General features: G+C 46.8%; 2 protein-coding genes across 3 annotated transcripts in view; one reads left to right on the forward strand and one right to left on the reverse strand.

The window, feature by feature from the left end:
• The window catches only part of Slc25a28 (solute carrier family 25 member 28), an 11,177-nt gene extending 9,071 nt beyond the window's left edge, over positions 1-2,106 (reverse strand). For both annotated transcript variants that reach the window (XM_032892017.1, XM_032892016.1), the window contains exon 1: positions 1,689-2,106. In XM_032892017.1, coding sequence (XP_032747908.1) covers positions 1,689-1,979 — 291 coding nt within the window. In that variant the 5' untranslated portion in view covers positions 1,980-2,106. The remainder of the gene's footprint in view (positions 1-1,688) is intronic.
• Positions 2,107-18,138: 16,032 nt separating this feature from the next.
• Entpd7 (ectonucleoside triphosphate diphosphohydrolase 7) lies at positions 18,139-58,660 on the forward strand. Its single transcript, XM_032892020.1, has 13 exons — positions 18,139-18,281; positions 18,571-18,673; positions 19,410-19,592; positions 32,699-32,904; positions 33,668-33,818; positions 40,220-40,323; positions 43,825-43,881; positions 44,637-44,770; positions 48,144-48,310; positions 50,871-51,195; positions 54,125-54,210; positions 55,699-55,860; positions 57,080-58,660. The coding sequence occupies exons 2-13, from the start codon at positions 18,666-18,668 to the stop codon at positions 57,309-57,311; spliced, it is 1,815 nt and encodes a 604-aa protein (XP_032747911.1). The 5' UTR covers positions 18,139-18,281; positions 18,571-18,665; the 3' UTR covers positions 57,312-58,660.
• The last annotated feature ends 2,288 nt before the right edge of the window (positions 58,661-60,948 follow it).

The raw sequence follows: 60,948 nt of genomic DNA on the forward strand, positions 1-60,948 counted from the left end.
TAAATAGTTCTATTGCTTTCTCTGATCTGTCTTCCATGATACTTATCCTGAACACAGCACTCCAGACCCTCGGCTGTATTTGGAGCTGAGAGGCATTACTCTGAAGCTCAACTGTCTAAACTTTTGGATATGTAGCATTTATTAACTCAAGACATCCAACCTACAGTCTATCGAATTCATGTCTGAATCACTATTCTATGTGTCCATTTCACAGTTCATCAGTGATTTCTCTCCTAAGGGGAGACACAGCAAGTTACCTGGGAAAAGCTGCTACCCAGGAACACCTCCAGCCTTAGCTCCAGTTCACGGTCTAAATTCTCTCCATTGCCAAGGACATTAAAATGCTCATGCTCACCTCAGTCGGGTGTACTGGGAGTTCGCCTGTAATGTGCTGGAAACATTGGCCAACTCAGTGTCATTCACAAAGTTCAGGGGCACTTTCTCCATTTCCTCTCCACAACCCAAACTCATTCACAAAGTTCAGGGGCACTTTCTCCACTTATTTCCTTATCCACTTTACTAACAGAGATGCAAAACAGTACGGAAACCAGGGGCCAGCAGAAGAGACGGATGTTGGCATCGCTGAAGCTGATGCTCTCCTAATCTCAGAAAACATCCATCAAAGAGCTGACAGGACAGAGCCCACCTAACTGGTGTAAAGAAAGCAACCGTTCTCATCAGCTGTTCAAGAAGCCCCTCGAAGTCACCTCCCCTGCAGTTTAGACTGCACCTTCAGTAGCTGGCACCTCTACTAAAGCACCCACCCCCCCACCCCTCCATCCATCCACCCCCAGGCTTCTTCCCAAGGACCTGACCTATATGTCTATTAACGGTCCTGCTTGGTTGTGGATGCAACTGGCTTTACATCCAACCCCGAGCACACCCTGATAATCTCATTCTATTTCTTCCACATCTGCTTTTTAGTATCACCACACTTCCCTCCAGCGGTTTCCCTTTTTGTCAAATTCAGGGGCCCAAAGAAAAAGACTATCAGTTTCACCTCTGTTGTGTAAGGGCTGATGCGCTCCCTGGGCACAGAATCTTAAGCCCAGCTCAAGTTTTACGTTCAGGAAATAGATGGGCCATCAATCTTGCCTCACAGAGAAACCGAAACTGTTTTTCTTAACATGCCTTTTCCCATATCCATTCCAGTCTGGCACTCTCACTTTTGACTGCACGATGATTTTTCAACCACTCACGGGTTAAGATTTAATACGTACTTTTATCTAGCTGAGAGATCCCAGATTCCGGTTCCTGCCCCGACACTTTTAAGGGAAGACGCAGCACGGAGCTCGTAAAAGCACCGACCCGAAGCAACATCTCAAGCCAAGCTATCAAGAGTTCACCGTCTGATTTCATGCTGGTTTGTTGTAGACTTACCTGTGCTTCGGGATCCCCCCCACCCCATCTCATCCCTATTTAGTCCCAGTCGGGATCAAGTCATTGGCTGACAAGATTTTGCTTCGTCTCGACTCAGATCTCACTGACCGTTAGAAATAAGTCCTGGTTCCTGACTGAGCTCATCTCCCAGCCAGGACTTTGCACGGAGTATTGGCTCGAACCATGCGTAGAGGTAGGAGCCAGGAAGGAACCCATCAGCTCTGGGTCTCAGTCGGGATTCTGGCTCTAAACAAGGCTCAGGGTCCGGTCAGTCCCAAGTCGGGATCGCAGTCTGGTCCAGGTCTCACCTTGACGCAGTCGATCGGGTACATCACGCAATGCTCCAGGATCCCTGCCACGGCGCCCGCCACCATGTGCGTGGTGACAGTGGCTCCAGCCGGCAGCGCTTCGTATTCCGGACCGGACTCCGGATCCAGCCGTACAGGGGTCTGATAGGCCCCCGCCTCCCCGCCGCCGGCCCCCCGGCCCACGCCCCGCTGCAGCCACCCGTCCAGCAGCGCCGACTCCCCGGGGCTCCGCCCGGGCCCAGCAGCTGGTCCTCCCGCCACGCCGCCTGCACTCCGCCCCTCCAACTCCATCCACTTCGGCCAGCCGCGGCGCTCACTCGCGCCGCCGCTGCCGCCACTACTGCCGCCGCCCCCCGGCCCCGTTGCGTCCGCCTCAGGCGCGGCCCAGAGAGCCCGGGGCCTCCGGCTCCCGCTTGGCCCCGCGGACACGCCCCCCAGACAGCCATTGGTGCAGACCCCAGCGTGTCCCCGCCCCCCTTTTACGGAGCAAAATTGTATATGTGCTACTCGCCAGATAGCTTGTCATTACTCCCGTAGGTCCCACCCCTTCCCCTTTGATCTTGGAAGCGTCTTGTTTATTGGCCCTTGATTGGTGGACTTGGCCGATCGGCCCGCCCCTGGCGTTTCGGGGGCGGGAGAAACGTAAGGCTGAACTTTGATAGGCTCAACCGCTCTGGCTACTTTGACGGTGGCCATTGGCCCTGACCACTTCGTTCTTCCATTGGATGTGGAGAGAAGCGCCGGGAAAACAGGGACCGGCTCGGGCTGCAGCCGGGCGCCGCGGGGCGGCGTGCGTGGCGGCCTGGATTGCCCGGGTGAGGGGGCGGTGCCAGGCCTTCAAGGTCAAACCGCTGTCGGTTGCCGTTAAGACTCGTGCTCTGGCGTGCACCGAGTGTCGAGTAGCACGGTCGGACTGTTCCCGCGGGATCTCAGGCGGGGGCGGAGTCGGCCTGGATCCTGCGTCCCCTGGCACAGTTCACCCGGCCGCTAGGGGAGATCGGCGGCGAACCTCGGGTGGTTCTGGAGTGGTGTGCCCTTAGGGCAGCATCGCTCGCCTTGGGCCTTCCACCCAAAGCCGCCCCGTGAACCCTCCAGTGGGTGGACGGATGATCTCTCATTGGGTGGGCACTGCGTTGAGAAAGGAGAAGGCGAAATGGGATGATTCAGAGGCGACGACAGGTGTCAGGGTCTTGGACCATCATCCCAATCGCAGCGGAGCAACTGCTGATGCCTCGAAGTGGAGCTTGTCCGGACTCAGAAATTGAGCATCTTATCCAGAGCTCGCTCGCTGATAAGCTCCACAGCCTTCGATGATTGTCCGCTCTTCTCTCCGGGACCGCTGATTTGCGGCTTGAGAACCGCTCCCCGGTTCTAAAATGATGCCTCTGACCACCACCTTGACCAGAAGCAGGCACTGAAACGACGCTAAGAGCCTCAACCTCTACTGAGGAGTGAGGGCCCCTTCCCGCTCGTTCTGTAGGCTTCCTCAGGCTCCCTTCTGAGCGGCGTGTTTGCACACGCTTCCCTAGTTTCTAGCTCTGCCTTCACAACCTATTTTAATGAGATGATGACGCAATTGCAAACTTTTCCATCTTTTCATAGCATTTCCTTAGAAGGGTAGGAGGCTTTTCCATTTTCTCTCTAAAGTGAGTCTCAACTACTCTTTGGCTGTGGTTACTAACGTTTATGTCGTGATCTCTTGGAAAATAAAGCTCTTAAGTTCCCAACCTCATCCCCAGTCACACATAAAATTGCATTTCACTTCAGGTTTCAGCGTGGAGGAGATTCCATTAACTCAAGTTAAGAACTCATACCCTACATCATATAGTCTTCCTATTACCCTGCACTTTTCTTTTGAGAGATGAATAGATTTCACAAAAAGGACCCCCTCGGTCCTGTTAAAATACCAGTTTTCTTTCCTGTCAAATTGTTTCAATAATGATTAGTGCCTACTATGTCCCGTCTCTTTATCTTATTTACTTATTTTATGGTCATAAAATGATCCAAATTCAATGACTTCTCCTGGTGAGAGATAGCACTCGTCCTACATTGACCCACACCTTTCTCTCCCAGGGAAGACTCCGGATACCAGCTTTTAGATTTCTAAGTTTCTTTTCTCTAGCCACTGATGTGGAGCATTCTTGGAGATTGTTTCTTCCCAGTCTTTAATACATTGCAGAATTTTGCCATTCCAAACCCATTTTCCTCCCAGAGGCCTTCTTTCTGTTTTTACTGTTACCTACTTGCTTGCTTTTGTGGCATTGGAGAACTAGGGAATGTCCAGCCACTAACTGCTGTGTGGCAGGGTGGTTCTGTCTACTTAGAAACCACCAAGAAAGGCCTTTCTGAGGAGATGGCACAGAGAGTGGCAAGCGAGGGTCAGTGAGGAAAGATCGAGAGAAGAGCATTCTATTTTTTTTTCTGGAGCTGAGGACCGAACCCAGTGCCTTGCGCTTGCTAGGCAAGCACTCTACCACTGAGCTAAATCCCCAACCCCGAGAAGAGCATTCTAGAGGGAGAAACAGGTACATCCACCCAAACCACCCTCAGGCGAGAACAAATTTCAGAAAAGTGAGGCTTCCCAGTTAGGGCTAATGTATTTGTCACAACAGCTGACTTTTATGTGGACACATGCACTTTCCCAGAATGCATTTCTTCTCTCCCCTTTTAAAAAATCAAAAGGTTCCTTCTTGAGGGTCCAAAACTTAACATTATCCTCCCGCGTCCCCAAGCGTGAAATATGGATGTAGGATAACACGAGGCTGAGCTGATTTCTGAAGCCAACCATGACAACAAGTTTGGTTTCTTTACTGTCACAGAGATGACGGTGAGAACTTGTGAGCTCCTAGAGTAATCAACAAAAGAAGGGACTTAAGTCTGGAAACTATAGAGGAAGACTTCTGAAGGACACGTGGAGAAGAGTTTCAAGAGAATCTGTCTCCTGTTCTCTGCGCAGAATCTTTCTTAAAACACTTCGTGGAGTTGCTGGAGAGGTGGCTCAGTGGTTAAGAACACTTTGTTGCCCCTGAGTGATGGTGGCACATGCTTTTAGTCACCACACTCAAGAGGCAGGCGGATCTCGGAGTTCAAGACTAGCCTCGTCTACAGAGTGAGTTCCACCACGATAGCCAGGGCTACCTCAGAAATCCTGTCTCAAACACACACACGCACGCACGCTCACGCACGCACGCACAAGCACTTGTCACTGCAGGGTTTGATGACTAGCACCCACATGGCAGCTCTCATTTTCCATAACCCCAGTTCCAGGGGACCCACCATCTTGTTCTGACCCCTGAACCACAAGTGGTACACATACATACACTTAAAATGAGTAAGGCTAAAGAGAAGCAAAAACCTTTGTCCCGGAAAAGCTGTCAAAGCAAGGCAGTTCTTTCCTTTTCTTGTATCTCAGTCCTACCTTTACAAGAGAAAGGGTGACCTCACCTCTTCACCTTGCTGATTCACTCCTAAGGGACAAAAAACCCTCCTGAGTTGTCGAGGGATTCCAATATTGATTGGCCAGTTTTCCCTCCTTTATGCACAACTGTAGACTTCATGTCTTTCCTGATTTAAATATATTTTTTTTTTTTTTTTTTGGTTCTTTTTTTCGGAGCTGGGGACCGAACCCAGGGCCTTGCGCTTCCCAGGTAAGTGCTCTACCACTGAGCTAAATCCCCAGCCCCTTAAATATATTCTTAAGAGCAAAATTTGTATTTTGACCCTATTAGATATTTCTTTCACCTAGTCTAACCCCTGCCTACTTTCAAAGGATATGTTACTCCATTCCCTGAGATCAAAAAGTACGCTATAAAACACAGTGGTGATGTCTAATCTCATTCAGGTAGGAGCTGTGTCTTATTCTGGGATTAGGATGTTCCTGATTTATACTTTTTAGTGATGAAAGTTAAGAATGTACTGCAGAAGCAGTGCCCTGCTGCTTTAAATAAATATCTTTTTTTTTCTTTTTCGTTTTTTTTTTTCGGAGCTGGGGACCGAACCCATTAAATAAATATCTTAAAAGTAGAATGGTTCTTTGGGCGAATGGTCCTCTTGGGTCTTAGTTTTATGTTTTGTGTTATTTCTGTGACAAGTCACAACCATTAGTGAGGGCGTGGAGGAGTTGGAACTCTCGCCCGTGGATGATGAGAATGTGCAAGCCACTGTTTCCCAGTTCAGTGAGTCATCAAGAGTTTCAAGTGGGCTGATGAGGGGGCTCAGAGAGTGAAGGCGCTCGCCGCTCAGGCTCTCACTCTGAATCTAACCCTGGAACCCATGCTGATGGAAAGAGAACTAATCCTCAAGCTGTCCCCTGATCTCCACACACAGCTAAACTGAACTGCTGTGTGACTTAGCAATTCCACGCCGAGATCTAGATCCAGAAGCAGGAGGTAAGTGCACACAGGTTAATAGTGGCCACTCCCACAGCCGGCAAAGGTAGACACATCGAAGACATCCATCGGCGGAAGAACAGATCAATTCTGTGTCTATACAATATATAAACACAGTGACCACAGTTTAACTAGGCAAGGAGAACATGCTGGTACCTGCTGTCTTATGAGCAAGCCTTGAAAACCTGTCTAATGAAGGAAGGCAGAAGCAAAAGCACATGGAATTCCACTTATGTGAGATATTCAGAGTAGGCAGCTGTATCGCAGACTCAAATGGAGGAAAACTCCTCGTTGCGTGGTTGTGTTTGGTAGGGAGCTCTATTTCATAACTGTTCAAACTAAGCTGGGACAGACACAGGAAATGGCATGGAAGATGCGTGCTCAGTTTTGTTCAGCACAAAGCTCCTCATCTCCCTTTTTGCTCACTTAGTTTTAATATCCATATTGTGTTGACGAACAAGTTACAAATCTTGTCAACAAGTCCCCCACCACCACCACCAAAACAACTGCAGGTTTTTGTAAGTTCTGTTAGTCATACAAGACCTTCTTTTTGGTGTTTATTTCTACAAAGAGGAGAGAGTGTCTGCTTTTGCTTTTGTGGTAGTAGAGATTTAACCTGGAGTGTATGCATTTAGACAAATGTTCTCCCACGGAGCTCCAGCATGAGTTCTTCCTCTCCTTAACTTTTCAGTTTGGGACAAGATCTCTCTAAGTTTCCCAGGCTGGCCCCAAACCCATTCTGTATTCATGGCAGGCTTTGAATTTGCCATCCTCCTGCTGCTGTCCCCTGGGGAAGCTGTGGTTACAGGGCTCTGAGACCAGGCCTGGCTATTCGTTTATTCCGCAGTATGAACACAGCCTACTTCCTCTCTCGACCAAGTTTGTAACAAACTGACAAAACCGAGCTAGTCAGAATGAGGAAGGAAGGAAGGAAGGGAATGGAGGAGGAACCTTAACTCACTCCATCTTAGTTTTGTCTTGACTCCCTATCAGGAAACAAGAGCAGGGAAGACAGCACAGGGTGACAAACTTCCCTTACTAGATCTCAGTTTCAATTTCTTCTCCTGCAACATGGTAATGATTATAGTGATAGCAGGAACTTGCCGTGTGTCTAAACTTTTCCTGGGAAGATGAGACATATGTACTCATCCTAGATACGGAGCCCGAGACAGACCAAAGTACAGACACCACCAAAGTCCAACTGGATGAACCAAGTTTTACTGGGGTTACTTACAGGAATATGGATGAGAGGTTATCTACAGCAGCAGAAGTGACTCAAAGACAGTTGCATCATCAAGGCCCATCCCAGTGGATGACAGCTCACAAGAACTGGGAACCTGGAACACTGCACAGCCTGCAGGCAGCTCAACTGATTGGAGGGGGTCCCTTCCAGATGCCTCATTTGGTCTAAACCTCTTCTAGGTAGTTCAGCTAGTTTCTGTGTCTTCCAGGCAGCTGTTGGTCTGAGTCCTCTGCAGCTTTTCTCCTTTGAGAGACTTCTTTGCAGCCCAGCTTCGCTTAGTCTGAGAGGGACTCTCTCAGCTTTTCTTGTTTACTCTGGCAGGGAGGGGCCTAATGAATCCGGTCAGTTTCAGGGACTTCCCGAAGCTATTTTGAGTTGTTTTACTTTCCTTCAGGATAGAATGTTTCAATCTTCAGAGGAAACTGTTATACGATTGTTACGGATTGAGAGTTAAATTAGGAAAAAAAAAGTTACGTGTTTAGTACACGAAGGCAGAACTCAACAAATGTCGGCTCCCATTAATAATTGACTAGCCGGGTGTGGTAGGCTCAAATCTTTAATCCCAGCACTCAGGAGGTAGAGGCACAGGGATCTCTGAGTTTGAGACTGGTCTACAGAGCAAGTTCCAGGACAGCCAAGGCAACACAGAGAAAGTGTCTTGAAAATACAAAAATGGGGGTTGGAGAGACGGCTCAGTGGTAAAGAGCACTGATTGCTCTTCCAGAGGTCCTGAGTTCAAATCCCAGCAACCACATGGTGACTCACAACTACCTGTAATAAGATCTGTTGCCCTCTTCTGGTGTGTCTGAAGATAGCTACAGTGTACTTACATAGAATACATAAATAAATCTTAGAAAAAAATTAAGAAAAATACAATATGAAAATACTATCACTAATATTATTACTTATGTTTCCTTTATACATGTTTGTCATCCATTGCAGGACTCCATGACATCATACTACCCACTCCCAAGCAACAACCAAAACGACGAGCTGACACTTCCTTTGCTTGTTGTCCTGTTTTGTTTTGTTTTAAATGTCAATTTGACACAGCCAAGAGTCACTTGGGAAGAAGGTATCTCAATTGAGGAATCACCCAGATGAGATTGGCCTACTGGGAATTGCTCTGATTTTTTGATTGACGTGGGAAGGTCCTGGGCAGCCTCATCCCTAGACTTAGACAGCCTCAAACCCATAGACCCTGAGCCATTTGCATGTGGTTTTCCTGCCTGTTTTCCAGGTTATATTTTCGTATATTCTCACATTCATTCATTCATTCATATTCTCTCTTTCTCTCTCCTTCCATCCTTCTTCCTCTCTCCCAAAGCTGATTACCAAACCCAGTGCCATACATATGTTAGGCAAGTCTTATTCTACTGAGCCCCAGCCTATGAGACTGGATGGATGGAAATAAGTGTGTGTGCTAGTAGTGGGGAGGGGAAATATAAGCTTCTACATCATCAGCTACAGCTACACGAGATTGGTTGGCTCAACTCAAGAGTTATTCGTTAGATTTCAGTTATACAGATGCTCAGGCCTGTTCCAGGGAGCTGAGAACGATGAAGAGAGAGGCAGAGGTGTCAGGCAGCAGGTCTGAAGAGCAATCTGGTGAAAGCAGATATTTATACATTACACCACACTGGTAACACCTATCATGAAGGGCTTACAATGTATACCCAATGTATACACTTATTTTAAGCCCATGTGGCTGGATATTAGTTATCTGCTGTTTAGTGACAAATTACCAGCTAGCTTAGAGGCTTAAAATAATAAACATTTATTATCTCTGTGGGTGAGGGATCTGATGCCGTTGGCTGGCACTACAAATACTGAAGACTTGCCGGGACAGAGAATATAATTCTCCAATTGTTGACTCTGTTGACTGGCAAGCCGATGTTGTTTATGTGTAGGTGGCCTCAGCTCCTTTCCACGTCAGTCTCTCCAGAGAGCTTTTCAAGTATCTCTCTAACATAGTAGGGCACGGTACCATGTTCTTGGTCAATTCATCCATCATCCTCAACTACATAGTAAGTTTCAGGCCAACCTGGACTATGACTAAACCCTTCTGCATCACCATAGAGTGTCATTGTGATGGCTACTCCCAGTTGTCAACGAGACACTATCTGGAATGAACTACAATCCAGAAATGAAGGACACACCTCTGCTCTATATCTCGAGGCTACATGACACAGGCTTTTCATCTGGATCTCGAGGCACAGTGGCCATGAAAAGCTTAGGTGCAGCCTTTAATCCCAGGAGACTGAGGCAAGCAGATCTCTTGCCTGGGACAGAGCAAGTTCTAAGTAAAGAGCAGCTTAGGTCCAGATGTGGTGTGCACAGCTTTAATCTGGGCCACACCTTCTGCGGGAGGCCCACATAAGGACAGTGGGAGGAAGGAAGGATTTGTTCTTTGCCTGCTTGCACTTACTTGCCAGCACTTGGAGCCTACTTCTTCAGGATTCCAGCTTATCCAAAAGGCCAGCTGCAACACCCAGCCTCGAGGCACTGAGCAACTGCTAGATTTTTGGATTTCCTGTTGTTGGGCTAGTTGGACCTCAGACTGTCATGCCAATAATTTCCCTTAATATATAGGGGCATTCCAGAAGATCTGTAACTAGAGACTCCTGACTAACACAGTCATCAAACACTTTAGTCTCTGTCAGTGTTGGTTGAGGATGTTATCAAGGATATGAGTGTAGACGGTGGTTCTGATGATTTGATCGAGAATCTGTGTTTACTGATTCTGGAAGTCCTTGCCCTCAGTTGGATTTTGATCTATCAATAAAGATGTCAAAAGCCAATGGCTGAGCACAGGGTGGGGCACTGAGAGTTTCACAGGTAGGGCAAGGAGGGAATCAGAAGACTGGGAAGGTAAGGAGGGAAAAGCCAACCAGCACCGTGAGATTCTGGGTAAGTGGCCTCTGGCCACTTCTCCAACTGAGCCTGGGGTAGCAGGGGAAGGACTAGGGTGCCCAGTCACTGAGTAGCCTAGGCATTTTGAGATTAACTGGCACGTGTGTGTTTTCTATACGAGGATCTGAGCTCCTGGACAGGTGTGCTTGTATGACTCTCGGGGAACTCAAAGCGGTGTAGACAAAGCTACATGCTACACATGGGAGTTTTTAAACATTTTATTCTGTTATTCCCAGACTTGTGTTGCAGTAGCACCAGGCATTGTATCTTTAACTTTATAACCAAAGACAGGGCTACCTAGCTGAGGCTGGCCTCAAACTCTCTATGTATTTCAGGTTGGCCTTTAACTCTTAATCCTACTGTTTTTGTCTCTCAAGTGCTACAATTACAGGTGTATTTCAAAATGTCTACTTTATCGTGTTTTTTGAACTATAGTCCTCTATTTTATATACTTATGTGTACTCATATAACATATATATATATTAGCTTTAGTTTGAATTTTATCAATGATTAATGTTGAAGTTGACTTCTTGTGTTTATTTGTGGTGTGTGAATATCTTTTTCTTGGATATTTTATGTATTTGCATTTCAAATGTTATCTCCTTCCTCCCTCTCATGCCCCTCCCTCCTCCCCCTGCTTCTTTGAAGACGCACCCACTCCCACCTACCCACTCCCACCTCAACGCACTAGCTTTCCTGTACACTGGAGAAACAAGCCTTCACAGGACCAAGGACTTCTCCTGTTGATGCCAGAGAAGGCCACCCTCTGCTACATATGTGGCTGGAGCCATGGGTCCTTCCATGTGTACTCATTTCTGTTTCTTTTACAAGTCTTAGAGGTGTAGCCATTGTACCTAAAACTATGATTTGTTTCAAGTGAGTTTTTATGTATTTAAATGGATACCTGTTCTTGGTTGTCAGCTTGACTACATCTGGAATTAACTAAAACCCAAGCAGCTATGTACACATGTGAGGGATTTTTTTAAATTAAGTCATTTGAGGTGAGAAGACTCATCTTTATCCCAGATCTTTTGAGATGGGAAGATCTACCTTTAATCTGGGCCACACTGTCTCCTGGTAGTCTATTTGAAGAACATTGAAGAACGAAGCTCTCTTTGCCTACTTGCTGGTAAGTCCGTTCCTTCACTGGCATTGAACCTACTTCTTCAAGACTCTGGCATATACTGAAGATCAACTGAGACATCCGGCCCCACGGACCGAATGACGACTCTGTTCTTGGACCTTTTGTTGGTAGCCATTGTTGGACACCTAGATCACAACCTGTTTAAATCAGTTTATACTTGGGCTGGAGAGATGGCTCAGTGGTTAGGAGCATTGACTGCTCTTCCAGAGGTCCTGAGTTCAAATCCCAGCAACCACACGGTGGCTCCCAGCCATCTGCAAAGGGATCCGATGCCCTCTTCTCCTGTGTCTGAAGACAGCGACAGTGTACTACTCACATATATAAAATAAATAAATCTTAAAAAAAAGTTTATGCTTGATCCAGAAGGCTGAGCAGCAAAGCAGTCTAATGAATCCTCTTCGTATAGGCATAAGTATGGCACACATGCACGCACACACATGCACGCACACATGTGCACACACAGGCACACAGACACACGCACACATACACACACACACACGTACATACACATATACAAATATATACATTCATTTAGTCGGTCAGTTCTGTCCCTCTAGAGAACCCTAACTAATACACATAGTTCGACATTTTGTTGTCAGCCGTCAAGTGTTTTGCTTCTTCTTTTCAGTTTTGGGGACAAGGTCATGCTATATAACTTGGTATCAAAACTTCCATCCTCCCAATTGGTCCCCCCAACGGCTAGGATTATAGGCGTGTACCACCGTGTCCAGTTCTGGCCGTACTTTTATTTAACAGTATTTGAGATCTTCATATACTTGTACACAATAAACTTTCTTTTTCATTTTTTTCGAGCCACATTATTGCTTTGATGGAGTTGTTATTCTAGTTGCAGGGGGACAGACAATAAACCAGTAAGTAAGAATGGGGACATGTGAGCGACCGTAGGGTCAGTCCCCAGTGCTGAAAACCCAAATAACCACTGACTGAGTGCAGTAAAACAATGGTGATAGGAAATGTGGGGAGCTGGAAGTGAGAACTGGCAAGAGTGACTTACGGTTTTAAATAGGATGGATAAGGAGGGGCCTCCTGAGGAGGAGATATTTTATTACAGGCCGAAGGAGGTCAGCGGTGGGCAGGCAGGGTGTGGCAACAGCAAGGGGATAGGACCTCTGGGGAAAGGAAAAGTACAAAAGTGTGTCACAGTCTAGAAGTAAGCAAGTCTCGAGTCAAGTGGGCGAAAGAAATAATAGTGATGAATGTGAGGACTCAGTGAGAGCAGTGAGAGTGTTGGGCAGATGGCGTAGGCCTGGAGGCTGTCGGGTATGAGAGCATCGGCCTTTACTCTGAGGTAGAGGGAGGTCTGACCTTGGACTTGAGAGATTCACACTGACCACGGAGTTAGAACAGATGGGGACAAGGCCAGTTCAGAGCCTGCAGGAGTATAGTAAGGAACAGTAGTTAGAGGACTGTGATGGTGGCAATAACGTTTGTGAGCAATAGCTGGGTTCTGGATACAGTCTTAGTGCTGATAGATGGATGGCATGAATGGAAGAGAGGAAGAGTATCTGGAAGAATGATACACCAGGACAGGGCACGTGGCAAAAGTTTGTAATCCTAGGGTTCAGGAGACAGAGGTAGGAGGACTCTGAGTTCAAGGCCAGCCTGGGTTGTAAAGCAAACAAGCAAAGCAAGGCGTAGGAACGCAGTGTAGTGGCTGAGCATTTGCTTCGCTTGCACAAGGACTCTAACACTAGTGTCTACCCCTCCCCTGCCACGTGATTATAAAAAATATATATCAACGTTGTGCATAACCAAACATGAGTCTTGTCAGTCTTGGTACACAATGCTATCAGGAAGGCAGGGCTCTGTACACTGTTTTTATTCAGCTATTCCCAGACTTGTGCTACATGATCATCACCGGGCGTCGCATCATTAAATTTGTACCAGAGAGAAATGAGCTTTCTGTCTCTCCTTTTATGAGCTTTTTAAGGATTCGTATCTGTTTTTAAGATGGAGAAATGATTTTCTCTCCGAACCTCGCCACAACACCTGACTACCTTTCAGTATCATTGCCCAGCTTCCCACCATGTGTGCACGCTTAAGCTGGTGTCTGGTGAGGGTGTGGGCCCACCACGATTGACTTAGACCTGTTTCAGTCTGTTCCCCAGTGCTGGTGTTGAAGCCAGATGCTCTTCAGACATGGCTAGGCATAGGCGTGTGCTTACCTCACATGCTAGCACGGTGGTAGACACAGTGAGCAAAATCTGGTACGCCATGCTAAGGAATACAAAAGTTTTGCACTATCCCCTGTTGTTGACGTATCAGGGTTAGTTTATGGTGCAGTGGTTAGGAGCACCGGCTGCTCTCGCAGAGGATCTGGGTTCAGTTCCCTGAACTCACCTAGTGGCTCACAACCGTAGATCACTCCAGTTCAAGGGATCCAATCACCCCTTCTGATCTCCATAGTCATTGTACACATAGAGTCCACATGCACACATGGAGGCACACACATAGAATAAAATAAAATAGGTAATTGCTAACGAATTTTAAGTCGGAAAGTAGCATGGTTAAATTTCGGCAATAATTTCAGGATGGGTTGATGTCCTGGAGGACATATAGGCTAACAAAAATTTTCTCAGGAGGTTCCAGGAAGGAGTTTATATCCCTATGTAACAGGACCCCAGATCTTAGTAGGCCCTGAGACTTTAGCATAACTATGGTGGGAGTGGCTTTCAGGCTGTAAAACTCAGCATATAGACAATACCACCCTCCAAAACTAAAACCAAGACCCACTCCACCAAAGCCCACAGTTCTAGGAAAGCCTTTAAATGTACTAAGCTTTTTGGCTTCTATAGTTCTGTTTCTGGCTAACTGTTCTTGTTAACTGAAGTATGTTGTCTTAGGGTTTCACTGCTGTGAAGAGACACCATAACCAAGGCAGCTCTTATAAAGGGCATTTAATTGGGGCTGGCTTACAGGTTCTGAGGTTCAGTCCTTTATCATCAAGGCAGGAGCATGGCAGCATCCAGCAGGGTGCAGGAGGAGCTGAGAGTTCTACATCTTGTTTTGAAGGCAAACAGGAGAAGCCTGGCTCCCACATGGCTAGGAGAAGGATCTCAAAGCCCACCCCCACAATGACACACGTCCTCCAACAAGGCCACACCCACTTCAACAAGGCCATACCTCCTAATAGTGCAACTCCCTGGGCCAAGCATATTCAAACCACCACATATGTCAACCCAGAACGTGATTTTTGTGCTTAAAAGCTCACCCTAAGAAAGGCTCAGGGCTACACTGGGATCCTGAGCACCCAACATAATCACTAGCCAACTAATGAAGACTTTCTATTGGCTTAAACCCATGTCTGAGCAGTCTCCTCTGGTGAATACTTAATCCTTACTATACTCAAGAACACAGAGTTATGGGTTGGGGATTTAGCTCAGTGGTAGAGTGCTTGCCTAGCAAGCGCAAGGTCCTGGGTTCGGGCCCCAGCTCCAAAAAAAAAGAAAAAAGAAAAAAAAAAAAAAAGAACACAGAGTGGATGGAAATGAAGGAAGAAAGAGAGAGGAGATTTTAAAATAGCTCCTGATAGATTCCCATATAGGGTGATCACAGGGTATTTTGTCCAAGATGAATTTTTTGGATAGAGGAGGTCTGTGTGGGTCAAATGAGTGGAGAGACAGTAGCTTTGGTTTTAAACACTGAGGTGCCTGAAAGGCACACAAGGAGGGACAATTAAACATGGGAGAGAAACCTTTACAGGTTAGACGGGTAGTGTGAAAGGGTGGAGAATTGATTAAGGGGGAAGGAAATGCGGTGGGTTCCTGACACCCAGTGGCTGAGGGCGGTGGGGTGGGAGGAGGGGCACGTTGGGAGTTGGCTGACTTTGTTCGGGGTTGGGCATCAAGGGTATGTTGACAAAATTTTTGATGTAACTGTAGACAAGCCTTTAAGGAGCAGTTAAAAAACCTGTTTTGAAATTCGGCTTTCTATCATTTGTTTCAACACTTGTCGGTTGGCTGACTGGGAACCTCAGAACTCAGCCTGTGGGCTGCTGGTCATAAACGCAGCAGGGTTTGTAGGCTACCATCCCAAGCTCGTGCCTGGGGCAGATGCACTTGTCATTCAAACCAGCTGTCAAATTTGCAAATTTGCAAAGACAATGTAATTGAGAAACTCTTTGGATTAAAATGTAGTTCTGCTTCTGTTCTATGACAGTAGTGACTTACAACCTCTAACTTTAAGGGCTGTTTGAATAACACTTTGGATTGTTAAGTTAATATAGCTCGTGAACCCTATGAATTAGATACTGTTTACAAATAGGTGGGAATCTTGTTTACCCTCCAAAACGGCTACTTCTGTAGAGCACTGGAGTTTAAAGTATACACACTTTTTGAATTTAGAACTCAGAGAACGATACTTCAAGGAGTTAAAATTTAATCCAAAATACCATTAAATTATTTCTATGTCTTCTTTTCTTTAGGAACTGTTCTCCGGAATAATTAAATTATTCATGTTTATATGTTTGTGGTTAATACCAAAGGTATGCAATGTGCATATGTGTGTGTGGGGGTGTGTGTGTGTGTGCGTGTGTGTGTGTGTGTGGGTGTGTGTGTGTGTGTGTGTGTGTGTGTGTGTGTGTTTGTGTTTGTTTAAAGGCACAGTCTCACTAAGAAATCCAGACTGTCTCATGGCAATCTTCCCATTTAAGCTTCCCAGTGAAGGGCTGGGGTTACAGGACTGGATCATCAAGTTCAGACCAGTCTTTTCTTTTTTGAGATAGGGTCTCATCTAGCTTCGGCTGGCCTCAAACTTGCTAAGCAGTAGAGGATGACCTTGGACTTTTTCTGATCCTCTGTTCAGGACTGCCAGGTTTGCAGGCAAGCACCACCGTGCTCGGGTTTGTCTCATTTTCTTGTTTTGTTTTATTTTGCTTGTTTGTTCTTGCTTTTCTGTTTTTATTAATGTGGTGCTGGGGGTCAAACACAGGGTTTCACAGTCTGTGCTGGGAAAACACTCTACCAGCTGATCTATGTTCCCAGCCCTACATTTGCCCGAATACCTTTTCCTCAGCACGGTTTCAGTGTCCCAGGTTAAGTATGACACTAAAGCAGTGTGGTGACTGAGGGAGAAAAAGTTGAGAGATGAGAGTTCGAGGAGAAAGGGAGAGTTAAGATGGCGACTTCATTGTCAGAGTAGCAGAAGGGAAAGACAAACTAGACAAAGGTCAGATCAAAGATGGCAGAACTCTGGTCAACCTGGGCAGCAAGCAGCCAGACCTCTTTCTACATATTCCTGGTTGTCCTGGAACTCACTGTGTATGCTAGACTGGCCTTGAACTGACAGAGATCTGCCTGCCTCTGCCTCTAAGTGGTAGGGTGAAAGGCAAGCCGCAACCCTAGCCAGTTTCTTTCTTTCTTTCTTTCTTTTTTTCTTTTTCTTTTTTTCGGAGCTGGGGACCGAACCCAGGGCCTTGCGCTTGCTAGGCAACACTCTACCACTGAGCTAAATCCCCAACCCGCCAGTTTCTTTATTTGCTCTTTTTCTTTCTAACTCAGGCCCAGCCGGAGAGCACCGAGGGTGTTCCTCTGGACCAGTCACCCAGCCTTCAGCCTCTCTTTGCTATAGTATCCCAAGTCAGAGATATATGAGCCCCGTCTCTTCCACTATTAAGCTGCTTTACCCCTCTGACAGCTTCCGTTCTCTGCCGAACGGTTACAGTCAGCTTTGAATGAAACCGTCCCTATTGAGCTCTTCCTGGTCTTCATCCCTGTCCCAGTGTTCCCTGATAGCCCACGTTAGCGGCGTTTTATGCGGGGAAAGTGTGATTTAGCTTTGGGAATGTATAAAAGCAGATAGTTCAGCTTTCAAAGATATGGAGTTAGTGGGGCAGACAGGCCCACTAATAATGATTGTAATTCAAAGGGGTAACTGAAACCGAAAGTGTTTATAAAGAGATGTGGGGTCGGGTGAGATTTTTGGAGGAAGACGCCATTAAGCCAAAGGTAAGGCATGATCAGGAGCTGACAAAGTAGGTGAGAGGAGCAGAATGAACAAAAGCTATCAGGTCCAAACCCCCAAGGGTGCATGCCGGAGCTTAAGCAAGAGGTAAGGAGACGCCGTAGGTGCACCGTGGACGGAGATGAAAGGGAGGTTGTAAAAACTTTAGATTTTCTGCCATTCAAGAGACTTCTTCATGCACATGAGGCACGGGGCTGGCGTAATCAAGAATAAAGAGACCGTTGCTTTTATGTCACCGTATGTATGGCCCAGGAGGGACAAATAATACAAATGTTCGTGATTTGCACACAGTAGACAACCAACTTTGAAGAAACGGACACGAGCGCTTTGATGCAAACATCACAGTCTCTAATTTTCTCCTCACAATATTTTTATCATGAGAGATGACAATGATCCTGAAACACCAATTTGTGGGCAAAAGGGACAGGATGGAGGAACTGCCATTTTGGGAAGAAAGGTTGTGCGCAAGGGTTGCATGGTTGTGGTGAGCATCCCGAGACCCACCCACAGGAACAGTTGAACAGTGGAAGGTGAAGCAGAGGTTACCCACAGGGAGCTGCTCCTGCAGCAGCTTGTGGCTTCACGGGCTGCGGGTCCCAGCCCGTCCTCCAGGCGGAGCCTGGGTGCGACGTCTTTTCCATTGGCTTGGAGTCCAGGGGCGGGCATGTGTAGCCTGGCGCCCTTGGGGATTGGCCCCGCTTTGAGCAGCCGCTCGGTGTGTGACAGCCGCGGCCTCGTCCCTGGCTCTAGCAGCTCGCAGGGCGGGCCTCTCCGGGTCCCCTGCAGTCATTGGCTCGGTGCGGTTTCCTTGGGGACGTGGCGCCGCCGGCAGCCGGGCCTCCTTCCGGCTGTGTTGGAAGCCACGGGGGACCGCTGAGGACCAGGCCGGGCTGTGCAGAGGGACGAGCGGGCCTCGGGATCCCGTGAGTGGGATTGCGGGAGAGCTGCGGGACGGAGAGGGATGAGGGGAGGAAGCGGGGTGCCCCGTCCCTACGACCTGGGTAGCGTGCTCCATGAGCACGGAGCCTGTCCACAGGAAAGCCCCACGCCCGGGATGCACGGTAGGGTCCTCTGGGCCCGCGGGAAGAGAGAGAACGGTCACGGAGTGAGTGAGGGTCAGCACAGTGGGAGGGAAGTGTACAGTCGCTACGGGGATCCCGTCCCTTGGGCACTGCTGGAGGCACGTCTGAAAGCCAGCCAACCCTTTTCCAGGCTGCTGGCTTAGGAGATGCCTGGGACTAGGAGGCCACCCTCTCAGAGCAAAAGGAAACGGAGGTGACAGACGTCCAGACCACTGAAGGGAACCCATGGCTAGGTAAGGTTTGCAGTCATTATGTCTGGCAAGGGGCTCAGTGGAGGGTGGTAGCAGGAGCAGGGGTGCGGGGAGGGGGATGCTGAGAGGCTAGGTGAGGCTTGCCCGAAGGCTGCACCTAAACTTTGCATCCTGGTCAGGTGTATGCAAAGATGTCAAAGCAGTGTTCTTTGGAAAGGCGAGTCCAGTAATTTCCACCTGGGGTCTTGAGAGTAGCAGCGGCTGTCTGTGAAAGTTGGTTGAGTCAGGGCAAAAGATTACGTTTTTACTATGTATCTGTTTAAACTAATTTTAGGAAAAGGTCTCCTTGTGTATATAATTTGTTAAAGCATTTAAAAAAAAATCAGTTAAGTAGCCTTTGTAACTATCTGGTTTCTTGACAGCATTGCTAGTGGTCATGTTGCAGTATCTCTGATTAACCAGTGTTAGGAAGTCCGGTCCCTACCTCCATCCCATCCCTCACGCCCACCCCCCACAGTGATCTTTCTATTAACACTAGATTACTCAAGTGCAGAGTTTGGAAACAGCACACCATGTCTTTCTAAACTGCGTAATAGAAACGCAGTCATACAGGTGCTTGCCTCTCATTTTCAACTGAAAAAAAAAAAGGATTTAAAAAAAGGTTTAGACTTCTCTTAACATGGATTTTGTCTTCGGGGTGTTCATGGTTTTAAAACATTTTTAACGCAGTGATTTTATGGAGAGTTTTAAGACTTCGCAAATGTTTGTCTCATTCCAGGATCAGTTTTTCCTACCTCTGCCCAGCCTCCTGGTACTTCACTGTACCCACAGTGAGCCCATTTCTCCGTCAGCGGGTGGCGTTCTTGGGACTTTTCTTTATTCCCTGTCTCCTTTTACTTCTGTTAATCATGGATTTACGACATTGGACCACTTCGTTACCACGAGATAGGCAGTATGAGAGGTAAGTCAGCTACCGGTCACTTTGATCAGATTGGTGTTGAAGTTATACACTTATTTTTGCAGTGCTGGGGGCTGAACCAGGGTCTTGCTCATGCTTGGTAAGCATTGTATCCCTAAGTTAAAGTTTTGATTGTTGAGACAAGGTTCACACTAAATTTCCTTAGTGACCTGGTACTCACTCTGTAGGCTGATCTTGAACTTGCAGTCAGCATGCAGCTCAGCCTTTTGACTAGCGGGATTGTAGTCTGTGGCACCAGACCTGGCTGAGTTTCTTTTCTTTTTTTTTTTTTTAAATAAACTCTTTGATGCACTATTAGCTTTAACTCCTGAGATATATATTTTTTTATTAGTAAAATTGCATGCCATTCATGACATAAGGCAAGTCCTAAGTCCCATTCTGTCCGTCTTCAGTTTTCGTTCAAGAATGCTGACGCTGTATTTCAGCCATGAAAGATAGCTTTCTATTTTCCTGTCTGGGTGGACTGAGGCTTACTGGGTAATACATGTTTAAGATTGTTGTGCTCTTTCGATGAATTGACTTCTCTATCTTTGTTCAATGAGTCTCTTGAGCCTTGGTTTTATTCTTTGCTCTGAAATCTACTAGCCTCATACTAACATAGCTATTTCAGCTTTATTCTGAATCATGTCAATGTGATTCTTTTCAGTACTTTTAAGTTTGTCTTTAATTTACATGTGCGTGTCCTGTGTTCATGCCTAAGGAGGACAGAAGGTGTTGGATCCCCTGGAACTGGAGTTATAGATGGTTTTGAGACACCATGTGGGTGCTGGGAACCAAACCTGGGTCCTCTGGAAGAGCAGTCAGTGCTTTTGATGGCTGAGACACCTATACAATACCTTTTTTTTAATAGTTAAGGTGGGCTTTTCATAGATAGTGCATTTAGCCTTGCCTTTTTTTTTTTTTTTTTTAATCCATTCTGGCTGTGTGGGTGATCTATCCTTCTAGGTTTTGTCTATTGATTACATTTAGACAGGGTCTGTCTTATCATTTGTGTGTGGTCATATTTACTCATTCCCCACCCCCCAGCTTTGTCCCTTCTTTGGAATTAAGCACTTTTTTTTATGATTCTATTTTATCCTCTTTGTTGGATTGATCAGATATAATTTAATACCTCTTAGTGGTTGCTTCAGGGTTTATAGTGTGTCGCTTTGTCACGTGGCTTGTACTTCAGGTGATGTGTTGTAACAGTCTGACAGCAGTGAGCCTTCAGACCACCTTTCCCGGAGGCCTTTAAGCCAGACATTTTATTTCTGCAAATGGTGTAAGTTCAATAACATGTTGTTATCATCTTAAACAGTCAATTGACTTTTCAAGGTTTTGAATTTTTTTCAAGAAGAAGAAGAAAACACTTGTGTGTTTACTCATATAGCCATCCTTGCATCTCATACCATATTCCTGTTGTCTTTTATATATAATTTCCTTTTTTCCCCTTTTCTTTTATTGGATTTTTTAAAATTTGCATTTCAAATGTTATACCCTTTCCCAGTTTCCCCTCTGGAAACCCCCATCCCATCCCCTCACCTCCTGCCTCTATGAGGGTGCTCCTCCCCCCTACTTCTTCCCACCTCCTCTCCCCGGCATTCCCCTATACATTGGGGCATCGAGCCATCACAGGTCCAAGGGCCTCTCTTCCCATTGCTGCCTGACAAGGCCATCCTATGCTACATATGCAGCTGGAGCCATGGGTTGCTCCATGTGTACTCTTTGGTTGGTGGTTTAGTCCCTGGGAGCTCTGGGGGTGTCTGGTTGGTCCCGTTGTCTTAAAGAAAATCTTTTTCCCATTCCTAGTAGGGTGAGTCTATAGGGGATGAATTCTTTCAATTTTCATGTTTTTATTTTCGACAAAGTCCTTACTTTGCTTTCATTTTGGGGGAAAAAAAATCCATCGTTAAAGAACTCCTGTACCGATCTTTTTTTTTTTTTTTTTTCTTGTTGGCTTGCATTCTTTCTGAGAAGTCTGCTGTCATGTGTACCCTGTGTACACGTGTCTCCTTTCCTTCCAAGATGTTCTCCTAGTGATCTGAAGCAGTTTGACTGTGCCGTGCTATGTGAGCGTTTTCTCCGTGGTTAGTGACTCTTGTTCAGGAGCAGCCATAGTGATGCCTGGAGTTACAAAGGTGACTATAACACAACCCTTAGATTTGTAGAGCTGTAAGAGTTTTAAAACCAAATTTGGAAAGTTTTTGAACACCATCTTTTTATCTATTTTTCTGTTCTCCTTCGGGGACTCAGGCTATATGTGCATTGAGCCTGGACGCTTTCCCCAAACTAACTGACTATGTGGGGTTTTCTCTCTGTGTGTTCTAGTCTGGATATTTTATTTCCATTTACTTATTTATTCATTTCATTTTTTAAAATAGGGTCTCATTAGAGAGTCCTGGGTAGCCTTGGAGTCCCTATGTAGTCCTGGCTGCTTTCATATTTTGTTTTTGTTTTTGTTTTTTTCAGAGCTGGGGACCCGAACCAGGGCCTTGCGCTTGCTAGGCAAGCTTTCTTTCTCTCTCTCTCTCTCTCTCTCTCTCTCTCTCTCTCTCTCTCTTCCTTCCTTCCTTCCTTCCTTTCTAATTGCCTCTTAGACATGTATCAGGGGACTTCGGGCTCCAAGTGATAACTCAGATAAACTTAAAATAATAATAATCACAAAATCCCCTTACTAGCACACGTCACTTGTTGTCCAGAGACAGAGAGGCAGTGGCACCGTCACTTTAGCCAGCAGGGTGGGGGCTGCTGTACTTCTCCATCTTGCTTTTCACACACTTATTTAATAGTTCTAAAATCGCCACCAATAGCGCCCAGGGCCACAGGGTCCCATCAAGAGAGAAGCAGCCTCTGCACGGCCCTTTTGTAGTGAGGATGGAGGTGAATCTTGCCAGACTCCTCTAGCAACACTTGCATCGTGGCTTTTTGTGCTCTGAATTGTGACAAATGCCTGTTCTTACTCTTCACCGGTTCTGTCCCCAGAATTCTCATTTCTCATTTCATTTTGTTGTTAATCAGTTAAAATTGCGTTGGACGCCATGATGTGCAAGCTGGTCTGCCAGACATAGCTGCTTGCTTGTTCAGCCTTCCCTCTTCCCGCTAGAACTCTTGTTCATTCGGAGTTTGGAGTTTTCCTCTCCAGGAGAGAATATACTGTTGGCGTCACTACAGTAGTCAAGCAGAAGAAGAAGCTTGTCGATGAAAAGCCTAAGTTTTACATCTAAATCCACAAATTGAGTTTCTTTGCTGCCTAATGGGGTTTCCTTGACACATCTTAGCACAGATCTCCATTGGCAGACGACAGCTTGAACTGACTGAATGCTGTATGGATTAGCTGAGGTGGCTAGGGTGAACTGTCAGAGGATGAGTAGTGAGCTCTATGGTGGACCGGTAGATTAGGGTGTGGCTGGTTGAGCTGTTGGATCGAGGGCAGGGATAGGAGCTGGAGGCAGGGATGGGTGGAACTTTCCAGATTTCAATGAAAAGACTTAGAAGGTTTTGAAGAGAGGTGTGATAGGATTTACTCTTTAAAAACCTCCGCAGCAGTGGTGTACACCTTTGGTCCTAGCACTTGGGAATCTGAGCAGGTGGATCTCTGAGTTCCAGGCCAGCTTGGTCTACAGAGTGAGTTCCAGAGCAGCCAGGGCTCCACAGAGAAACCCTGTCTTGAAAGACAAGGAAGCAAGCAAACGAACAAACACGCTCACGTTGATGGCATTGTGGAGAATGAATTGGAAGGAACTACGGAAGCAGAGGGAATTTCATGAGCAGGTAGCCTGAAGTTGGGTGGCAGCAACGTAGACAAAGCAAAGTAAAGCCCCAAGTGGGCTGCAGGAGGTACAGTGACCCACTGCGTCCTAAGCGACCAGATCCAGTACCTAACTACTTGTTAGGTTGGCTTGACTGAAATGAGATCGCCGTGAAACTGCGGAGCACACACATTGTCCACCAGAAGGCTATTACTAAAGTCCTAACGCCCTGAAAGGGTTTGCTCAAGCAGCCAGCAGCCCTTGTACCACAGAGCTTACTGTTAATTAATTGACAGCCATGTACACACGGCCGCAAACAGCTGTGTGCTATAAATTCCTCCTGCAGCAGCTCCACGAGACGTCTAGGGGGTCGGACATCTCTGAGGACTTTGCCATGGGTTCATAGTATTGTACCAGACACCGGGGTACAAAGATGAACAGAACGTGGCTCCTGAACACAGAGTTCATAACCTCACTAGACAGCATATCTGAGTGAATAATTGAGATAAGTCATTTAGAATCGGGAACAAAGTTAATCATCAACGAATCCTAAGAGACCCATGAGCAAGCAACCAGATGTGCTACTGTAAGTTCATGTTCTAAAAGTGGGTGCACACTGAGATAAGAGAGGCCTTTTATACAGCTTGATTTTCTTCTTCCTTGTTCAGCTCCTCCCCCTTCTCTTCCTCCCCGTCCACCTCTTCCTCCTGGCTTACTCTCTGTCCTCCTCTTCCTCTTCCTCCTTCTGTGTTATTCTTCCTCCTCCTCTTCCTTTCTCTCCTCCTCTTCCTCTCCCTCCTCTTCCTTTCTCTCCTCTTCCTTTCACTCTCCCTCCTCATCTTCCTCTTCCTTCCTCTCCCTTCTCCGTCTTTTTCCTCTCCCTCATCCTTTTACTCCTCTCCTTCCTCATCTTCCTCTTCCTTCCCCCTCCCTCCTCCCTGTCCTTTTCCTCTCCCTCATCCTTTTACCCCTCTCCCTCCTCGTCTTCCTCCTGCTCCCCCTCCTCATCCTCCTCTTCCTCCTCCCTCTCCTCCTCCTCTCTCATCTCATTGTTTTGTTTTTGCTTTTGCTCGTTCTACAGGCAAGGTTGACCTGAAAGTCACCGTATCCACCAGTCATTCCTTTCCTTTGCCGGTGTTTTAATTAGCATGGCTCCCACTTTTCACACAAAACCAAAGATTCCGGTAAATCAGAATGATGGCTACTTTGGGTTCCGGTTTTCGATAGATGCCCGCGTCCTGAAAGCAGTGTTAGCTGGCCTGTGGCAGTGGGGCTGAGGAGGACTTTATTAAAGACAGCCAGACACCAGGTGCCGTATGGCAGGCTTGTATTCCAAGTCTAGGGAGGAAAGGCAGACAAGGCTGCAGAGTGAGAGCCTGTCTCAAAAATATGGGGGAAAATACACTGAATAATTCAAAATTTTCTACAGTATCTATCGTGGTGAACAGTTCTGTGTATTTCGTTAAAACTTTTATCACACAGTCTGATAGTTTAGTTAGTGGTGACCTGGAATAATTGTTTTTAGTTGTTGTATCTTTAACTCACTTAGGACCCTGTAACAAATGGAGGAGACAAGGCCTGTCTGACGTGCAGGGGCTTCCAGTGTGCAGCCTAGTCGAGAATGCCCATTATAGTTCCTTGGGGTGGTATTGTGGTTTTAGGGTCAATTAGCCCTAATCGTTTGTTACGTGGGTAATCTTGGGGAGGTTTCCTAATTAGTTCTACCGTTCAATTTATTTTAATGCATAAAGTGGGAATGAAAGTGAGTTCTTTTGTTCCCTTTTTTCTTTCCTTCCCCTCCCTCCCTCTCTACCTCTCTCCCTCCCTTCCTTTTGTTTGTTTTTCTTTTGGTTTCTCTGTGTAGCCCTGGCTGTCCTGGAATTTGCCCTGTAGACCAGGGTGGCCTCGAACTCATAGAGATCCACCTGCTTCTCCTTCCCAAGTCCTGAGATCAAAGGCATGTGCCACCGCCTCCCAGCTGTGAAAATGTTTTGTCTTATCGTTTGAGTTAGGAATAAAGCATTTAGCCAGCCAGGATGGTGCATGCCTGTTCCCTCAACACTTGAGACGTAGAGGTGCTGAGACCCTGCCTTTGAGAAACAAAAGCAGCAGCAAATAAAGAAATAAGGGGGCGGGGGATAAAGGGTCTAGACCACCCAACATACTGATTATGCAAATATATTATTTGAAGTATATTATTTTAAGTAATGTTGATTTTTCTGTTCTTAAATTACCTTCTATGACCTGAAGTATATTCTGCAGATTAGTAACATTAAGAATTGTGTTTGCTTGCTTGTTTTCTTTCTTTCTTTCTTTCCTTTCTTTCTTCCTTCCTTTCTTTCTTTCTTTCTTTCTTTCTTTCTTAGCACCTTTTTTTTTTTCCTGGAGCTGAGGACTGAACCCAGGACTTTTGCACTTGATAAGCAAGCTCTCTACCACTGAACTAAATCCCCAACTCAACTCTCCTTCCTTCCTTCCTTCCTTCCTTCCTTCCTTCCTTCCTTCGTTTCCTTCGCAGCATCTGCTGCTTGACTACTAGGGAGCACTAGCTGCTGACAGAGCGACAGTTTAGGAAGCTAGGAATCATGGGAAAGCTTTATTGACGGTTCTGAAAGAGTTAAGGAAAGTCCTTCTCCTTGTGGCTGTTTACATTATCATAGACATAATATAGTTACAGCTTCCTACTTCAGTTATCCCTAGGAACACGCTGAAATCTGCAGCAGTGTTCTGTGGAGTTCCGCAGAGGCTGCCATGCTGCTGGGAACAGACCACAAGTGTCCCCACAGGAGCAAATGTGGAGGCCTTTGCTTGGGAGAATGTGTGCCAAGGAACACTGCAGCCCTTCTGCGGCCTCAGGAAGTAAAGCTTAAGTTTACAGTGATCTCTCTGCGTCTTTGAGTTTCCTAATACTTCAATTACTTTCTGTTAAAGACCTTTATTTGCTTTTATTCAGCTCTTAGTGATATACGATTTCTAAGGTAATATGGCTGAAAACATTAGAAGTTCCTGTGTGGGTTTTTTCACAATCTCAGGGTTGTTTGTCCGTCCTTCCTTCCTTCCTTCCTTCCTTCCTTCCTTCCTTTCTTTTTAATTGTGAGCATATACCCATAATCTTTCTGGAGGTCAAAAAGAGACATTACATTAAATTAAAATAAAAATGATTCACTTTAGGATGTGCATATGTAGTTAGGTTTTCTTTTATAAGAGTTTGAAAGAGTTCTTTCCTGGTGAAACTGGAGGCGTCTCCTCACATGCATTCATTTGCCTTATCTTAATGGCATTTGGTCCACTTACAAGCAGGGTTTTAAGTTATCAGTGTTCCTGTCTGCTTTGGCTAATCGTGTTAAGAGGCAAGCAGTAACCTTTCAAGCTGTTTTTCTGGCCATGTATTGAAGCCATCATGGACAGCTACTGCAATGCCACGCTGCTATATCTGGTTTTGAGTTATGAGCAGTGTCATAAAATATGTTGACATTCAGCAAAGAGCTGCTAGGCCCATACTGATGGAGGCCCCATGTATTGATTTTTGGCACATTGCTAAGTTCTGTTTGAACTTTGAAAGCGCTATAATTGATGTTGACCACGTGAGCCAGGTAATTGTTTGGTCAGTTAGAGCTGTAGTGCTGTTAATATTTTCAGGATAATGGCCGTGAAAAGCCCTTCTGTCGCGTCTACTTGAGGGGATGTATTTGTGGGTAACTCTCATCAACTCGGCAGTGACTAGAGGAAGATCATGTTAGAGAGAGAAGGGGGTGGGAAGAGGAGAGGGTGGAGGGCGAAGGAGGATCTGAGCTATTTGAGGGAAGGGAATGTGAGTGAGGTGTGGGTGGAGAATTGGCTCTTTCTTGGCTGAAGGAATCCAGAGCTTTTAGACATTTTTCTCTTGGGCTTTAGGTCCTTTCTAGACATTGATCTCTGTGGCACCAACAAAGGAGAAAGGTCCAATGGTGCAAGTGACCCGCTGTTGGCCAAGGCTGGGCCTGCACACATAAATGAAAACATTCTGGAAGGGACTGCGGGTCTGCACGTGTGGGAGCATAGAGACTGCCTGGTGGTTGGAAAGTGTGAGGAGGAGGAGGCGGTTTCACGAGCGACTCCAGCATTCCAGAAATGGTGCCTCTGCTACTTCCTGGGGGACGGGCAAGGCCTTCTTCAACCACTTGTCTGTAGCAAGATAAGAAAATGGAGACTTCTGCTGCCCGCAGTGATTGTTTAAAGACTCTATTAGGGATCAGAAGGCGAACGCCACCTGGTCCTTCCTTTCTGCTCTGTAGTCCATAGCCAGCTGATGGTTTTTCTTTTTGCTGTTGCCCTCATGATGAAGTCTAAAGGAAAGGAAAGCTAAGTTGAGCTGTACCAAAATTAGACCTGTGAATCTGCCCATTTCAGCAAGAATCAGAAATGATAACAGGGCACTCTGCAAAGTCATTGAAACTGCTTTAAGAGGCCAGTTGAGTTTGAGGGTAGCAGAAGAAAGACGTGGAAGAATCGGGAACAGACCGACAGCTCCACACTGTGGGCTCCAGGAACAGTGAGTACAGACTGAGCTCGTCTTAGGCACCGTCGTAAGGATCACTGACAGCGACAAGTGCTGCAGGCAGGCTGCCTGCTCGTGAGAAATGGCCTAAGCAAATGGAGAGAAACCTTAGAGGTTCATGCTGATTCTACACCAGCTACTCAAAGGGCATAATGGCCGGTCCTCCTAGAGCAGAAGGAAAAGGCTTTTCAGTGGGCGGAGAGATGGTACTATGGTTAAGACTGTGTACTGTTCTTGTGGAACTTGTCTGTGGTTCCCAGCACCAGTACCCCTTAGGTGCTCCACAACCACCTGTAATGTACACGCATGCATGCACACATGCACATGCGTGTTGGTGCACAGGTACACAATTTTTTTCAAAAATGGAGGCTGGTATGTTGTTAAAAGCCTTTATTCTCAGCACTCAGGAGGCAGAGGCAGATGGATCTCTGTGAGTTTGAGGCCAACATGGTCTACATATTCCTGGTGAGTTAAAGCTACTTAGTAAGACCCTGTATCAAAGATGGATGAATGGACGGATGGACAGACAGACAGATGGGCAGACAGACAGATAGAAAGGAAAGGCTTTTGGAATTGTTGTCAGTAATATCAAAGTTAGCATAGATGCACTGGGGTTTCTGAGAAACCAGGCTGGGTATGTAGTTCATTGTTAGCCATGTATAAAGCCCTAGGTTTGAACCCTACTACTGTGTTAACCAGATGTAGTGATATATGCTGGTAACACTAGGACTTGGGAGGTGGAGATCAAGATACACGAGACCCTGTCTCACTAAAGCAAGCAGGCAGGCAGGCAGGCAGTGCAGGCAGTGCAAGCAGGCAGGCAGTGCAGGCAGGCAGTGCAGTGCAAGCAGTGCAAGCAGTGCAGGCAGGCAAGCAGTGCAGGCAGTGCAGGCAGGCGGTGGGCAGTGCAGGCAGTGCAGGCAGTGCAGGCAGTGCAGGCGGGCGGTGCAGGCGGTGCAGGCGGGTGGTGCAAGCGGTGCAAGCGGTGCGGGCAGGCAGTGCAAGCAGTGCAAGCAGTGCGGGCAGGCAGTGCAAGCGGTGCAGGCAGTGCAGGCAGTGCAGGCGGTGCAAGCGGTGCAGGCGGTGCAAGCAGTGCAGGCAGTGCAAGCGGTGCAGGCAGGCAAGCGGTGCGGGCGGTCGCGGTGCGGGCAGGCAGTGCAGGCGGTGCAGGCGGTGCAGGCAGGCAGTACAGGGGCGGGCAGGCAGGCAGTGCAGGCGGGCAGTACAGGCGGTGCAGGCAGGCAGGCAGGCAGGCAGTGCAGGCAGGCAGTGCAAGCAGTGCAGGCAGGCAGTGCAGGCAGGCAGGCAGTGCAGGCAGGCAGTACAGGCAGTACAGGCAGGGCAGGCAGTACAGGCAGTGCAGGCAGGCAGGCAGTGCAGTGCAGGCAGTGCAGGCAGGCAGTGCAAGCAGTGCAGGCAGTGCAAGGCAGGCAGGGCAGGCAGGCAGTGCAGGCAGAGAAGCCATGCTGAACATGAGAAAGAATGAGTGGAGAAGAGGGTGAGAGGGCGAATGCTCAGGAGAAAGAGAAGGTTTCGTTACAGCAGTGGTTCTCAACATGAGTCTTTTTCTGAGAGCTGTGAATTCAAAACTGTAATACTGAGATGTTTTCTACCCTTGTCATTGTAGTAAATCAGGAAATGGTTACCCTCCTAACCATTTCTAAGAACACAGTTAAGTGGAATTCAGTCTTTACATTGTTACAAAACAGATCTCCAGAACTTTCGCCATCTTACAAGTCTGCGGCTCTCTACCCATCAACTCACATCTCTCTCTCTTCCTCCTGCCAGCCAGCAGTCCCCAGCTGTCTCCCTTTTCTCTCTGACTTTGACTCCTTTACCCACCTCGTGCCAGTGGAATGAATAGCACATTCATCTCTTGTGGCTGGCTTGTTTCTCTTGGCGTGGTGTCCTGTGGCAGCATGTAACAAGATCTTCTTGCTTTGTAGAGCTGGATAACATTTCTTTGTATGTACAGACCACGTCGTATTTACCTGTTCGCCCACTGCTGGGCGTTTGGCTTGCCTTCACCTCCGGATTGCCATTCACCTTTTCCAACAAGTTGACACCTGCCTGGGTGATGTAAGCGGATGTGCAATTGGCGATGGCTTAGCACAAATCAGTATAGCGATGGACTTGTAGTTACTGTACTCTGCTTTGCGATTACACGTGTAGCGAGGCAGGGGATTACTACGTTGTAGTCACTAAGGATCAGGTGAGAACTAGACATCCAAGTCTCCTGCACATCAAAACCGTCATGGGGGAGAATCCTTGGGCCATTAAGCCATGAACTAAATTTAACTGCTTTTATCCTGGAACACTTATTTTTTTCCACTGAAGAAAGGACTGAGAGGAAAAACCATAGTTTTCAGACTTAGGTATTTCATAGATATTTTATTTATTTTTAAAGATTCTGCTTTACAGCCAGGCGTGGCGGCACATGCCTTTGATCTCAGCACTCAGGAGGCAGAGGTAGGTAGGAGGCCCTCTGTGAGTTCAAGATCAACCTGATATACATAGCGAATTGTAGACCCAGCCAGAACTACATAGTGAGACTCTGTCTCAAAAAAGGGAGGGGATGTGGAAAGAGAAATGGATCAGTGGTTAAGAGCCCTGGTTGCTTTGGCAGAGGACCCAAGTACCAACATGGCAGCTCACAATGGCCTGTAACTGCAGTTCCAATGTACCCAGTGCCCTGTTCTGGAGTCCATGTGCATCAGCCCTGCAAATGATACACACACACACACACACACACACACACACACACACACACACACACACACACACACACACACACACACACACACACACACACACACACACACACACACACACACACATACACACACACACACACACACACACACACACACTGTGTGTGCAAAAACACAGACACACAGTAATACATATATTTTTAAAATGAAAAAATAATTTTTGGCATACAAAGGTTTAAACCTTGGGCCTTGTACGTGCTAGGCCAGCAGTCTACTACAAAGTTAAACTCTTCGTCTGTAGACCTTTATTTGAAAATGAATGAGATAAACCTGTTACCTCCAAAGAAAACAGATGTCAGGGCTTGGGTGGAAAAATCTGAGCTTCCAAGTGGGAAATTAGAGTCTAGTTCATCTTTGCCACTGCGAATTTGGCATTCCCAGCACCTTAAAGATTTTTATGAGAAACATTGGTGCTGATATTAGTGAATTTTTTGAACTGTAAAATAAAATGTGTCTTTAGGAAGATTTGCATTAATTCATTGAGTCAAGGGTTTTTTTGTCCCCCCAATAATGATGTTAAAGAATTATGCAGTGCTACAAAAAGCCATCCTGTAATGTAACAGAATATAAGATTTTTTGAGTGGGGTTTTTGTGTGACTTTGTTTAGTTAGTTTGTTTTTGTTTTTGTTTTGTTTCATTTTGATACAAGGTTTTACTGTGTCGCTTTGGCTGGCCTGGAGCTCACTATGGAGAAGAGGCCTTGAACTCACAGAGATCTACCTGCCTCTGCCTCTGGAGCACTGGGATTAAAGACCTGTGTCACCACGCCTGGCCTGTTAGCTTTTGTTTGTTTGTTGTTGTTGTTGTTGTTGTTTTTTTGTCAACTTGATACAGGCCAGATTCTTCTGGAAAGAGAGAAGCCTAAATTGAGAAAATGTCTCCCTAAGATTGGCCAGTTGGCAAGTCCATGGGGCATTATTTGGATTAATGACCAAAGACAAAGGGCTCAGACCACCGTGAGTGGTGCCGCCTTTCGGCAGCTAGTCCTGGGTGGTGTTAGACATCAGACTGAACAAAGCACAGGGAACAGGCCAGTAAGCAGCACTCTTCCGTGCCCTCTGCTTCTGTTCCAGCCACCAGGTCCTTACCTTGAGTTCCTTCTCTGACTTCCCTCAGTGATGGAATGTTACCTGAAGTAATAAGATGAATTAACCCTTTCCTGCCCCAAGGGCTTTGGCCATGGTGTTTATCGCAGCGGTAGAAACCATAGCGAAGGTAGTTTTAGATTCCCATTGCAGCAAATTTCAAAGAAACTCTACTTGTTTCAAGTTACAGTTACAGAAGCAGAGTGTCTGCAGCCTTCCGAAGGTCTGTCAAAACTGCTTCATGGCCTGAGGATGTAACTCGGTGGGACAATGCTTGCCTAGCCCGAGTGCGACCCTAGGTTCAATCAGGTGTTTGTTTCAGATTCTGTGGCTTAATTAGTCAACCAATTAAATAAAAAAAAAAAAAAGACAATCTTTCCTTTTGCAGCAAGCATGAAAGGCTAGGCTATCACACACTCAACTAATGCAGGGTCTGTAGCACACCAAATACTGGAGCAAACGTGAGGTGTTAACCAAGGTACGAAAGGCATTTGCAAATCTATGAAACAATAGGACTCTTTCCATTTCCTGTTTCAGGAAGTATAGCATAGGTAGGTGTGTGTAATATAAGTATGTAGTGTTCGAATGAATTCATTGTTGTTAGCTACGTGAATTAATATCTAATATTTAAACATTTGCTGGGTCTGGTGGCACATGCCTTTAATGCCTTTAATTACTCAGAAGGCAGAGGCAGGCAACCCTTTGTGAGTTCAAGGCCAGCCTGTCTGTATAATTAGCTCCAGGCCAACCAAGGCTACATAGCGAAACCCTGTCTCAAAAAGCGAAGCCAACCAAACAAAAACGTCTTTTACTTTATTTTGTAATGTACCAAGTGTGCATAGATATGACCCAAGTACACCACAGCTTGGCTCATAGATATGTAAGACGTTGGTGGAGACTCGTGGGCAACTGAAGCAAGCGCTCGAATTCTTCATGGACCCAACTCATTTTATTTTCTCCTTCTTAGGTATCTGGCCCGGGTAGGAGACCTCGAAGCCACCAACACGGAAGACCCAAATCTGAGTTATGGACTCGTCGTGGACTGTGGCAGCAGCGGCTCCCGGATTTTTGTTTACTTCTGGCCCAGGCATAATGGGAACCCCCATGACTTGCTGGACATCAAGCAGATGAGAGACCGAAACAGCCAGCCCGTGGTTAAGAAAATAAAGCCAGGTACTAATCAGAAGGGGTTTGGTTGTTAATCTTTTACCTGGCCTGGGCATCCAAAGAGAAGGGAGGAGGGAGGCTCCCCTTGTCTTTGTGGGGATCTGGACAGTGAGAGGAATCTCAAATTCATTGTCATCCTGCTTCTTTCAAAGACATAAATGTAAAATTAAATGCAATAAATTATAATATTGTAAAAATGATACGGTTATGCAATAATGGCATAAAACATGTGGGAAACAACTAACCAATGTGTGGTTGGATTTAAGGCCCTCTTCGTGAGCTGTAATATATCCAAGGTGCTTGGGTGACCATAAATCTGGCCCTAGGGGATAAACAAACACTAAATAATACCACTCTGCTAAAGGAAGAGAACAATAAAATGACTTCTAAGGGAAAAAAACCGTAAATGTAGGTCCTTCCACAGAATCTGTTTTTGTTTTTTGTTTTTGTTTTTGTGTGAGACAGGGTTGCTCTTTGTAACCCTGGGTGTCCTGGAATTCGCTCTGTATTCCAGGCTGGCCTCAGACTCAAGAGATCCCCCTGCCTCTGCCTCCACAGTGCTGGGATTAAAGGTGGCACCGCCACCCAGCTCCTTTGGCAAAATCTTACAAGTATTCATATTTCGAGTATTATATAATCTACACTAAAATATATACATAGATGTGTGTATGTCTTTATAGATATATACACATATATATGTACATATATATACACACATATATATGTCTCCTCTGTATTTTTTGTTTTCTTTTGTATTGTTCTACCTAAGGGATCTCCGCAATGGCAGACACTCCAGAACATGCTAGCGATTACCTTCGACCTCTGCTGAGCTTCGCTGCCGCTCACGTGCCCGTGAAGAAGCACAGGGAGACACCTCTTTACATCCTCTGCACGGCGGGCATGAGGCTGCTCCCCGAGAGGTGAGAGTCAAGATCTCACAGGACTTAGATGGAGTTGGGCGAAGGCTCAGCGCACAGTTCACAGGGGACAGAGGCAGCTTGCTCAGAAGCAGGGTAGAGCCATTTCTAGCCAGCTATTGCAGTTAGAGACTCACATCTTTGTGTCATTTGCCACTTTGGGATCAGTGTCTGTCTGAGATGACAAAGGGGTTCTGAGTTTGGATTGAGGGTGTGGTGACAATCGGGAGTGGCGGCGGCGGTGGCTGGGTCATGAAGCAGCTATGGAGAGACCACATTTGCACAGAAGCAGTAGGAGGCTCACCTGGGGAGGCTGGAGCAGCAATGCAGCCTTCTGTTTCTCTGCCTGTGTCCTGGGATGACTGCCGAACCCCTCCTCTCCCTACTACACGCCCCAACCAGTGAGGTCTTGTCCACCCGAACCCAAATTCAGCCTGCTATCTTGACATCCGGTCCTTCTTCTTACTTGTGACAGGGAAGAGGGTGTTGTATTTAGGTCGGACACCTCCTTGTTTGTGATTTTTTTTCCCCCTCTCTGATGCGTCCTGGGTCCCAGCATGTTTACTCTGGAGCTGGTTCGAGAATGAACTTCCAGAGTCTTGTATCTTCGTGATTGTGTTTTATTGTGAGAGCACTCTGCCTTATACTCTGATCACTATGACACGTACCCAAGCAGTGCAGTTTAAAGAGGAAGATTTATTCTGAGCCCCAGTTCTCATCCGGAGCTGGCCGTCTACCTCTGTTTCCCAAGTGGTGGAATTAAAAGCGTGTGCCACCACCGCAGGCTAGCAGATAGACAGACAGAACCCCCAAATACAAAGATGCTGGGTTGAACACAGAGCCCAGCTTGGCAGGTGCTTCATCACCAGAACTTTGCCCCCAGCTGCCTATATATTGTTTTTTTTTTTTTTTTTTGATTTATTTATTTATTTTTTATGAAAGGCTGTCTTTATTTTATTTTGAGCCACCATGGTTGCTGGGATTTGAACTCAGGACCTCCTGGAAGAGCAGTCGGTGCTCTTAACCACTGAGCCACCTCTCCAGCCCTATATATTGTGTTTTTAAAAGGTTTATTTATTTTCGTTCTATGTGTATCCTCCATGTATGTCTGTGCACATGCGTGCAGAGCCCTCAGAGGTCACGGATGCTGAGAACCAAACCTGAGTCCTGTGTGAGAGCAGCCATTGTTCTTAACCACTGAACCACCTCTTCAGCCCTCATTGTACTTTTAAAACTTGTTATTTTAAACATTGTGTGTGTGTGTGTGTGTGTGTGTGTGTGCGCGTGCACGCATGCCTGTGTTCACATAGAGGTCAGAAAACAACTTACAAGAGTTAATTTTCATCTTTCAACATGTAGGTTCCAGGGCTTGAACTTGGGCTGACAGGATTGCTGACAAGTGCCTTTTCCTTCGTTCCTCTCAGCCGCCCTCCATACACACTTTCTGCAAGTACCTGGGGTGCTGTTTTCCCTTGTATTTCCACTGTCAAGGGTTCTTGTTCTTCTACATCTCTGCAAATACTTGTTTGTTTGTTTGTTTGTTTGTTTTTCTGGCAGCAACCACCCCAACAGGTGTGAGTAGCCATTCACTGCAGTGCTGATCGCCAGTGGGTGTGAATAGCCATTCACTGCAGTGCTGATCCCCAGTGGGTGTGAATGCAGTGCTGATCCCCAGTGGGTGTGAATAGCCATTCACTGCGGTGCTGATCCCCAGTGGGTGTGAATAGCCATTCACTGCAGTGCTGATCCCCAGTGGGTGTGAATAGCCATTCACTGCAGTGCTGATCCCCAGTGGGTGTGAATAGCCATTCACTGCAGTCTTGATTTGCATTTCCCTTGTGAGGACCTTAAGAATTTCTCATATACCAGTTGGCCATTTGTTTGTCCTTAGAGCAGTGCCTGATCAAGTCCATAGTCCCATTTTAAAATCGGGTCGCAGGCTTCTTTCCGCTACATTGTAAAAGTTTCCCCTGTGTTTGGAGGACTGAGCACCCCATCAGATGCACAGTCTGTAAATGCTTCTTGCGTTCTGTAGCTTCCCATTCGTTTCGTTGGTTGTTCCCAGAGCTTTTTGGTTTGGAATCCTCCCACTTGTTGATCTTGGTTCTGTTGCCTATGGTTTCAGAGCCATGCTGAGCGCAGTGCCAGCATTGACGTTGGCAGTAAGCCTCCAGGGCGGACTTAGTCTCATATGCAAGGGGCGTTTCTTATTGGTGGAAATATATACTTTTTTTTTTTTTTTTTGGTAACTAGCAGTTCGGTTTTCCACACATTTAAATTTTCTCACTTGGTATTTCTTTTGTTATTTTTCCCAGAGCTGAGAATCAAATCTAGGGCCTTGTGCTTGCTAGGCAAGCGCTCTACCACTGTGCTAAATCCCCAACCCCACACTTGGTATTTCTTAAAACTACAGTAATAAAATCCCTAGCTGTTGACCGAAGGGCCTCAGTCTGGGTGCGCCAGGCAATGTAATCTCCCACAGCGTGGTGCACAGTGGACTCCTTGCGACCTCTGTGGACTGTGAGTGACCCACTCTCAGGCTAACTGTGAGAGGCAGACTATTTACACAGTCATTGTTGCCATGAGAGGCCTTCTAGCTCTCTATACAATTTCATTTTGATGTTACAAACCACACTTTAAATGTTATAGCTGTAACCTTACATCATTTACAGAAGTCCCAGAAGTACACCAGGACAAACAAAACAAACAAACAAACAAACAAACCCTGTTAATTCTGCTTCCCATCCTTTTCATTTTGTATTGGTGCCTTTTCTTTGTGTATCTCTCTATAATTTCTACAAAACTACAGTCACCCTATAAATCACACTATTGACTTACTTTAGACAGGATCTCACTATAGCCGCAAATCCATAGAGATCCACTTGCCTCTGCCACGCGAGTGCTGCGATCACAAAGGCAGGCGCCACCACATGCAGCTAAGACAGGGCTTTACGTAGTCCGTTCTGGTCCCTAATTCCCTGTGTAGCTGAGGGTGACTTTGAATCTCAGCTTTGTGCCTCCACCTTCCAAGTGCTGGGCTTAGAGCCAGGCACGCTCCATGGTGTTTCGCTGGTTTTCTGTGCCACCGGGGCTGAGCCGAGGGCTTCGTCCATGCTCGGTCAGCACTGTGCTAACTAAGCTGCATCTTCCATTCCTACGACTTTTCATTTTTTAGATGTATTTTATAATTTTATGTGTCTGAGTGTCCTGCCTACACGTAGGCATGTGCACCACCTGTGTGCCTCGTGCCCAAGTCGTTCGGAAGAGGGCGTCAGATCCTCTGGGACTGGAGTTTCCGATGGTTGTGAGCTACCGTGTAAATGCTGGGAATTGAACTCAGGTCCTCTGCAAGAGCAACAAGTACTCTTTCTTAATCATGGAGCCCACTTGCCAGCTCCAGAATTTTTGCTTTTTGAAGTAATCTACACATTCGTTAAGACTTTTTGAAACCCTGGGAAGAGGATAGGTGGCAGTGGGTGAGGTCGCTGGATCACAGTCAGTGGTTGCTGGTGGCTTCACCACCCAGGCTGCGGGGAGGAAACCAGGCTAAAGGGCAAACTGGCAGAGCCACCCAGGAGGGCTGGGCACAGGAACCTGGTTGGTGATTTGGCCACCATGTGTGTGTCTGGGGCAAAGTAGACATCTCCTGGCACTGCCCAGCACTGCCTCTGTCACGCACGTTCCCATGGGAAGAAAACTCCCTGTGTAGGTCCACTGTGTTCTTCTGTGGTAACTGAGTTGCAGAAGCTCTTTACCATGTCTTTACCGTGTCGAGCATTTCTCAAGCACGGTCCTTCTATTTATTTCTTCTCTGACCGCCTTTCTGGCATGCACACGTCCGTTCTGGGCTTGATGAAATCATGGCTGCCTCTAAGGCAAGATAGTTGCTGATGCACATCTGCCTGTGATGGTAAGAACCTGCTTTGCATGATTAAGGCCCTGCTGTTTCCTTAGCATTGTGAGTAATGCTCATGAATCATTGGGGCTGCGTTTGAATTCGTTTGCACTTTGCCAACAAGCGACAGAAGTTTTCTACCTCCCCTTTATAGTGGAAATACCCTTAACGATTGCATAAGGGCATTTACAGTATCATATTGAATTTAAATTAAAAAAATTTTTTTGAGATTATAATATTACAACATTTCTCCCTTCCCTTTCTTTTCTCCAAACCCATATATCTCTCCTTTTTCTCCTTCAAATTCATGTCCTCTTTTCTCCTTTTCTGTTATTATCTGTTCATATCTATATGCATATATAGTCCTAAACATTACTCTCTTGGTGTGTATAGTATTGTTTGGGCTGACCATTTGGCGTTGGACAGACAACTGGCATTCTCTTCCCTGGGGACGGACCACCTTTCCTGCTGCCCATCCCCTCATCGCCTGTACCCCTTCGTGTAGGACTGAGGCCTGTGCGCTCTTCCGTGTCCCCTTTGGCACACTCATTAGGATTGTCCCTGCCCCGTTCATGTCTTGGAGGTCGTGTTGGTGAGGCTTTTTAAACTGTGGGACACGTCAATATGAAAGTGCTCGTGCTCGGAAGGAGAGAACACAGCCTAGTGAGTCTCCTCTGTAACCCAGGGCTCCTGAAGCTTTACCACTAAGCTTAAGTAAAGAAACAACGTTGACGATAAAGCTCGTGTTCCTGTGCAGACCACGAGGAGGGTTTTTTAAAAATTTTTTTGACAACTTTTTTATCTTTAATTACACATGTCTACGTGGGTATGGGCACACGAATGCAAGTGCCTGGGAGACCAGAAGTCAGAGTCACAAGCGGTTGTGACACTGGATGTGGATGCTGGGAACCAAACTCAGCTCTTCTGCAAGAACAGTGGCCATATCGAAAATCTTCTCCTGCTAGCTCGTAGATGTATAATTACATCTTTCCTCTTAACATCAGCGTGGTATTAATTGCATTACATAAATGCTTCATGAATTACTTAACTAATTCCCCTGCTATCAACTTATTTTCCCCTGATTATTATAATAAATGATATTATAGTTAATTTTTTTATTATGTGGATTATATTTTTTAAAGTGTAGTGTCTTGGGGCTAGAGAGATGGCTTGTTAGTCAAGAGCACTTCTCAAAGAGGACCCAGGTTCTGTTCCCAGCACCTACATGATAGAGTCATCCGAAACTCCAGTTCCAGAGCATTTGATGCTCTCTTCTAACCTCAACAGGCACCAAGCTTGCATGTAGTACACATACATATGTGTAGGCAAAATATGCATAAAATTAGTAAATCTATTGTTTTTAGAAAGGAAGAGACTAGTGGAGGAAGACACCAGTGCTAACTCCTGGCCTCCGCATATGCACATGAACACACACACAAACACACACACACACACACACACACACACACACGCATACACCTACACTCTCACACACATACACTCACACATGCTCACACACACTCTCACACACATGCACACTCACACTCTCACACACATGCACACTCACACTCACACACACGCGCACACACATACACACACATGCACATGACCACATGTGCACATATGTGCAGTACAAATCTGAGATGACAACTGGTCTCATTTTTAACTAACATTTTTCTTGGATTTGTATTGTTACCTTTGCTTTATTTATTTATTTATTTATTTATTTATTTTTACTTTGTCTAATAATCCCAGGAAAACTCTTAAAACCTCCGAAGAAAAATACCTGAGTAGATACTAAGTTTCAACTGTCACACCCTTGAAATGGAAATTCTTATGAACTTTGGGTTTGAACCTCATCTGGGTTTTTCAAATGATAAGATTTTTATACAGAAAAAAGTCAACCCTTGAAACATGGAAAAGGAGATTAAAAAGTTAATTGTTAGCTTATATAAAAGATTATGTAAAAGCTTGTGGCACTCACAGTATAGTTTATGTAGTCACGTGGGGCATTGTCTGTATTGTGCAAGCTCCAAGGGTGAGTTTGTATTGTGTAACTGACTTCTTCCTCTCATAGTGGTTAGGGAAAATATCGTTGTATTTTATGAACTGTGGCTCTGTGCTGTGATTTCCTGACTCACTCTCTTCCAGAGGCACGAAGCCATGTGCTCCTCACTCAACACTGACCTACACCATTGTTCAAAGGGGTTTTTTGAGTAGGAGCCTGTTCTTTCCTTGCAGTTTGAACCTCTAAGTCAAAATAGGAACCAAAAGGGAGCAGAGCTAGACAAGGGCACGGGGTAGCTGGGGTGGCATCTTAACAAGACTGTAAATGGAAGGCAGCTTGTGAGAAGAGGTTTTTAAGAGATGGGGATTCACTGTGTTCCCTAGCGTAGCCCTTGACCCCTGGGCTCAAGCACTCCTTCTATCCCAGCCTAAGGGGCCGGCTTGGTGCCAGGTAAAAAGATGGTTAATAATTAACTTTGGGATTTTTTGTTCTCTTCTGCAGGCAGCAGGTGGCTATCTTGGCGGATTTAGTGAAAGATTTGCCGTTGGAGTTTGACTTCCTCTTTTCACAGTCTCAAGCCGAAGTGATCTCTGGGAAGCAGGAAGGTACTGAGCCTGGCAGAGGCAGAGCTGGGCAGGGGGCGGAGCTGGGCAGGGGGCAGAGCAGGGCGGGGCAGAGCAGGGGCAGGGCTGGGGCACCTCCCAAGAACTCGGGCGTCAGCTTCCTCAGCAGGTGTCTGGGATTTCTCTGTGCATCAGATTTCCATTTTCCTGTCAAGGATTGTTTTGATTCAGCTGCACGGTCCTTTTGCAGATTCCGCACGTGTAATCTGTTTCACACGGCTGCTTCTAGAGGTCACACATATCCGGTTTTGACAGCACGGAGTACCGTGCTTAGTATTGAATGATGATTCCGAATGGATCTTTGATGAGCTAATTGCACTTTTGGAAACATACAGCCCTAGGAGTTATGCATAGATTTAAATTTAAATGTGAAACAAGTTATTGCATTAAGGTGCAGGGAGACCATAACTCAAGGAATGATTAGGCTGAGTTACTTCCGTTTTAGGTTTTCCTCCACAGTTACAATTACTGTGGAGTTCTGTTACTTCCCTTAATACTGCATTGTTATTCTCATGTGGCCAAGACGTGCCCAAGGTGATAATTTGTTACCATTTCTTTTCTGTCTTCCAGACAGGGTATCACTATGTAGCCCTTGTTGGTCAAGAACTTGCTGGCTGGCTTAAAGCTTAGAGCAGTCCTCCTGCCCCTGGTACTTCTCTGAGATTACAGGCATACACCACTGTGCCCAGTTAGTCCCATCTCCTGAAAGAAGGCGACCTTGGGGCTGGGAAGATGGCTCAGTTGGTAAAGGACTTGCCACCCAAGCGTGAGGACCTGAGTTAGATCCCTCAGCACCACATAAAAAGCCAGGTGTGGTGACGACACCTGTAATCCCAGAGCTGGGGAGGCAGAGACAGGGGAATGCCTGAAGCTTAGAGTAGCCCAGAGCCAGCTGAATTGGTGAGGGAGCCTGTCTTCCAAACAAGGTGGAGGGTGACTGAGGAAGATTTTCACTGTTGATGTCTGGTCTATGTACAGGCAGGCAGGCAGGCAGGCAGGCAGGCAGGTGCGCGCGCGTGCGCACGCGCGTACACACACACACACACACACACACACACACACACACACACACGACCAAAGACGATCAGTTTTAAAGTAGGCATTTTTTTTTTTTTGGTTCTTTTTTTCGGAGCTGGGGACCGAACCCAGGGCCTTGCGCTTCCTAGGCAAGTGCTCTACCACTGAGATAAATCCCCAACCCCTAAAGTAGGCATTGTTATGTCTTCTAATTGCAGTCCACCAAAGGGAAGAATTTTGTTTTTAAAAATGAAATCCTGAAGTTTGCAATTCCTTCTTAATGTTCTATTTTTTTTTTTTTTTTGCCAATATCTGCTTTTAATGTTTACTATTCTTCGGGGTTTTAATTTTACAAAACATTTTAAATGATTTATTTATTCTTCTTTTATGTGCATTGGTGTTTACCTGCATGGGTGTGTAGTGTGTGAAGGTGTCAGGTCCCTTGGAACTGGAGTTACAGTTTCGAGTTGCTACGTAGGTGCTGGGAATGGAGCCCAGGTCCTCTGAAAAAGCAGCCAGCATTCTCTTACTCACGAGCCCATCATCTCTCCAGCCCTTACTGTTTTTTAAACGTTTTATCCTATTCTTATTTCTTGTGCCTGTGTTCCACGGCTTGTGCGTGAAGGTCAGCCTTCAGCGGTCATTGCTCTGCTTTGACAACACGGGGCCCAGGAATTTTGCTCAGCCCATCGGAGTTGGCTGCGAGGATCTTTCCCCACAGAGCCAGCTCACCCGCCCTGAACCAATCCTTCCTGCTGCTCTGCACCGCAGTCTCTATGCAGTACGCGTCTTTTAAGCACCGTTATCAGATGAGCTGTTCACTGGCTCTCAGTGATGAGTTTTTCAATCAAAGCTTTGACATTGCAGTTTACATTTGTCCCGTGTACATCAGCCCCTGGCCAGTCTGGGGCTGGGCAGTGAACTGTCCCACAATTCAGTTCTGAATATATAGTTTATATACTACACGCACGTGTGCCTTGGAGGTGAGACATTCTTTTGCAGCCGTACCCTGTGCTCTCGTGGCTTTCCTGATGCTTTCTGGTTCCTTGGAGCGTCTGTTCTTGCTCCTCTGCTTAGAAAAGTAGGTCTTCAGTTTGTCTGCCCTGCCAGGCTGGTACTGTGATTTCTTCTGCATCCGGAACAGCTCCTCTGGCCAAAGAGAATTCCTTTCTGTTAGCATGTCAAGTGCCCGCTCATCTGTATCTTGTCTGTGGCAGGAGCGCCTGGGTAGAAAGGGACAGAATGAAACAGAAGCCAGCCAGGCCCAGTGTGGTGGCTCATGCCTTTAATCGGGACAATCCTGAAGCAGGAGGATTGTCCCAAGTTTGAAGGTACAGGGCGAGGCGAATTGCAGGCCAGCCTGGGCTACAGAGACTGACAACAGAATGAAACGGGCTGGGAAGATGTCCAGCAGAGTTTCTGTGGCGTATGCACAAGAAGCTGAGTTTGGATCCCCAGCTCTCACAAACACCAACCATGAGCATGGCCCTGGGGAGGCAGGCATGAGCTATGTGGGACTTGGTGGCCGATCAGTATTGCTGAGTGAATGAGCTCTAGGCTCAGTGAGTGGCCATGTCTCAAAAAAGTAAGATAGAAAGTGACAAAGGAAGGCAAGCCACACCTGGTTCATACTTTATCTCAAACTGCTTTTGAGTTGAAGCCAAGCAATATGTAAGAAAAAACAAATGAGACTCAGCCTAGCCTGGGAGCATCTTACAAAACTGCTGTGTGTGTTCCACCTAGAGCTGCGTTTGCATTTTGTGGGGACACCGGGTTGGAGTTTTCCTCCACCTTTCCCAGAAGCCACCATTCTCCCCCATGCTCCCCCTGGTGCCAAGATCAAACCCAGCCCTGTCCACACTAACCAGGCGCACTCCCACTGAGCTCTACCCTAGGCCCCTCCCATCGCTCTCTCAGCCAGCTCTCACAGGTTGGCCTGAAACAAGCTGTGTAGACCCTGGCTGGCCTCAAATTCATAGTAATCCACCTGCCTCTGCCTCCTGAGTGCTGGGGTTAAAGGCATGTGTCGCCAAGCCTGGCCTTTAATGCAGTTTTAAACATTTTGGGGGAGAGTTTTTTTTTTGTTTTTTTGTTTGTTTGTTTGTTTGTTTTTTACAATCAGTCCTATTCTTTGTAGAATTATTAGAAGTTACACATAATTGTAGAAAGGGGAAAATCACATGATAAAAGATGATGAACTTGTCGGTGGTTGGGCATGTAGGTAGCTAGCATGCATGGGCCCCAGCAGCATTTGGGATGGGGGTGGGTACAGTGTGGCAGATGGAGAGAGAGGAAGGGAAGAGAGAGAACAAGATTTACGGTCCGTGCACGGAGAATGTGGAGTAGAATATTATAGTTCTTCTTATTTTCCCAGGAAAAGGAGGAAAAGGGCAGCCTCAGGGAGGGGGTGTAAGTTTGGTCCAGCAGCAGCAAATTATAGAGAGGCCTTCTCCGTTTCTTCCTTAGGAGTTTATGCGTGGATTGGAATCAACTTTGTTCTGGGAAGATTTGACCATGAAGATGGTGAGTTCTGCCTTGCGGTGTTCTTCAGGGGCTGGGGCTTCTCTGCAAACCAACAGTAGTGTGTAAGCGCTTGGAACTGTCTCCAGTGTGTAAGCGCTTCAGACCGTCAGTAGCGTGTAAGCGCTTGCTGTGAGGTTTTCTCCTTTGTCTTCTTTCATGGAAAGCTTCAAACGCCTGTAAAAGCAGAAGCAGTAAGATGAACGTGGACGGACTCATCACCCAGTCTCAACACTTGGAATAGTTTACTATTTCCCGTGTCTGCTCTCCTTCTGCAGAACACACTTTTTAACCCCCCGTTGCTGCTGCTGCTGCTGCTGTTTAAATATCATTTATTGTATGCGTACGAGAACGGGGGTGTGCACGCATGGCGCCCGTGCAGAGGACAGCCAACTTGACAGAGTTGGTTCTCAGATATCCCCAAGATACAGAGTTGAAATGCTATATTTAAGTCATTTGCAAGAATTATTCACCATATACTGTACATTTAGTAGTTAGATTAATTTATTTTAGTTGCCTTCAAATAAAAAGCCAGAGCTTTTACGGGATAGGCCATCCGACTGGCCTGGCAGTTTTCCTCTCTCTGTCTATCTGTCTGTCTGCCTCTCTCTCTCTCTCTCTCTCTCTCTCTCTCTCTCTCTCTCTCTCTCTCTCTCTCTCTCCCTATGGTGAGGGGCTGGCAGAATGTTGTCTTTCCTTTCGTTTTTGGTTTTGGTTATTTGAATCCTGTTGCTATATCAATGATATACCGATTTCAGAGTCAGATGCAGACACTTCCGTGGACTCAGCATCAGGCCGCAGGAGGACAGTGGGAATCCTGGACATGGGAGGAGCCTCACTCCAAATTGCCTACGAAGTTCCTACCTCAGCCTCCGTCCTTCCTCCCAAACAGGTATTTTGCCTTGTATGGAAATTAGGAATGCCAGTACTGGTGAAGGAAGATCACTGTTTGAAGCTTGGGTTATTTTGGGGGGTGGCATTGGGGGGTTGTCTCTCAATATATGACCCTGGCTGGCCTTGAACTCACAGAAATTTGCCTCATTAAAGGCCTGTGTCTGCCACCACCCTGGCACTCATTTGCATTATATTGAGTAGGTTACCTCCCTGAGCCTCAATGTCCCAAAGGCATGATAATTTATCTTGTAAAGTTGTAAGGGCATCAGGGTGCAAAGCACTTGGCAAGTGGCCCAGCTTGTGATAAGTGCTTGATACATCTTAGCAGTTACAATTAATACTGTGTATCTTTTGGGTTGGTCTGAAGAGTGAACATTACAGGTCAGTCCTGGGTACCATTCATAGAGACCCTTTCCCTCCTGTTCCTTTCTCTCAGCACCTTCTGTGCTCATGTGTGTGGGTGTGCACACATTTGGGTACATATGGTGGTAGAAGCTGGAGGACAGATCAGGTGTCGAGATTGTGTGTCACCTTACTCTTTGAGACAACTTTCTCACTGAACTCGGAACTTATATGCTAGACTGGCTAGTCAGCAAGCCCCAGGAGACCTTCTGTCCTCTCTTCCCCAATATGGGGATTGCAGGCATGTACCAGCACACCCAACTTTGTGTGTCTGTGGTGTGAGTGCTTGTGTAGGTAAGAGTGATCGTGGAGACCCAAGGTTAACATTACACACCTAGGTTTTCATGTGAGAACTGGGATTCAAACTCAAGCCCTAATTCTGTGTGTGATAAGTACTTTACTGAAGGAGTCCCTGGCCTCTTAAAGAATATATTTTACTGCTAACTTCTGTTTGTCTGTTTGTTTGTTTGTTTGTTTTGTGGCACTGTGGATTCATCCCAGGGTCCTGCATATGCTAGGAGAGTGCTGTTCCAATGAATTGCATCTCCAGCCAAGAGGTATTTTTAGGGGGAAGGTTCACCGCAGAGAGAAAAGGGAAGCATCCATTTTAAGTGTGTATACGCAGGAGACATAGGACATGCTAGCTACGCGGCCTCTAGAAGTCTATGGAGTCAGCCAGTCAGTGTCAGGCAGACCACAGCAGTCCTTGTGGGTTTATCTGAGTGGTGGTTTGTCACCCTCGGTGCTGTTGATATTTGGGGCTGAATGATTGTGTGTGGCTGGGTGTACTGTGGTGCTTAGCATGGCCCCTGGTTGAAACCCTCTAGTTATAATGGCTGGGAGGAGATAGGGACCAGCAGGGTCAGCCCATTTGTGAAGGCCTCAGAAGGAGCCATGCTGACTTCACGGAAGGTGCTCTGTTTACCTGGGCCTAGGCTCAGAGTTAAAGTCTAGCAAAAGCCGTCTCCTGCTGTCCCAGCGTGTACCGGGGCACAGAGAAAGCATCGGTTTGGAATGTCCAAGGTGTGCTCAGTAGCCTGATCCAGCGTAGGATCTTCAGGGGTGACTCTGAGGAGAGAGGGTGGAATTGGACTCTGAGGAGTCTTGAGTGTTGTTGTAGGGGGATTGGTTTTTCTTTCTGTCACTTGTTCCAAAGTTTCAAGAAAGGCAGTCACACGAACCTCAGTTCCATAGTCTGACAAACTCGGATGGCCTTTCCCAGCTGTGAGTTTTGTGGCCACATTGGCTGTGTGCTGTTTAATTTTTCTAGAAAATAATTTTCGCGAGTAGGAAAAAGCAATGTAGACTAGAGAGCCTTGAATGAGAAGTGGCAGGACCGAAGTCAGCAGTGGGAATGGAATTGGGTGGAAGGGGACACATTAGACTGATACAGATGGTAGTGCTGTGAATATTCAGGGAAATACTTTTGTGTAGACATATGTTTTTAGGTCTCTTGGGTCTACATCTAGAAGTAAAGTTGCTGGGTGCAGCAATGTGTCCACAAATTAAGAATACTACGATTCAAACAGCTATTGCGACTTTGTAATAATTACACATTAAGAGAATTACACACAGAGTACGTTGGGAAGTTCATTCATGGCAGGCAGTAGGGATGGGGTTGGCTATGAGGAAGAACAGGAATAATTAGAACAAAAGAGGGGCTTCGCTATGGCATGGGACCACGAGCTTGGGGACATAATTCAACCTCTGCATTTAATCCTGAAAACCAAAATCGTGGCCAGGCATGGTGGCGCACGCCTTTAATTCCAGCACTTGGGAGGCAGAGACAGGTGGATCTCTGTGAGTTTGAGGCTACCCTGATGTACACAGTGAGTATCAAGCCAGCCATGGTTACACAATGAGACCCTGTGTGAAACAAAAGAATGAATTAGTAGAAATACACCCTGCCTTAGGTTTACTGCTGTGAACAGACATCATGACCAAGGCAACTCTCATAAGGACAACATTCAATCAGGGCTGGCTTACAGGTTCAGAGGTTCAGACCATTATCATCTAGGTGGGAACATGGCAGCATCCAGGCAGGCATGGTGCAGGAGGAGCTGAGAGTTCTACATCTTCATCTGAAGGCTGCTAGGAGAAGACTGCCTTCCAGGCAGCCAGGATGAGGGTCTTAAAGCCCATGCCCACAGTGACACACCTACTCCAACAGGGCCACACCTTCTAATAGTGCCGCTCCCTGGGCTGAGCGTGGACAAACCATAACACACCCAAATAACAATCCTGCCACACACACCCTTCTTTTGAAGATAAAACTGAACTTTCCCGCTGCCCAAGGCTATCGCAGGAAATATTGAATAGTTTGAAGGTCATAAAATACATCCCGTGATGATCTTTTCTTTTCAGTTAAAGGATTTTTTTTTCTAATTATGAAAATAGTATATTTCCATTGTAGAGAATTGGAGAATACAGAAGTCCATACCGGACAATGGCGTTAGCTGTAAATAAACCCAGCTTCCCTGCCGGCTGCTTCTCTGGCTGCTGTTAAAACGTACACAGAGAGAAACGAACTTAAGAGGAAGGGTTGCTATGGCTTACATTTGAGGGGACACAGACCCTCACAGTGGGGAAGGCACAGGAGCGTGAGGCAGAGAAGAATTTGGTCTCAGCTTCCTTTCTCCTTCATTCAATGCAAAGCCGCAGCCCATGGAATCACACCACCCACATTCAGCAGGGGTCCTCTCTCCTCAGTTAAACCTCATGGGAAATGACCTCACAGACATACACAGGGCCTTGCCACCTAAATCAAATCTGTGATCCTCCTGCCTCAGCTGCGTTAGTGCTGGGATTACAGGAGTACATTACTGGGCCGGGTCAGGAGGATGAGAGGCTGTTTTAAAGAGTAGTCATAGAGACAGAGTATGCTGTATTCACGGTACCACTGCTTTCTGAAAAAGGAGCTGAAACTCTTCTTTTTCCTCTTCTTTTTTTCTCTTGATGTTTTGTTACAGGAAGAAGCTGCCAAGATCCTGCTGGCTGAGTTCAACCTGGGCTGTGACGTGCAGCACACGGAGCATGTGTACAGGGTTTACGTCACTACCTTTCTGGGTTTTGGGGGCAACTTTGCCCGGCAGCGCTATGAAGATCTGGTGCTGAATGAAACGCTTAACAAAAACAGGTACATTTAGCAGGGAACCCACGTTTCTAGAGTACAATGTTACCAAGTGCAGACGTTAGGAAGAAGCAGTAACATCCAGCTATGATGGCTACGGCTGCCTCCTCCTTTCCACCAGCATCTCTAGGGGCCCTGTCAGGCCCTGCTCTGCAAGGGTACATTCCGCTCTCTAGTAGGAAGCTGGCAAAAATGTCCATGTGTTGCTGTATACCACAGGCACACCTGACATCACAGGATGTGTGAGGCTAGGAAAAGCGGTTAAGTCCACTCCTGTGAGCCTATGTAAAGTTAAGATTGCCTTTAAAATAGTGTTGCAAGTTTTGAATAGCCAATTTTTCATCCAGAACTGCCGCGATCACTGATTTCTTGAAAAAGATTGTGTGTTTGAAGTGCCTGCAGACATCAGAAGGGGGTGCTGGGTCCCCAGGAGCTGGAGTTACGGTTGGTTACGAGCCATCTCATGTGGGTCCTGGTAACTGGTCTTGGGTCCTCTCCCAAAGCAGGAAAATACCCTTAACAGCTGAACCCCAAGATCTCCAAGCCCCAAGTTCACTGACTTTTTCATATGACTTTCAGGCCATAATGGAAAGCTATGAAGTAATTGTTCTTATTTGTTTGTTTTGATTAGAGTCTTTTTTTTTTTTAAATCATCGTGCATTGAAGAAGATACATAAACAACAATTCTTTTCTACCAAAAAAAAAACTACATCCATAGGTTTAGCAAGAAACACTAATCTAAAGAGGCACTTGTGTGTCCCATAGCAATAGCTTCTCCGTGGCCGTTCTCTTATATGTCGAGAATGTTGAAGAAAACGCCTTGTCATGAGTCTTTTTAATTGTTTAAGTCTCCATCGCTAAGGGTCACGGAGTCGGGGGATGCAGGTGTCCTGGATGGTTGCACGGACATCACAGTGTTTGTCTCTGTCCGGGCAAGCTGACTAGAGCCAGGGCACTGCTGTGATGCCAGCGAACCCTGGCTCTGCAGGCTCACGGTGGCGTCAGTTCTTAAGGAGCCGCCGCGCTCGCTCCCCTTCTCTGCTGTCCTGTGCTCTCTCGTCTCTGGCTGGGCTGCATCATTTCCCATGCTGTGCCTTCTGGCCAAGCTTCGAAGTTGCCTGCTTTAGGATTTAGGTCAAAGTATGGCTCCTGTAGCTGCCAGTCTACCAGACAAACCTCTCCTCCTGGATGGTTCTCGCTTCTTCATGCGTTTCATTGTAGTTAGCGATGTGTCCTTAAAAAGAACCCGCTTGTTCCCGAGTATTCTGTCACATCTCCGTTCTATGCCCTCCTTCAGTCTCCCCGTGTGGCATCTCACCCCCATGGCCCACTCGTCCCCCTCTGCCTGCTTAGGAATGGATAGTGGACAACCAATGCAGTTGCCAGTGCTCTCCGGACCCTCATATTAATCTCCTTGGTAATAAGAATATGACTGCTAGACAAATACGGACTACAGAGATAGAACTGTGTGATGTCCTTCCTCCCCACTTAGAGGCCGAGGGGGCTTGACTCAGTCCCTGGAGCTGACGCTCTGCCTGCTTTGTTCCAGAGCCCTCACTCAGAGCCTGAGTCCGCCATGCACTGCCATGGTCCCCTCTTCAGGAAGCCCTCCCTATTGGCTGTTCCACTGTGTGTGTGTGTGTGTGTGTGTGTGTGTGTGTGTGTGTATGTCATGTGTGAGTGGGGGCACGAGTGTGTCCTGGGACACATGGCCTTGGGTGTGAATCCTCATCACCTTCACCTTGTTTGAGATCAGGGTCTCTCTTTTGTCACCACCCTAAAGGCGTTTTCTCACAGAGGCACTGGAAGGCGCACTTAAACATTCAACTGCATAACACGGGTAAACAGTAATGAATAATGAATAATCTCGAGTGAGCACACTCCTGTCCGTGCCCCCGAGAGGAACCAAAACACAGTCCAAGAACAAGGCTGTGTTTTAAAGAAACTGAGGTCACAAGACTCTTATCCGTTTTTCTCAGAGCGTTCTCAGAAGCACTCGGAAGTCTCTTCAGGTCCTGTCCCACGTTGCGATAGTCCACTACCGTGCACACCAGGCTCACTGGCCTGTTAGCTTCAGGGACTTCTCTGTCTGCTTCCCATCTCCCTGACAGACACTGGGTCACAGTCCTGTGTCACCTGATCTGGCTATTCTGTGCGTTCCGGGGATTCAGACTCACGCTTGCGCGTCCAGTGCTTTACCCGCTGAGCCATCTCTCCAGCCCCCAGTTGTGTGTTAAACAGGAGCTCCTTGCAGTTTTCAGAGGTGTGTGGGAATGAAGGCCCTAGGGGAGAACAGATTTACAGCTGTTTGACCCAACGCTGGGAAATACATGTTGGCGATACGGTTGAGGGAAACCCATCACTGGTACAATTCTCTTTTTTTTTTTTCTAAGCCCAATTTACTTAAATTAAATAGGCAGATGCTGCCACCGCATGGTAATTCTCTACTTACTGTTGCTGGGGCTGTCGTCGTCGTCGTCAAACATCAGGGTTTTGTGAGGCGAACTGTCGTTCTTAGGTCAGGTTCATCAGTGTCACATTCTGTCTGTCTCTGTCATTGTGACAGATTGCTGGGCCAGAAGACAGGCCTGAGTCCTGACAATCCCTTTCTGGACCCCTGCCTGCCCGTGGGACTCACGGATGTGGTGGAGAGGAACAGCCAGGTCCTTCACTTCCGAGGGAAGGGAGACTGGGCCACTTGTCGGACGATGCTGAGCCCCCTGCTAGCACGCTCCAACACCAGCCAGGCCTCACTGAACGGCATTTACCAGTCACCAATCGACTTCAACAACAGCGAGTTCTATGGCTTCTCGGAGTTTTTCTACTGCACAGAGGATGTACTGCGCATCGGAGGCCGCTACCATGGACCGACATTTGCCAAGGCTGCTCAGGTAACTCACTAAGAATAGAGGTGACTCATGTTGGCAGCTGACATCAGATTTACTGCCTTTGCGCCAGGCAGGCTTTGCTTGCATAATCTCACTCAAGGCTTTACAAGGGCCTATGAGCCTCCATTTTATAGAGGAGAAAGTAAACTCAGAGGTTAAGGGGCCATCTCTGTTAAACTGCCTTCTGATGTGCACATTTAAATCTCCTTGGAGGTATTACAGCAAGGTATAAAATTGTCCTAATGGTGATCAGTTAGCTTTTCTTCCCACTTCCCTAAACATTTGTGGTTAAAAAGTGTCATTTTGTATATTTTCCCCTTTGGAGGTGTCTGACTTGTAATGTGCTCTTGGTGGACAGGCCTGTTTTTCTTCTCTTAGTCTGGACTAGTAAGAGGCCAGAATCAGGGCTAAGTGACTGAGCAGTTCCTGCTCTTCCAGAGGACAAGAGTTCACTTCCTAGGGTTCCTAGCGTATAACGAACTCCTGTAAAAATCCACAGGACCCTGACACCATTTTCTGGTCTCTTGGGTACTCACACACACGTGATACACACGTACCATTCCCAAAAATACTTTTAAAGGAGGCCAGAATGGTATGGAGTCATTGGTAGAAGGTGTTGTAAACTCCAGTGGTGGTAGAACTATTTAAGTGAAAGACTAAAAATTCACTTTGCACATAAATAAGACTTAAACAATCACACCGATGTGCATCTTTAGTTACCCCCACAGTTACAAGTTTGACCAGCTCTCTCTACCTCTGCCTTAGTTTAGAGGCTGTAAGTCAAATTGGTTGTTGCTCTTACTATATTTTTTTGTTTTTTGTTTTTTTTTTTCGGAGCTGGGGACCGAACCCAGGGCCTTGCACTTCCTAGGCAAGGGCTCTACCACTGAGCTAAATCCCCAACCCCTTTGTTATTGTTTTTGAGACAGAGTCTCACTGTGTTGCCCTGGCTAGTCTGGGAGTTTGCTGTATAGGTAAGGTGTATAGGTATATAGGTAAGGCTGGTGTCCTTACCTCTGCCTCTCAAGTGCTGGGATAAAAGGCACCTGTCACCACACCTGGTTTGCTTGGTCAACTAGAAAAAAGATAACTAAAACAAAATACTTGCGATGTTCAACTTAAAAGGGAAGGAAAGGATCTCTCGTCTCACAGCTTGAGAGTTCCAGTCCAGGTCACATGACCCCTTTGCTTTGGGCACATCGTGGTAGAAATGCATGGCTGAGCCGAAATATTTTCATCATTCGCCTGGGAGCAAAGAGTGTAGAGGGAGCTGGGATCCTGTGATGTCCTTTAAAGGCTGCCCGCAGTGATCTGCTCCCTGGTCCCAACAGTGCCACACAAGGGCCCAGGAGTCTTAGGGAACCTTCTGGATTGAGCACAGTCACCTCTGATTTTTATATGACTTTGTGATCTGCCTGAGAGACCGAGAGGGAAAGAATCTCTCCTCCTGTGTTTTTTATGCGTTCTCTTCTTCTCCCTGTTCTTTCTGCCGCTCCGTCCCCAAAGGCAGGCCCGGAAAATTGTGGCACTCCTGCTTCACGCTGCTCCTTCTCTGGCTCAGGGGCCCCTTCTTCCTTTCTTCCCAGAGTCCCAGGCTTCCTGACTGGTTTGCCTCCAGTCTTTTTTCTTGTCACAAAGATTCTCCAGAATCTGTTGTTTTGAACACCAGAGGGCTCAAGGGATTACTTAGCCATGTTGCTGGTGACTCAGTAAGTTGTCTGAGGAGAAGAGGTTGTTGCCCTGACTTTTTAAAATCCCAATCCAAATGCTGTCCTCCACCCTCCCTAGACCCCCAGTTCCCACCCTCCTCATTGTCCACTTCCTGCTCCCACCTTCCCTAGACCCCCAGTTCTCACCCTCCTCACTGCCCACCTCCTGCTTTGCTTTCCTATGAACTCTGTGCCATCTCTCACACTCGCACACTCGCACACTCGCACACTCGCACACTCGTACACTCTGTGAGGCCATTTGTCTGTTCTCTTTACCGGTTGAATGAAACAGGGCCTTTTTTCCCTCAATGCTTCATCCTCTAGCCCGCAGGAGAGCACCCGGCAGCCAGTCAGCGAGTCTTCTTTCTCTGAACTCTTACCCCCAAGAGTGGGATTTTTTTGTGGGGGGGGACCTACCCAGAGGAAGAATAATGGCACAGACTTAATAATTTTATAGCGTAGGCTACTTCCCATCTAGCTCATCTAACTTAACCAGCCCGACTGTTCTAGTCCACATCCTGCCACGTGGCCTGTGACCCCCTCGCCACCCCCCCCCATATCTGACCTCCTTTGGGTCCTGCCGAGGAATCTCCTCACCTCTGCTTCTCCCAGAGACCCTCTCTCAGCCCGGAAGGCCTGCCTTCCCTTATCTGCCTAGCTGTCGGTGTCAGTTTTTTATTAAGCGAACCAGCTAGTGAGGAAGGCATTTGGGCAGGTGAGGAGCCATAAGAATAACAATACTAGGGGTTGGGGATTTAGCTCAGTGGTAGAGCGCTTGCAAGGTCCTGGGTTCGGTCCCCAGCTCCGGAAAAGAAAATAAAAAAAAAAAAGAATAACAATACTAAAACCCAGCCGGTGCGCCCCAGCACCCCCCCCAAAGTCTTTTGAGAACTGTAACCCCCAGACAGGCTGATGACAGGTAGCTCTCCTTGCCCATGTGAGTTCTCCACAGCGGAATCGAACCAGCTCCCTGGCTTTCGTCAGCCATTCTTACTCCTAACCTGACACCTGAGAGGCTGGCTCAGGAGTCAGCCTGGGCTGTTTTGTACTAGACGTCGAAGCGGTGGAAACAGAGGAGGTGTGGCATCCTGGTCGCCGCCCCAACGTGCCGATCATTTTCCTTGGCGCGACAGGAGCCTTTGAGGGACTAGAATGTGCCTGTTGGAGACTTGGAGAGTTTACCTGTGATTTTGAGCTGCGCTGTGTCTCTGTGCTTGTTCCAGGATTACTGTGGCATGACTTGGTCGGTGCTAGCCCAGAGATTCAAGAATGGCCTCTTTTCTTCACATGCAGATGAGCATCGACTCAAGTAAATCCATTTTTCTTCTACTTTAGATGCGGTCTTAACACATGGGCGACAGACTATAATGGAGACTCATTGAGCAGTACAGATTGGATTTTAGGCTGAAGAAGAATTTGATTATTTCATATTGTGGTGTCGGATGACCAATAGTTAACAAAGAACTCTCTCTCCAAGTGATCCAGTGCCAACAGCGATGACCTTTTTATATATTTATGTATATATGGTTTAAATGTAAGAGTGCTGTCTGTGTGTACACCTGCATGCCAGAGGAGGGCATCAGATCCCTTTACAGATGGTTGTGAGCCATCATGTGGGTGCTGGGAATTGAACTCAGGACCTCTGGAGGAGCAGCCCTTAGTTCTCTTAACCACTGAGCCATCTCACCAGCCCGACCTTTTTAATTTTAACCATTTTATTATAGAAAAGTAGCCCAAAACTAGAAAGAACCTAGCCTCAGCAACTGTCAAGATTTTGTCAGGAATCCATAATCCTCCCATAAATAAATGTTCAGTTTGAAGAATTCAAAGATGCTGGACATGGTGGTGCACACCTTTAACCCCAGCACTCAGGAGGCAGAGGCAGGCAGATCTCTGAGTTTGAGGCCAGCCTGATCTACAGAGTGAGTTCCAGGACAGCCAGGGCTACACAAAGAAAAAGGAAGAAGAGAAAGGACAGATTCAGAGGAACAAATATAAAATAGTACAGCGACCCTCTGTGTGCCTGTCATCCCCTCCCTGGTGACAGTGACCCTCTGTGTGCTGTCACCCGCTCCCTGATGACAGTGACCCTCTGTGTGCTGTCACCCGCTCCCTGATGACAGTGACCCTCTGTGTGACTGTCATTCCCTCCCTGATGACAGTGACTCTCTGTGTGCTGTCACCTGCTCCCTGATGACAGTGACCCTCTGTGTGCTGTCACCCAGTGTGTGCTGTCACCTGCTCCCTGGGAACAGTGACCCTCTGTGCCTGTTACCCACTCCCTGATGACAGTGACCCTCTGTGTGCCTGTCATCCCCTCCCCTCTCTGTGTGCTGTCACCTGCTCCCTGAACAGTGACCCTCTGTGTGCTGTCACCTGCTCCCTGGGAACAGTGACCCTCTGTGCCTGTCACCTGCTCCCTGATGACAGTGACCCTCTGTGTGTTGTCACCTACTCCCTGATGGCATGACCCTCTGTGTGTGCTTGTCACCTGCTCCCTGATGACAGTGAGCCTGCCAGTCTTGTTTTCCGTCAGTGCAAGTCACAGATAGTGTACAAACACATCGTAGCTATTTTAGGATGTTCTCTAAAGACAGGGATCTTGGAAATCAAAACAGGAGAAAAGCCCAGCCCCCGGCTCCAGTTCGGCTCTCCCCGGAGGTGAGAAGATGAAGCAGGAAGAGAGGCTGGTCGGTGACATCTGACAGAAACATATGCCTCCCTACAAAGGAATGTATTGTGGTTATATTTTCTTCATATTCTCTAAAGCCTCCTGAACTTTCTTGTCACAACACAGGTATCAGTGTTTTAAGTCAGCTTGGATGTATGAAGTCCTTCACGAGGGGTTCCACTTCCCCTACGACTACCCAAACCTGCAGACAGCGCAGCTGGTGTACGACCGAGAGGTGCAGTGGACGCTGGGCGCAATTCTGTATAAAACCCGATTCCTGCCACTCAGGTAAAGCCAACCAACCACGCTGGTACCCTGATTCCAGGGGATGTTAAGTCGATGCCTCAGAATCCGTCTCTCCAGTGAACTGCTCTACCTTCCCACTGTCCAGAGAGTCCTGTTGTCCCTTCCACGAGAGCCACTGTTGCAGTGAGGCGCGCTGAGACAGAAAGGTCGAGATGGGTTGGTGAGGAATCCCTTCCTCACCTTTGCCATTTCAGCTGTGGGAGGCCCCGTGCCTTGCCACTATGGCCTGTGAGATCTTTGGGTCAGGTTTTATATCCTCTTTCCTAGAACGGGTTCAGAAAAAAAGATGAACTTTCACTCAGTTGTGCCTTTTCCTCTAAGCTCTGTTGTCAGGAAGCAGGCGGGAGAGACATAAGGGAAGTGGGCCGTGTGGCACAGTGTGGGACCAGAGAGAGGGTGCACCGCCAAAAGTACTGATTCTTGTCACACAGGGTGCTCTCTGTCCCAACATTTGCCAGTTCCTGTTTGTCCAGAGAAATCAGAAATCTACATTTCATATGAAAATTTTCCATTTGAAGATTTACAGTTTTTAAAAACACTGCAGGTCATACAAACAAAAATGGATGTTAGTAGCTGGATGGCGCTAGAGTGGAACCCATCCTAGCCGGGCACCAGACCAGCGTTCTTTGGTTTATATAATGCCGTTTCTCCAGATTATACTACAACTGCTCAGGCCACAGCCACCGCCCGCGTGTCTGCGAGACCTAGGGAGTGCTGGGTGTGGTGACGCACGCCCTTAATCCCAGCATTCAGGAGGCAGGGCAAGTGAATCTCCGTGAGTCAGAGGCCAGCCTGGTCTACATTACCGAGTTCTAAAACAGCTAGCGCTACATAGACCCAGTCTCAAAAACAAAACAAAAACAAACAAATCAAAGCCCAAACAACAGAAGATTTATGTTGCAGGTGACAGTTTTTCGCCTCTCTGTTCAGTTTTTTTTTTTTAACCTTTAGTTTCAGAGGCCTTTGGATCTTGTCCCCACATTCTATAGCCCACGGATCTCCTCCTCCTGTAGACCAGGGAAAGGAAGGTGCTTGGAGGAGTCTGTCAGCCCTCGGCCCGGATGTCCTTAAGCTTCATTTGCTGGGCACGGCTGGTTTCTTAGGATGTTTGAGTGGAGAGATAAGTGGGTAAAGCAGGGTGGAGACTTTAGTGGACAGCCCGTGTCCACTTTGAAACTAACAGTTTTCTCCTCCCCCCCAGGGACCTCCGGCAGGGAGGAGTCCGGCAAGCCCACGGCAGCTGGTTCCGCCTTTCTTTTGTCTACAACCACTATCTCTTCTTTGCTTGTACGCTGGTGGTGCTTCTGGCCATCGTCCTGTACCTTCTGCGCATCCACAGAATTCACCGCAGACAAACCCGAGCCTCGGCTCCACTGGACCTGCTGTGGATCGAGCAAGTGGTGCCGATGATTGGGGTGCAGGTGGGGCCGTGAGGCTGGAGCGGAAGTGGAGAAACTCCAGTTCCTTCGGATTGCTGCTGCTGCTGCTGCTTACTGAATCCCCTCCACTTTCTCGAACTGGCCTCCGATGCTGCTTTGGCCTGTGAATTTCTACTTTTTCACTTTAATTTCTTTTTGGTGCCCAGGACGGGACCTCTTCTCAGAAGCCACAATTTAACTCCGAGGAGCTAAATGTTGAGAGGCCGGTGCTAAGCTTAGCCCAAATGAAGCATGCTTCTCCTTTATCTCAGAAATCTGATCCGTTTCTGGGACGTAGCATTTTTTTCCCCCCTTGCTGAAGCAAGTTTTTGATTGGGCAACCGGAGGCATGGTTGAAACCAACTTGGATTGACTGCTACAAAGCCAGAGACATTCCAGCAAGTGCAGTTGCCCGTTTTCTCTGTAACAGAGAGATCCTTATGTGGAGATCCACAGCCTTGAGTAGGGACCCAAGATCTCTGAGGTTCAGCGGACCAGATTTCAAGGCAACCAAAACGATACAACTTCCTTGCTTACTTGACAAGCCATTGCGGGTGTGCTCCGATATCGCTGGCAGTGTTGTTGACTTTGTTATATAGATCTGAGACGTTAGAGCGCCTTTGAAATGAACGACATATTGAAGATCTGACAGTATTTTTATCTGATACTTGGTCTGACCAGTATAGAAGACATTTCCATGTCTATGTGCCTCACAGGCTGCTTGGGCATTAATGTCGCCTTCTGAGCCTTAAGTGTGCTTATAGAATGGAGAAACCATGATGGGAACCGGGGACCTGGGTTTGCCTGTTTTGGGTTACTGTCCCACAGGTACATAGTGTGCAGAAGCTTCAAAGTGACTTCCCTCATTTCATTGCTAAATGTGTATTTTGGGAAGGAATGTATTTGTTTTGTTTTGTTTTGTTTTAAGAAAGAATAGCATCAGGAGAGTGGGCAAAGGCAATAAATCCAAGGTTTTGATTTTTGTTTTGCTTTTTTTTTTTTTTTTGAGACAGGGTCTCTGTAGCCCTGGCTGTCCTGGAATTTGCTCTCTAGACCAGGCTAGCCTCAGACTCAAACTCACAGAGACCTGCATCTTCCTCCCGAGCACTGGGATTAAAGGCATGAGACATCATGTCTGGCTTAAAGCCAAAGTTCTTTTTTTTTTTTTTTTTTTTTTTTTGAGATGCTTGAAAGACAGCAAATTCTAAACTTTGGAATAACTAGATAAATCTGCCAAGGAGCAACCTGGCCACTTTCTGGATGTCCGTCACAAACAGCTCTCCCATTAGTGGGGAGAGGACAGCCATATTCCCGATGTTTCCCCCACTGCCTCTCAGAAACTGCAGGAGCCTCTCGTGTGGTCCATGATCACTAGCTCCTCCCTGCCCCCATGGACTCCTTCTTATTTCCTGGACAAAACCATGAGGCCTGCTTGGGATTGTTCCCAGGGCTGACGCAGTAGTTTGATCTCTTCTTTTAGGGTTAAGTAAGGCAGGTCTCATGAGCCCAACTTTCTAGGTAACCAAGGCCAGCCTTGAACTCCTGATCTTCCTGCCTCCGTTCTCTTTGAAGTGCTGGGTTTAAAGGCGTGTGCCACCAGGCCTGGCCGGCTTTCCTTTCATTTTGCCAAAGCCTTTTATTTCTAGGGTTAGAAGACAGAAGAAGAAAAAAGGTCTAGAGAATGAAAAATGAATATCTTTGAAAATAAATTCCTACTGGGAACAGAAGGAAATGAGATGATTTATGAAATAGAGGAAGGAGTAAAGATGGTCTTAGGGGTAACCAGTGTGAGGGTAAGGGACCCAGCCATTAGGCCAGTCCTCAGCTGTCAGCACCTCTTCCTCCTCCTCCTCCTCTTCCTCCCTCCCCCTACTCCTCTTCTTCCTCCTCCTTCCTCCTCCTCTTCCTCCCTCCCCCTACTCCTCTTCCTCCTCCTCCTTCCTCCTCCCTTCTTCTTCCCCCACTTCTCCTTTCTCTTCTCCCTCCTCCCCCTTCCTCTTCTTCCTGCTCCTTCTCCCCCTCCTCCTCCTCCTCCTTCCTCCTCCTCCTCCTCCTTCCCCCTCCCTCCTGCTTTTTTTCTTTGTTTTTTTTTTTTTTTTGAGGCAGGGTGTCACTGACCCCAGGCTGGCCTGGTTCTCAGTGGTCCTCCTGCCCCAGCCTCCGATTCCAGACGTCTGCCACCACGTGTGCACATTAGGTAAGTGCACGTCTAGCGACGATTCTTTCATTTCATGTCCTTTCCACTAGGACTGCGTCATCGACATTTCTAATGTTAAGACTTCTCAGCCGTCTCCATTCTCCGCCATTCTCATTTTTTAAGTCCTGTGAGAGCCTCTGCTTTTTTTTTTTTTTTTTTTTAATGTTGCTTTAAAATGTTCTTACTGGCCGTTTGCTTCCTCAGGGGACATTTAACTTCATCTTGGTGTTGGGAGAGCCAGTCAGAGTTCCTGGGCAGGTTAACAGGGACCGTATCCCTGTGCTGCTGCTAAGCTGGGGGAGGGGAGGAGGTGGTAGCTAGTCCAGTTTGAAGCTCTCATTACTGAACTTCCTCTTTGTCCTGAAGGTACTAGAAACTACCATGTGTCAAGCACTTGTTTGTGTCACTCTTAAGAATGTCGTGTTCTTTATTGTATGTTTATCTAATCATGGCAGCAGCCCTTCAGATTGATACCCCTACGTTCTTTTTATAGTTGAAAAAAAATCTCAGGATGCCTATCCTTATCATTTCTCAATATAAATATATTTCTTAATTTATTTTAATTAGTCTTTGAGTTTCTGTTTGGTGCACTACATCCTGTTTACTTCTTTCATATTATGGGATCCAGACTTACCTTTATTACCGTAAGATTTCCCAGAGTTCCATGGGTTAAGAACAAGAAGGGACAGTGTTACACGGCTGAAAGGAACTGAGCGTATTGCTCTCCACTTGTCCCTGTGTGCTTACGTCATCCCCACTGGGTAGACTTCAGGTGGAATCTCGTTAGCCACGTTTCCCCTGCATCTGTTTTGGGTTTCTGTTTAAGCAATGAACTTAACTTTGCACATTTTTTCCTTACCCACAACATTCCAGTAATAGAATTACTATCTGAGTGACGGACACATGCCTCATAGAGATCTATCTACCTCATTATAGAACATGGTGGTGATTCTTGGGAAGTTTCCAGAATGCGATTTGTATGTGACTCCATTGTAGCTGGACTAGGAATTAAGTAGTAGCAATGGCTGTTTCAGAGCCTCTTAAATCAGTTTATGTTTCGACTCAGTCCGTGGGATGGCAGACTTCTGCAAACTCATCAAGATTTTGTTGGCATTATAAAAATTAGTATGTTCAAAAATGAGGATGTAAAACCAAGTTTTGGCACCTTTGACTAACAATACAGAATAACAAACATTTGTAAACAATGATTGAAATCAAATACTTTTAGGTAATGGTCTGTATTGTGGGTGGCTCTGTCCTTGGCCTCCTAACTTGGAGGTGATCTAACTGGAAAAGCTATTGTACCATAGGTGGGTTCCTGTTGATGCCCGGCTTTCTGTTTCTGTGGGAGGCTTGTGAAGGTTCTGTTTTAAGCCAGTTTTGTCCTGTTGTATATGCCAGTGGACTGTCATTGTCGTGTTTCATATTTCCCCTTGGCCTAGTATTTCATTTTGG

Source organism: Rattus rattus, chromosome 2 (assembly GCF_011064425.1).
Source record: "Rattus rattus isolate New Zealand chromosome 2, Rrattus_CSIRO_v1, whole genome shotgun sequence".
NCBI classification, from domain to species: domain Eukaryota; kingdom Metazoa; phylum Chordata; class Mammalia; order Rodentia; family Muridae; genus Rattus; species Rattus rattus.

Excerpts from the sequence above, each read along its gene's own strand:
- Entpd7 (XM_032892020.1), top strand. Across the intron at positions 44,771-48,143 it reads CCGTCCTTCCTCCCAAACAG|GAAGAAGCTGCCAAGATCCT; the intron begins GTATTTTGCCTT and ends GTTTTGTTACAG. Across the intron at positions 48,311-50,870 it reads GAAACGCTTAACAAAAACAG|ATTGCTGGGCCAGAAGACAG; the intron begins GTACATTTAGCA and ends TCATTGTGACAG.